General features: G+C 41.6%; 9 long non-coding RNA genes across 9 annotated transcripts; 8 read left to right on the top strand and 1 right to left on the bottom strand.

The window, feature by feature from the left end:
• The first annotated feature begins 9,692 nt into the window (after positions 1 to 9,692).
• On the top strand, positions 9,693 to 10,344 carry LOC123404497. Its single transcript, XR_006611817.1, has 2 exons — positions 9,693 to 9,775; positions 9,982 to 10,344. It is a non-coding gene; the product is annotated as an uncharacterized LOC123404497 (long non-coding RNA).
• Positions 10,345 to 12,909: 2,565 nt separating this feature from the next.
• Positions 12,910 to 13,598, top strand: LOC123404447. The gene is made up of 2 exons (XR_006611794.1): positions 12,910 to 13,116; positions 13,320 to 13,598. It is a non-coding gene; the product is annotated as an uncharacterized LOC123404447 (long non-coding RNA).
• Positions 13,599 to 18,531: 4,933 nt separating this feature from the next.
• LOC123404464 lies at positions 18,532 to 19,182 on the top strand. Its single transcript, XR_006611796.1, has 2 exons — positions 18,532 to 18,614; positions 18,820 to 19,182. It is a non-coding gene; the product is annotated as an uncharacterized LOC123404464 (long non-coding RNA).
• A 2,946-nt stretch (positions 19,183 to 22,128) lies between these two features.
• On the top strand, positions 22,129 to 22,817 carry LOC123404169. The gene is made up of 2 exons (XR_006611676.1): positions 22,129 to 22,335; positions 22,539 to 22,817. It is a non-coding gene; the product is annotated as an uncharacterized LOC123404169 (long non-coding RNA).
• Positions 22,818 to 25,843: 3,026 nt separating this feature from the next.
• Positions 25,844 to 26,532, top strand: LOC123404130. The gene is made up of 2 exons (XR_006611663.1): positions 25,844 to 26,050; positions 26,254 to 26,532. It is a non-coding gene; the product is annotated as an uncharacterized LOC123404130 (long non-coding RNA).
• Positions 26,533 to 29,558: 3,026 nt separating this feature from the next.
• Positions 29,559 to 30,247, top strand: LOC123404152. The gene is made up of 2 exons (XR_006611670.1): positions 29,559 to 29,765; positions 29,969 to 30,247. It is a non-coding gene; the product is annotated as an uncharacterized LOC123404152 (long non-coding RNA).
• A 3,026-nt stretch (positions 30,248 to 33,273) lies between these two features.
• LOC123404132 lies at positions 33,274 to 33,962 on the top strand. Its single transcript, XR_006611664.1, has 2 exons — positions 33,274 to 33,480; positions 33,684 to 33,962. It is a non-coding gene; the product is annotated as an uncharacterized LOC123404132 (long non-coding RNA).
• A 3,042-nt stretch (positions 33,963 to 37,004) lies between these two features.
• Positions 37,005 to 37,764, top strand: LOC123404208. Its single transcript, XR_006611684.1, has 2 exons — positions 37,005 to 37,196; positions 37,402 to 37,764. It is a non-coding gene; the product is annotated as an uncharacterized LOC123404208 (long non-coding RNA).
• Positions 37,765 to 45,837: 8,073 nt separating this feature from the next.
• Positions 45,838 to 46,510, bottom strand: LOC123404468. The gene is made up of 2 exons (XR_006611801.1): positions 46,350 to 46,510; positions 45,838 to 46,126 (listed from the first exon to the last, which is right to left on the bottom strand). It is a non-coding gene; the product is annotated as an uncharacterized LOC123404468 (long non-coding RNA).
• Between the last annotated feature and the right edge of the window lie 20,771 nt (positions 46,511 to 67,281).

Genomic DNA, 67,281 nt, shown 5'->3' with positions numbered 1-67,281 from the left:
GGAGTCCTCCCACCTTGGACTCGGCCGACCCCCTTGGGGCTCCTTGAGCCCCAAGGCAAGGTCCCCTCCCTCCCACCTATATATACGGAGGTTTTGGGGCTGATTTAGGACGACTTTTCCACGGCAGCCCGACCACATACCTCCACGGTGTTTCCTCTAGATCGCGTTTCTGCGGAGCTCGGGTGGAGCCCTGCTGAGACAAGGTCATCACCAACCTCCGGAGCACCATCACGCTGCCGGAGAACTCTTCTACCTCTCCGTCTCTCTTGCTGGATCAAGAAGGCCGAGATCATCGTCGAGCTGTACGTGTGCTGAATGCGGAGGTGCCATCCGTTCGGTACTAGATCGTGGGACTGATCGCGGGATTGTTCGCGGGGCGGATCGAGGGACGTGAGGACGTTCCACTACATCAACCGCGTTCACTAACGCTTCTGCTGTGCGATCTACAAGGGTACGTAGATCACTCATCCCCTCTCGTAGATGGACATCACCATGATAGGTCTTCGTGCGCGTAGGAAAAATTTTGTTTCCCATGCGACGTTCCCCAACAGTGGCATCATGAGCTAGGTTCATGCGTAGATGTCTTCTCGAGTAGAACACAAAAGTTTTTGTGGGCGGTGATGTGCGTTTTGCTGCCCTCCTTAGTCTTTTCTTGATTCCGCGGTATTGTTGGATTGAAGCGGCTTGGACCGACATTACTCGTACGCTTACGAGAGACTGGTTTCATCGTTACGAGTAACTCCGTTGCTCAAAGATGACTGGCAAGTGTCGGTATCTCCAACTTTAGTTGAATCGGATTTGCCCGAGGAGGTCCTTGGATGAGGTTAAATAGCAACTCATATATCTCCGTTGTGGTGTTTGCGTAAGTAAGATGCGATCCTACTAGATACCCATGGTCACCACGTAAAACATGCAACAACAAAATTAGAGAACGTCTAACTTGTTTTTGCAGGGTATGCTTGTGATACGATATGGCCAACGATGTGATGTGATATATTGGATGTATGAGATGATCATGTTGTAATAGAAATATCGACTTGCACGTCGATGGTACGGCAACCGGCAGGAGCCATAGGGTTGTCTTTATACTAACGTTTGTGCTTGTAGATGCGTTTACTATTTTGCTAGGATGTAGCTTTAGTGGTAAAAGCATGAGTAGCACGACAACCCCGATGGCAACACGTTGATGGAGATCATGGCGTGGTGCCGGTGACAAGAAGATCGTGCCGGTGCTTTGGTGATAGAGATCAAGAAGCACGTGATGATGGCCATATCATGTCACTTATGAATTGCATGTGATGTTAATCCTTTTATGCACCTTATTTTGCTTAGAACGACGGTAGCATTATGAGGTGATCTCTCATTAAAATTTCAAGACGAAATTGTGTTCTCCCCGACTGTGCACCGTTGCTACAGTTCGTCGTTTCGAGACACCACGTGATGATCGGGTGTGATAGACTCAACGTTCACATACAACGGGTGCAAAACAGTTGCGCACGCGGAACACTCGGGTTAAGCTTGACGAGCCTAGCATGTGCAGACATGGCCTCGGAACACATGAGACCGAAAGTCGATCATGAATCATATAGATGATATGATTAGCATAGGGATGCTTACCACTGAAACTATACTCAACTCACGTGATGATCGGACTTGAGCTAGTGTAAGTGGATCATGAACCACTCAAATGACTAGAGAGATGTACTTTTTGAGTGGGAGTTTAGCGAATAATTTGATTAAGTTAAACTCTAATTATCTTGAACATAGTCTAAGTCCACTTTGAATATATTTGTGTTGTAGATCATGGCTCACGCGACAGTCATCCTGAATTTTAATACGTTCCTAGAGAAAGCTAAGTTGAAAGATGATGGAAGCAACTTTGTAGACTGGGCTCGTAAGCTTAAGCTAATCTTACAAGCTGGGAAGAAGGATTATGTCCTTAATGCTGCGTTAGGAGATGAACCACCTGCTACGGCTGATCAGGATGTTAAGAACGCTTGGTTAGCACGTAAGGAGGACTACTCAATAGTTCAATGTGCAGTCTTGTATGGCTTAGAACCGGGACTTCAACGTCGCTTTGAGCATCATGGAGCATTTGAGATGTTCCAGGAGTTGGAGTTTATCTTTCAGAAGAACGCCCGGATCGAGAGGTATGAGACCTCCGATAAATTCTATGCTTGCAAGATGGAGGAAAACTCATCTGTCAGTGAACATGTGCTCAAAATGTCTGGGTACTCAAACCATCTAGCTGAGCTGGGGATTGAACTCCCGCAAGAAGCTATCACTGACAGAATCCTTCAATCACTGCCGCCAAGCTATAAAGGCTTTGTGTTGAACTACAACATGCAAGGGATGAACAAGTCTCCCGGCAAGTTGTTTGCGATGCTGAAAGTCGCAGAGTCTGAACTCCGTAAAGAGCATCAAGTGTTGATGGTGAAGAAGACCACTAGTTTCAAGAGAAACGGCAAAGGCAAGAAGGGAAATTCAAAGAAGAGCGGCAAGCCTGTTGCCAATCCGACGAAGAAACCCGAAGCTGGACCTAAGCCTGAAACGGAGTGTTACTATTGCAAGGGTATGGGTCACTGGAAGCGCAATTGCCCCAAGTATCTGGCAGATAAGAAGGCGGGCAAAGAAAAATCAGGTATATTTGATATACATGTTATTGATGTGTACTTAACCGGCTCTCGTAGTAGTGCCTGGGTATTCGATACCGGTTCTGTTGCTCATATTTGCAACTCGAAACAGGAACTGCGGAATAGACGAAGGCTGGCGAAAGATGAAGTGACGATGCGCGTAGGAAATGGTTCCAAGGTTGATGCAGTCGCCGTCGGCACAGTGTCACTTCAGTTACCGTCAGGATTAGTGATGAACTTAAATCATTGTTATTTAGTGCCTGCGTTGAGCATGAACATTATATCTGGATCTTGTTTATTGCGAGACGGTTACTCTTTTAAGTCAGAGAATAATGGTTGTTCTATTTCTATGAGTAACATCTTTTATGGTCATGCACCGAATGTGAGAGGATTGTTCATATTGAATCTTGATAGCGATACGCATATACATAACATTGAGACCAAAAGAGTTAGAGTTAACAATGATAGTGCCATATTTTTGTGGCACTGCCGCTTAGGTCATATTGGTGTAAAGCGCATGAAGAAACTCCATGTTGATGGACTTTTGGAGTCACTTGACTTTGATTCACTTGACACGTGCGAACCATGCCTCATGGGCAAGATGACTAAGACTCCGTTCTCAGGAACAATGGAGCGGGCAAGTGACTTGTTGGAAATCATACATACCGATGTGTGTGGTCCGATGAGCGTGGAGGCACGCGGCGGATATCGTTATTTTCTCACCTTCACTGACGATTTAAGTAGATATGGTTATGTCTACTTGATGAAGCACAAGTCTGAAACTTTTGAAAAGTTCAAGCAATTTTAGAGTGAAGTGGAAAATCATCGTAACAAGAAGATCAAGTTCCTACGGTCTGATCGTGGGGGTGAATATCTGAGTTTCGAGTTTGGTACTCACTTAAGACAATGTGGAATTGTTTCACAGTTAACACCGCCTGGAACACCACAGCGTAATGGTGTGTCCGAACGTCGTAATCGTACTCTATTAGAGATGGTGCGATCTATGATGTCTCTTACTGATTTGCTGTTATCATTTTGGGGTTATGCATTAGAAACAGCTGCATTCACTTTAAATAGGGCACCATCAAAATCCGTTGAGACGACACCATACGAACTGTGGTATGGCAAAAGGCCAAAGTTGTCGTTTCTTAAAGTTTGGGGATGTGATGCTTATGTCAAAAAGCTTCAGCCTGAAAAGCTGGAACCCAAAGCGGAAAAGTGCGTCTTCATAGGTTACCCAAAAGAGATAGTTGGGTACACCTTCTATCTCAAATCCGAGGGCAAAGTGTTTGTTGCTAAAAACGGAGCTTTTCTCGAGAAGGAGTTTCTCTCGAGAGAATTGAGTGGGAGGAAGATAGAACTTGACGAGGTTGTCGAACCTATCATCCCTCTGGATGGTGGCGCAGGGCAAGGGGAAACCTCTGTCATTGCGACGCCGGTTGAGGAGGAAGCTAATGATGGTGATCATGAAACTCCAGTTCAAGTTTCTGTCGAACCACGCAGGTCGACGAGACCACGTGCTGCTCCAGAGTTGTACGGTAATCCCGTCTTATCAATCATGTTGTTAGACAACAATGAACCTGCGAATTATGAAGAAGCAATGGTGGGCCCAGATTCCAACAAATGGCTGGAAGCCATGAAGTCCGAGATAGGATCCATGTATGAGAACAAAGTGTGGACTTTGGAGGTACTGCCTGAGGGCCGCAAGGCCATTCAGAACAAATGGATCTTTAAGAGGAAGACGGACGCTGCCGGTAATGTGACCGTTTATAAAGCTCGACTTGTGGCAAAGGGTTTTTCACAAGTTCAAGGAGTTGACTACGATGAGACTTTCTCACCCGTAGCGATGCTTAAGTCCGTCAGAATCATGTTAGCAATAGCTGCATTTTTCGATTATGAAATCTGGCAGATGGATGTCAAAACGGCGTTCCTTAACGGTTTCCTTAAGGAAGAATTGTATATGATACAACCCGAAGGTTTTGTCGATCCTAAGAATGCTAACAAGGTATGCAAGCTCCAGCGATCCATTTATGGACTGGTGCAAGCATCTCGGAGTTGGAACAAACGCTTTGATGAGGTAATCAAAGCATTTGGGTTTATACAAGTGGTTGGAGAATCTTGTATTTACAATAAAGTGAGTGGGAGCTCTGTGGCGTTTCTAATATTATATGTGGATGACATATTACTGATTGGAAACAACGTAGAGTTTTTGGAGAGCATAAAAGGTTACTTGAATAAAAGTTTCTCTATGAAGGACCTAGGAGAAGCTGCTTACATTCTAGGCATTAAGATCTATAGGGATAGATCAAAACGCCTGATAGGACTTTCACAAAGCACATACCTTGATAAAGTTTTGAAGAGGTTCAAAATGGAACAGTCCAAGAAAGGGTTCTTGCCAGTTCTACAAGGTACGAGATTGAGTAAGACTCAGTGCCCAGCAACTGATGAAGATAGAGAGCATATGCGCTCTGTCCCCTATGCTTCAGCCATAGGTTCTATCATGTATGCAATGATGTGCACTAGACCGGATGTTAGCCTGGCCATAAGTATGGCAGGTAGGTTCCAGAGTAATCCAGGAGTGGATCACTGGACAGCGGTCAAGAATATCCTGAAGTACCTGAAAAGGACTAAGGAGATGTTTCTCGTGTATGGAGGTGACGAAGAGCTCGCCGTAAAAGGTTACGTCGATGCAAGCTTTGACAACGATCCGGACGACTCTAAGTCGCAAACCGGATACGTATTTATTCTTAATAGGGGTGCAGTAAGCTGGTGCAGTTCCAAGCAAAGCGTCGTAGCAGATTCTACATGTGAAACAGAGTACATGGCTGCCTCGGAGGCGGCTAAGGAGGGTGTCTGGATGAAGCAATTCATGACGGATCTTGGAGTGGTGCCAAGCGCACTGAATCCAATAACAACACGGGTGCCATTGCCTTAGCAAAGGAACCGCGGTTTCACAAGAAGACCAGACACATCAAACGACGCTTCAACCTCATCCGCGACTACGTCGAGGGAGAGGACGTAAATATATGCAAAGTGCACACGGATCTGAATGTAGCAGACCCGCTGACTAAACCTCTTCCACGGCCAAAGCATGATCAACACCAGAACTGTATGGGTGTTAGATTTGTTACAATGTAATTCACATGGTGATGTGAGGGCTAGATTATTGACTCTAGTGCAAGTGGGAGACTGTTGGAATTATGCCCTAGAGGCAATAATAAATATAGTTATTATTATAATTCCTGTATCAAGATAATCGTTTATTATCCATGCTATAATTGTATTGAATGAAGACTCATTTACATGTGTGGATACATAGACAAAACACCATCCCTAGCAAGTCTCTAGTTGGCTAGCCAGTTGATCGAAGATAGTCAGTGTCTTCTGATTATGAACAAGGTGTTGTTGCTTGATAACTGGATCACGTCATTAGGAGAATCACGTGATGGACTCGACCCAAACTAATCGACGTAGCATGTTGATCGTGTCATTTTGTTGCTACTGTTTTCTGCGTGTCAAGTATTTATTCCTATGACCATGAGATCATATAACTCACTGACACCGGAGGAATGCTTTGTGTGTATCAAAAGTCGCAACGTAACTGGGTGACTATAAAGATGCTCTACAGGTATCTCCGAAGGTGTTAGTTGAGTTAGTATGGATCAAGACTGGGATTTGTCACTCCGTGTGACGGAGAGGTATCTCGGGGCCCACTCGGTAATACAACATCACACACAAGCCTTGCAAGCAATGTAACTTAGTGTAAGTTATGGGATCTTGTATTACGGAACGAGTAAAGAGACTTGCCGGTAAACGAGATTGAAATAGGTATACGGATACTGACGATCGAATCTCGGGCAAGTAACATACCGAAGGACAAAGGGAATGACATACGGGATTATATGACACTGAGGTTCAAACGATAAGATCTTCGTAGAATATGTAGGATCCAATATGGGCATCCAGGTCCCGCTATTGGATATTGACCGAGGAGTCTCTCGGGTCATGTCTACATAGTTCTCGAACCCGCAGGGTCTGCACACTTAAGGTTCGACGTTGTTTTATGCGTATTTGAGTTATATAGTTGGTTACCGAATGTTGTTCGGAGTCCCGTATGAGATCACGGATGTCACGAGGGTTTCCGAAGTGGTCCGGAAACGAAGATTCATATATAGGATGACCTCATTTGATTACCGGAAGGTTTTTCGGAGTTACCGGGAATGTACCGGGAATGACGAATGGGTTCCGGGAGTTCACCGGGGGGGCAACCCACCCCGGGGAAGCCCATAGGCCATAAGGGTGGCGCACCAGCCCTTAGTGGGCTGGTGGGACAGCCCAAAAGGGCCCTATGCGCCATAGAGATAAAAATCAAAGAGAAAGGAAAAAAAGGGAGGTGGGAAGGAAGGGAAGGACTCCCACCCACCAAACCAAGTCCAACTCGGTTTGGGGGGGGGGGAGTCCTCCCCCCTTGGACTCGGCCGACCCCCTTGGGGCTCCTTGAGCCCCAAGGCAAGGTCCCCTCCCTCCCACCTATATATACGGAGGTTTTGGGGCTGATTTGAGACGACTTTTCCACGGCAGCCCGACCACATACCTTCACGGTTTTTCCTCTAGATCGCGTTTCTGTGGAGCTCGGGCGGAGCCCTGCTGAGACAAGGTCATCACCAACCTCCGGAGCGCCGTCACGCTGCCGGAGAACTCTTCTACCTCTCCGTCTCTCTTGCTGGATCAAGAAGGCCGAGATCATCGTCGAGCTGTACGTGTGCTGAACGCGGAGGTGCCGTCCGTTCGGTACTAGATCGTGGGACTGATCGTGGGATTGTTCGCGGGGCGGATCGAGGGACGTGAGGACGTTCCACTACATCAACCGCGTTCACTAACACTTCTGCTGTATGATCTACAAGGGTACGTAGATCACTCATCCCCTCTCGTAGATGGACATCACCATGATAAGTCTTCGTGCGCGTAGGAAATTTTTTTTTCCCATGCGACGTTCCCCAACAGTTTCGCCATCACAAGGCATGTCCATTATCTAGGACGATGTCTAGTGTCACAAAAGATGTCCGTGTCACAAAAAATGTTCAGCGGGTTAGATAATTGATTAAAAAATGTCGTGGTTGTGTTGAGAATGTAGTACCTTATAAATTCTGCAATGGTAAAGTTCACAACATGTTCGAATCAAAATTTCTGGGTTTAGTGTTCGGGAACTCGTATTGATACGTCCATTTTGCATCATGTTTTCCTATTAATATTTATTATGTTTTGAATGATTCTTTCACTTTGGTGTGCAATCCCAATGCCATTTCTGTCTTATTTTGCATGATTTACACAAAGAAAGAAATTACCACCAACTGGAAATCTGGATCGAAAAAGGCTATAGAAGAGTTGGATATTTCAAGAACACCAAATGACCTAAAAGTTGACGAAGAAATATTCTGGAAATAGAGAAAGGATGCCGCCCGGTCGGGAACATTTTGTGTTTTATCATTATCTAGATTTCCGTGACTATGATTGACATGAATACTTTGTAGTATGAGATGCGTATGCACATGGCACTGATGTTGCCGACCACAGAAGACCATGGTGGAGAAGCGGCTCGAAGCCAAGGACCAGAAGATCTGGCAGTTTGGGAGTACCTCAGGACTTCGATATCAACTCCAATCACTACATGAAGACCGCATCACTATGCATATGGTTCATTGGTTCTGTAGCTTATTTTGTTCAGCTTGTTGTGTTCTGTTTAGAGATCTCCCTGAAAAGAGTAGACTTGTGCCTTCTCTAGCTGTGCTGCAAAGAAAGGGTGATTTAATCTCCATGTGCGTGCTTTAAGTCTCTACCTATGTAGTGTTTCTAGCAATTTTTGGATTCGTGTTCAGAGCGATGGATATGAACTGGATGCATACTATGTGTATGTACATATGAATAATACCGGATGCACATTCTATGCATGAAATGTATTGTGTACATCATAGTACATTGCAGTTTTTTTAATTAAAAAATTTCTAGCAGTGTCGGGCAGAGCATACTATTTGCTAGTGGTGCATCTTGCTTCGGTGTAAACTTGCCCGGGTGCATCCTTTAATAGGGTTGGGTGCTAGTTAATGTCCCCCGCTACTCACTAGTTAGCACTGGGTGCCCGCCATTGGTAGCCTTTTATCAGTGGCGGGTTGGCCTGGGTCCATGCTAGGCATACTTGCAGTAGTGGTTGTTGCCAGGCATTGTCTAGTGTGAGTCGAGAATTCCTTGAGGCATCAAAGATAAATTAATCATACCCTCATCATCTCATCTTTCCATTTAACCTAATCTCTCAAAGTGAAAAATTGTGACCATCCAATTTAACACATATTTGGCTGGTGATCCACATCACTTTCCTCAAAATAATAAGGTCAAACACCTACTTCCACCTTAGGAAATACCATCGATCTTGCACGTTGCTAAGATTTTGCTTTCACTGCCATCCACGCGTCAGCGCGGCAGCCATCGAATCTAACAAGGACTTATCTCTACCCAACTTAATTGTCCCAAGCTCATTTTGGGTTCTCCAAGAGGTAACAAAACATCTCGCTAACTTATACCAGCATGGGTGACAAATCATTGTTAGTGTGGACCCCTGAATAGCCGTATGAAATTCATTCCATGTTACTTGTCCCTAGCTAGAACTAATAGATGAGTAGCATCTCGGAAAATTTACCTTATGAATTAGAACCAAGCTGTAATTTTGAAAACGTGCTACGGATAAGTTTTCAGATTAAAAAAATAGTACAATTTGGAAAAACTTCCAAAAGTGGAATGGTGATAAACCCTAATAATGGATAGTAGTTATCAATTGGCATATATTTTTATCCATATCAAGCACGAAGATTTGTACAAAAAACCTATTTATGGAAAGGTATAATAGCATGCTTATTATATAAGTTGTTCCTTATACTATTTTACAATGGGATGGGATCTCCCTCGCTCTATCCCTCTCTATATATACATGATTATATGAGTGTGTAAAAATCATCTGGTAGATCTCTTGAAACAAGTGTCCCTATAGCGTCGCATTATCAAGATGGACAAGTACCCAACCCCCATCCATGCAAGAGTCCTACTGCAGGCTCTACTTCTTCTTCTCATATGTCATGCTACTACTACACAATGTAAGTAGGGGATTTTAAATAGTTAGTTCTACTTTTGATAATCTTTAGTATTTACAGTAAGTATACCATGTAATATTTTTTTCTTGAAGTAGGTATTTTGCTATTACATAACGACAAATTATTTTTATTCATTTTTCCCATGTGGTGGTTGTTATTGATCAATCCAAAATCATACTAATGTGCATTGTTTGTTTGTTATACCATAGGTCGAATCATCGATGGCATCGATAAGGAGAAGATCAATTTACATGGGTTGTGTGTCATAGACAAACCAGTCCTTGGTGACTACTGTTGCAAAGTTACGCATGAGTGTTACATAGACCTTCCGACGTGCCTTCAGGAGTGCAACAAACCTGCACGCGTGGCGGCGATGGCAACCCCTCCTACACCTACCGTATTCAGGACAAATGGAATTTGATTGGATAATAATGTGCGATGTACGAAAAATATTTGAAATAAAAAGAAGTATCACTGTTTTTGTTATATTTGTCATATTGCAATTTAATTTTGGGCAGCTGTAGTGAGTAGGGATCTTCGGGATAACAATATACTATTCTTCTTTTTCATTGGATGAGAAAATGACCACCTGGGAGCATGCAGAATTTTCATTACTCATGTGAGGACATAATTCTGGAAAATAGGTTAGAAATTGTGAAGCCTACTTTACTGTATTGTGGATGCATTTATTAGTTTGAATTATATAAATATTTCCTTTAAGAAACTAAAGATTGCATGTACTATCTATCAATATCTTGATACTTACCAATATAAAAATACTCAAAGGGGCAGATCCAATTAATCTCGACCACCAAACCAGGTCAATTCAATGACCACGAGAGTGATCCAATCATGAGCGCTCAACTTGTTTAGCATGCATTAAAATATTATTCGAAATATTCACATTGACATAGTTTATAAAATTAATGCGTAAATAATATTCTCCCTAAAATATGTGAGCAATTAATATACTGTCGAATATCATGTCCAATTCATGTACATACCGAGTTTGGTACAACTATATATTATGGTTAATTCGCTTTGATATTGTAGAGATAAAGCATAGAAATTATTTATTTATGTCGACTCCAAAATTCGCTTCCACGGCAACTAATACATGTACGTTTCCAATATTTTCATCGTATCAATCTAAAATATCTTCAACAATTTGTGTCAATGTTCCCGTGACAGTACAATTGCTTCTTGCATAAAAAACATTTCTTCCATCTAGACATATTTCTTTTGTAGGATTACATTTCTATTGGATGAAGAAAAACTTTGAGAAAAAAGATATAGCATCCGTCCTTGAAAATCTTGGTGCCAACTATCCAAACCGAGAAGGTTTGCACATTTGGTGGTCATTAGTACATGGATAGATGGTAACTAGGATGATCATTGGAATCATGCATAACCAGATTCCGATAATTTCACTATGAAATCTGCTCTGCTCAGTTACAAATAATTGATGACGGTCATACATCACCAAGTGTTTTCCTCCCTAGGAAGCACACTCGACAACTTTGGTGACGCTCTCACGTGAAATTCAACAATGTTTCGGCATCACAAGGCATGTCCATTATCTAGGATGATGTCTACTGTCACAAAAGATGTCCGTGTCACAAAAAATGTTCAGCGGGTTAGATAATTGATTAAAAAATGCCGTGGTTGTGTTCAGAATGTAGTACCTTATAAATTCTGCAATGGTAAAGTTCATAACATGTTCGAATCAAAATTTCTGGGTTTAGTGTTCGGAGTCTCGTATTGATACGTCCATTTTGCATCATGTTTTCCTATTAATATTTATTATGTTTTGAATGATTCTTTCACTTTAGTGTGCAATCCCAATGCCATTTCTGTCTTATTTTGCATGATTTACACAAAGAAAGAAATTACCAGCAACTGGAAATCTGGATGGAAAAAGGCTATACAAGAGTTGGATATTTCGAGAACACCAAATGACCTAAAAGTTGACGAAGAAATATTCTGGAAATAGAGAAAGGATGCCGCCCGGTCGGGAACATTTTGTGTTTTATCATTATCTACATTTCCGTGACTATGATTGACATGAATACTTTGTAGTATGAGATGCGTATGCACATGGCACTGATGTTGCCGACCACAGAAGACCATGGTGGAGAAGCGGCTCGAAGCCAAGGACCAGAAGATCTGGCAGTTTGGGAGTACCTCAGGACTTCGATATTCTAGCAGTGTCGGACACAGCATACTATTTGCTAGTGATGCATCTTGCTTCGGTGTAAACTTGCCCGGGTGCATCCTTTAATAGCGTTGGGTGCTAGTTAATGTCCCCCGCTACTCACTAGTTAGGACTGGGTGCCCGCCATTGGTAGCCTTTTATCGGTGGCGGGTTGGCCTGGGTCCCTGCTAGGCATTCTTGCAGTAGTGGTTGTTGCGAGGCATTGTCTAGTGTGAGTCGAGAATTCCTTGAGGCATCAAAGATAAATTAATCATATCCTCATCATCTCATCTTGCCATTTAACCTAATATCTCAAAGTGAAAAAGAGTGACCATCCAATTCAACACATATTTGGTTGGTGATCCGGATCACTTTCCTCAAAAGAATAAGGTCAAACACCTACTTCCACCTTAGGAAATACCATCGATCTTGCACGTTGCTCAGATTTTCCTTTCGCTACCATCCACGCATCAGCGCGGCAGCCATCGAATCTAACAAGGACTAATCTCTACACAACTTAATTGTCCCAAGCTCATTCTGGGTTCTCCAAGAGGTAACAAAACATCTCGCTAACTTATACCAGCATGGGTGCCTAATCATTGTCAGTGTGTACCCCTGAATAGCCGTCTAAAATTGATTCCATGTTACTTGTCCCTAGCTAGAACGAATATATGAGTAGCATCTCGGAAAATCTACCTTATCAATTAGAACCAAGCTGTAATTTTGAAAACGTGCTACGGATAATTTAGCAGATTAAAAAAAATAGTACAATTTGGAAAAACTTCTAAAAGTGGAATGGTGATAATCCAACTAATAATAGATAGTATTTATCAATTGGCATCTATTTTTATCCATATCAAGCACGAAGATTTGTACAAAAAACCTATTTATGGAAAGGTATAATAGCATGCTTATTATACAAATTGTTCCTTATACTATTTTACAATGGGATGGGATCTCTCTGGCTCTATCCCTCTCTATATATACATGATTATATGAGTGTGTAAAAATCATCTTGTAGATCTCTTGAAACAAGTGTCCCAATAGCGTCGTATTATCAAGATGGACAAGTACCCAACTCCCATCCGTGCAAGAGTCCTACTGCAAGCTCTACTTCTTCTTCTCATATGTCATGCTACTACTACACAATGTAAGCAGGGGATTTTAAAACTAGTTCTACTTTTAATAATCTTTAGTATTTACAGTAAGTATACCATGTAATATTTTTTCTTGAAGTAGGTATTTTTCTATTACATAACGACAAATTATTTTTATTGATTTTTCCCATGTGGTGGTTGTTATTGATCAATCCAAAATCATACTAATGTGCATTGTTTGTTTGTTATACCATAGGTCGAATCATCGATGGCATCGATAAGGAGAAGATCAATTTACATGGGTTGTGTGTCATAGACAAACCAGTCATTGGTGACTACTGTTGCAAAGTTACGCATGAGTGTTACATAGACCTTCCGACGTGCCTTCAGGAGTGCAACAAACCTGCAGGCGTGGTGGCAAGGGCAACCCCTCCTTCACCTACCGTATTCAGGACAAATGGAATTTGATTGGCTAATAATATGCGATGTACGAAAAATATTTGAAATAAAAAGAAGTATCTCTGTTTTTGTTATATTTGTCATATTGCAATTTAATTTCGGACAGCTGTAGTGAGTAGGGATCTTCGGGATAACAATATACTATTCTTCTTTTTCACTGGATGAGAAAATGACCACCTGGGAGCATGCAGAATTTCATTACTCATGTGAGGACATAATTCGGGAAAATAGGTTAGAAATTGTGAAGCCTACTTTACTATATTGTGGAAGCATTTATTAGTTTTGAATTATATAAATATTTCCTTTAAGAAACTAAAGCTTGCATGTACTATCTATCAATATCTTGATACGTACCAATATAAAAATACTCAAAGGGGCAGATCCAATTAATCTCGACCACCAAACCAGGTCAATTCAATGAACACGAGAGTGATCCAATCATGAGCGCTCAACTTGTTTAGCATGCATTAAAATATTATTCCAAATATTCACATTGACATAGTTTATAAAATTAATGCGTAAATAATATTCTACATAAAATATGTGAGCAATTAATATACTGCCGAATATCATGTCCAATTTATGTACATACCGAGTTTGGTACAGCTATTAAGGTTAATTCGCTTTGATATTGTAGAGATAAAGCATAGAAATTATTTATTTATGTCGACTCCAAAATTCGCTTCCACGGCAACTAATACATGTACGTTTCCAATATTTTCATCGTATCAATCTAAAATATCTTCAACAATTTGTGTCAATGTTCCCGTGACAGTACAATTGCTTCTTGCATAAAAAACATTTCTTCCATCTAGACATATTTCTTTTGTAGGATTACATTTCTATTGGATGAAGAAAAACTTTGAGAAAAAAGATATAGCATCCGTCCTTGAAAATCTTGGTGCCAACTATCCAAACCGAGAAGGTTTGCACATTTGGTGGTCATTAGTACATGGATAGATGGTAACTAGGATGATCATTGGAATCATGCATAACCAGATTCCGATAATTTCACTATGAAATCTGCTCTGCTCAGTTACAAATAATTGATGACGGTCATACATCACCAAGTGTTTTCCTCCCTAGGAAGCGCACTCGACAACTTTGGTGACGCTCTCACGTGAAATTCAACAATGTTTCTGTTGGAATTATGCCCTAGAGGCAATAATAAACATAGTTATTATTATAATTCCTGTATCACGATAATCGTTTATTATCCATGCTATATTGAATGAAGACTCATTTACATGTGTGGACACATAGACAAAACACCATCCCTAGCAAGCCTCTAGTTGGCTAGCCAGTTGATCGAAGATAGTCAGTGTCTTCTGATTATGAACAAGGTGTTGTTGCTTGATAACTGGATCACGTCATTAGGAGAATCACGTGATGGACTAGACCCAAACTAATAGACGTAGCATGTTGATCGTGTCATTTTGTTGCTACTGTTTTCTGCGTGTCAAGTATTTATTCCTATGACCATGAGATCATATAACTCACTGACACCGGAGGAATGCTTTGTGTGTATCAAAAGTCGCAACGTAACTGGGTGACTATAAAGATGCTCTACAGGTATCTCCGAAGGTGTTAGTTGAGTTAGTATGGATCAAGACTGGGATTTATCACTCCGTGTGACGGAGAGGTATCTCGGGGCCCACTCGGTAATACAACATCACACACAAGCCTTGCAAGCAATGTAACTTAGTGTAAGTTACGGGATCTTGTATTACGGAACGAGTAAAGAGACTTGCCGGTAAACGAGATTGAAATAGGTATACGGATACTGACGATCGAATCTCGGGCAAGTAACATACCGAAGGACAAAGGGAATGACATACGGGATTATATGAATCCTTGGCACTAAGGTTCAAACGATAAGATCTTCATAGAATATGTAGGATCCAATATGGGCATCCAGGTCCCGCTATTGGATATTGACCGAGGAGTCTCTCGGGTCATGTCTACATAGTTCTCGAACCCGCAGGGTCTGCACACTTAAGGTTCGACGTTGTTTTATGCGTATTTGAGTTATATAGTTGGTTACCGAATGTTGTTTGGAGTCCCGTATGAGATCACGGATGTCACGAGGGTTTCCGGAGTGGTCCGGAAACGAAGATTGATATATAGGATGACCTCATTTGATTACCGGAAGGTTTTTCGGAGTTACCGGGATGTACCGGGAATGACGAATGGGTTCCGGGAGTTCACCGGGGGGGCAACCCACCCCGGGGAAGCCCATAGGCCATAAGGGTGGCGCACCAGCCCTTAGTGGGCTGGTGGGACAGCCCAAAAGGGCCCTATGCGCCATAGAGATAAAAATCAAAGAGAAAGGAAAAAAAAGGGAGGTGGGAAGGAAGGGAAGGACTCCCACCCACCAAACCAAGTCCAACTCGGTTTGGGGGGGGAGTCCTCCCCCCTTGGACTCGGCCGACCCCCTTGGGGCTCCTTGAGCCCCAAGGCAAGGTCCCCTCCCTCCCACCTATATATACGGAGGTTTAGGGGCTGATTTGAGACGACTTTTCCACGGCAGCCCGACCACATACCTCCACGGTTTTTCCTCTAGATCGCGTTTCTGCGGAGCTCGGGCGGAGCCCTGCTGAGACAAGGTCATCACCAACCTCCGGAGCGCCGTCACTCTGCCGGAGAACTCTTCTACCTCTCCGTCTCTCTTGCTGGATCAAGAAGGCCGAGATCATCGTCGAGCTGTACGTGTGCTGAACGCGGAGGTGCCGTCCGTTCGGTACTAGATCGTGGGACTGATCGCGGGATTGTTCGCGGGGCGGATCGAGGGACGTGAGGACGTTCCACTACATCAACCGCGTTCACTAACGCTTCTGCTGTATGATCTACAAGGGTACGTAGATCACTCATCCCCTCTCGTAGATGGACATTACCATGATAGGTCTTCGTGCGCGTAGGAATTATTTTTTCCCATGCGACGTTCCCCAACAGTTTCGCCATCACAAGGCATGTCCATTATCTAGGACGATGTCTAGTGTCACAAAAGATGTCCGTGTCACAAAAAATGTTCAGCGGGTTAGATAATTGATTAAAAAATGCCGTGGTTGTGTTCAGAATGTAGTACCTTATAAATTCTGCAATGGTAAAGTTCACAACATGTTCGAATCCAAATTTCTGGGTTTAGTGTTCGGAGTCTCGTATTGATACGTCCATTTTGCATCATGTTTTCCTATTAATATTTATTATGTTTTGAATGATTCTTTCACTTTAGTGTGCAATCCCAATGCCATTTCTGTCTTATTTTGCATGATTTACACAAAGAAAGAAATTACCACCAACTGGAAATCTGGATCGAAAAAGGCTATACAAGAGTTGGATATTTCGAGAACACCAAATGACCTAAAAGTTGACGAAGAAATATTCTGGAAATAGAGAAAGGATGCCGCCCGGTCGGGAACATTTTGTGTTTTATCATTATCTAGATTTCCGTGACTATGATTGACATGAATACTTTGTAGTATGAGATGCGTATGCACATGGCACTGATGTTGCCGACCACAGAAGACCATGGTGGAGAAGCGGCTCGAAGCCAAGGACCAGAAGATCTGGCAGTTTGGGAGTACCTCAGGACTTCGATATCAACTCCAATCACTACATGAAGACCGCATCACTATGCATATGGTTCATTGGTTCTGTAGCTTATTTTGTTCAGCTTGTTGTGTTCTGTTTAGAGATCTCCCTGAAAAGAGTAGACTTGTGCCTTCTCTAGCTGTGCTGCAAAGAAAGGGTGATTTAATCTCCATGTGCGTGCTTTAAGTCTCTACCTATGTAGTGTTTCTAGCAATTTTTGGATTCGTGTTCAGAGCGATGGATATGAACTGGATGCATACTATGTGTATGTACATATGAATAATACCGGATGCACATTCTATGCATGAAATGTATTGTGTACATCATAGTACATTGCAGTTTTTTTAATTAAAAAATTTCTAGCAGTGTCGGGCAGAGCATACTATTTGCTAGTGGTGCATCTTGCTTCGGTGTAAACTTGCCCGGGTGCATCCTTTAATAGGGTTGGGTGCTAGTTAATGTCCCCCGCTACTCACTAGTTAGCACTGGGTGCCCGCCATTGGTAGCCTTTTATCAGTGGCGGGTTGGCCTGGGTCCATGCTAGGCATACTTGCAGTAGTGGTTGTTGCCAGGCATAGTCTAGTGTGAGTCGAGAATTCCTTGAGGCATCAAAGATAAATTAATCATACCCTCATCATCTCATCTTTCCATTTAACCTAATCTCTCAAAGTGAAAAATTGTGACCATCCAATTTAACACATATTTGGCTGGTGATCCACATCACTTTCCTCAAAATAATAAGGTCAAACACCTACTTCCACCTTAGGAAATACCATCGATCTTGCACGTTGCTAAGATTTTGCTTTCACTGCCATCCACGCGTCAGCGCGGCAGCCATCGAATCTAACAAGGACTTATCTCTACCCAACTTAATTGTCCCAAGCTCATTTTGGGTTCTCCAAGAGGTAACAAAACATCTCGCTAACTTATACCAGCATGGGTGACAAATCATTGTTAGTGTGGACCCCTGAATAGCCGTATGAAATTCATTCCATGTTACTTGTCCCTAGCTAGAACTAATAGATGAGTAGCATCTCGGAAAATTTACCTTATGAATTAGAACCAAGCTGTAATTTTGAAAACGTGCTACGGATAAGTTTTCAGATTAAAAAAATAGTACAATTTGGAAAAACTTCCAAAAGTGGAATGGTGATAAACCAACTAATAATAGATAGTAGTTATCAATTGGCATATATTTTTATCCATATCAAGCACGAAGATTTGTACAAAAAACCTATTTATGGAAAGGTATAATAGCATGCTTATTATATAAGTTGTTCCTTATACTATTTTACAATGGGATGGGATCTCCCTCGCTCTATCCCTCTCTATATATACATGATTATATGAGTGTGTAAAAATCATCTGGTAGATCTCTTGAAACAAGTGTCCCTATAGCGTCGCATTATCAAGATGGACAAGTACCCAACCCCCATCCATGCAAGAGTCCTACTGCAGGCTCTACTTCTTCTTCTCATATGTCATGCTACTACTACACAATGTAAGTAGGGGATTTTAAATAGTTAGTTCTACTTTTGATAATCTTTAGTATTTACAGTAAGTATACCATGTAATATTTTTTCTTGAAGTAGGTATTTTGCTATTACATAACGACAAATTATTTTTATTCATTTTTCCCATGTGGTGGTTGTTATTGATCAATCCAAAATCATACTAATGTGCATTGTTTGTTTGTTATACCATAGGTCGAATCATCGATGGCATCGATAAGGAGAAGATCAATTTACATGGGTTGTGTGTCATAGACAAACCAGTCCTTGGTGACTACTGTTGCAAAGTTACGCATGAGTGTTACATAGACCTTCCGACGTGCCTTCAGGAGTGCAACAAACCTGCACGCGTGGCGGCGATGGCAACCCCTCCTACACCTACCGTATTCAGGACAAATGGAATTTGATTGGATAATAATGTGCGATGTACGAAAAATATTTGAAATAAAAAGAAGTATCACTGTTTTTGTTATATTTGTCATATTGCAATTTAATTTTGGGCAGCTGTAGTGAGTAGGGATCTTCGGGATAACAATATACTATTCTTCTTTTTCATTGGATGAGAAAATGACCACCTGGGAGCATGCAGAATTTTCATTACTCATGTGAGGACATAATTCTGGAAAATAGGTTAGAAATTGTGAGGCCTACTTTACTGTATTGTGGATGCATTTATTAGTTTGAATTATATAAATATTTCCTTTAAGAAACTAAAGATTGCATGTACTATCTATCAATATCTTGATACTTACCAATATAAAAATACTCAAAGGGGCAGATCCAATTAATCTCGACCACCAAACCAGGTCAATTCAATGACCACGAGAGTGATCCAATCATGAGCGCTCAACTTGTTTAGCATGCATTAAAATATTATTCGAAATATTCACATTGACATAGTTTATAAAATTAATGCGTAAATAATATTCTCCCTAAAATATGTGAGCAATTAATATACTGTCGAATATCATGTCCAATTCATGTACATACCGAGTTTGGTACAACTATATATTATGGTTAATTCGCTTTGATATTGTAGAGATAAAGCATAGAAATTATTTATTTATGTCGACTCCAAAATTCGCTTCCACGGCAACTAATACATGTACGTTTCCAATATTTTCATCGTATCAATCTAAAATATCTTCAACAATTTGTGTCAATGTTCCCGTGACAGTACAATTGCTTCTTGCATAAAAAACATTTCTTCCATCTAGACATATTTCTTTTGTAGGATTACATTTCTATTGGATGAAGAAAAACTTTGAGAAAAAAGATATAGCATCCGTCCTTGAAAATCTTGGTGCCAACTATCCAAACCGAGAAGGTTTGCACATTTGGTGGTCATTAGTACATGGATAGATGGTAACTAGGATGATCATTGGAATCATGCATAACCAGATTCCGATAATTTCACTATGAAATCTGCTCTGCTCAGTTACAAATAATTGATGACGGTCATACATCACCAAGTGTTTTCCTCCCTAGGAAGCGCACTCGACAACTTTGGTGACGCTCTCACGTGAAATTCAACAATGTTTCGGCATCACAAGGCATGTCCATTATCTAGGATGATGTCTACTGTCACAAAAGATGTCCGTGTCACAAAAAATGTTCAGCGGGTTAGATAATTGATTAAAAAATGCCGTGGTTGTGTTCAGAATGTAGTACCTTATAAATTCTGCAATGGTAAAGTTCATAACATGTTCGAATCAAAATTTCTGGGTTTAGTGTTCGGAGTCTCGTATTGATACGTCCATTTTGCATCATGTTTTCCTATTAATATTTATTATGTTTTGAATGATTCTTTCACTTTAGTGTGCAATCCCAATGCCATTTCTGTCTTATTTTGCATGATTTACACAAAGAAAGAAATTACCAGCAACTGGAAATCTGGATCGAAAAAGGCTATACAAGAGTTGGATATTTCGAGAACACCAAATGACCTAAAAGTTGACCAAGAAATATTCTGGAAATAGAGAAAGGATGCCGCCCGGTCGGGAACATTTTGTGTTTTATCATTATCTAGATTTCCGTGACTATGATTGACATGAATACTTTGTAGTATGAGATGCGTATGCACATGGCACTGATGTTGCCGACCACAGAAGACCATGGTGGAGAAGCGGCTCGAAGCCAAGGACCAGAAGATCTGGCAGTTTGGGAGTACCTCAGGACTTCGATATCAACTCCAGTCACTACATGAAGACCGCATCACTATGCATATGGTTCATTGGTTCTGTAGCTTATTTTGTTCAGCTTGTTGTGTTCTGTTTAGAGATCTCCCTGAAAAGAGTAGACTTGTGCCTTCTCTAGCTGTGCTGCAAAGAAAGGGTGATTTAATCTCCATGTGCGTGCTTTAAGTCTCTACCTATGTAGTGTTTCTAGCAATTTTTGGATTCGTGTTCAGAGCGATGGATATGAACTGGATGCATACTATGTGTATGTACATATGAATAATACATACTATGTGTATGTACATATGAATAATACCGGATGCAAATTCTATGCATGAAATGTACTGTGTACCTCATAGTAAATTGCAGTTTTTTTAATAAAAAAAAAATTCTAGCAGTGTCGGGCACAGCATACTATTTGCTAGTGGTGCATCTTGCTTCGGTGTAAACTTGCCCGGGTGCATCCTTTAATAGCGTTGGGTGCTAGTTAATGTCCCCCGCTACTCACTAGTTAGGACTGGGTGCCCGCCATTGGTAGCCTTTTATCGGTGGCGGGTTGGCCTGGGTCCCTGCTAGGCATTCTTGCAGTAGTGGTTGTTGCGAGGCATTGTCTAGTGTGAGTCGAGAATTCCTTGAGGCATCAAAGATAAATTAATCATATCCTCATCATCTCATCTTGCCATTTAACCTAATATCTCAAAGTGAAAAAGAGTGACCATCCAATTCAACACATATTTGGTTGGTGATCCGGATCACTTTCCTCAAAAGAATAAGGTCAAACACCTACTTCCACCTTAGGAAATACCATCGATCTTGCACGTTGCTCAGATTTTCCTTTCGCTACCATCCACGCATCAGCGCGGCAGCCATCGAATCTAACAAGGACTAATCTCTACACAACTTAATTGTCCCAAGCTCATTCTGGGTTCTCCAAGAGGTAACAAAACATCTCGCTAACTTATACCAGCATGGGTGCCTAATCATTGTCAGTGTGTACCCCTGAATAGCCGTCTAAAATTGATTCCATGTTACTTGTCCCTAGCTAGAACGAATATATGAGTAGCATCTCGGAAAATCTACCTTATCAATTAGAACCAAGCTGTAATTTTGAAAACGTGCTACGGATAATTTAGCAGATTAAAAAAAATAGTACAATTTGGAAAAACTTCTAAAAGTGGAATGGTGATAATCCAACTAATAATAGATAGTATTTATCAATTGGCATCTATTTTTATCCATATCAAGCACGAAGATTTGTACAAAAAACCTATTTATGGAAAGGTATAATAGCATGCTTATTATACAAATTGTTCCTTATACTATTTTACAATGGGATGGGATCTCTCTGGCTCTATCCCTCTCTATATATACATGATTATATGAGTGTGTAAAAATCATCTTGTAGATCTCTTGAAACAAGTGTCCCAATAGCGTCGTATTATCAAGATGGACAAGTACCCAACTCCCATCCGTGCAAGAGTCCTACTGCAAGCTCTACTTCTTCTTCTCATATGTCATGCTACTACTACACAATGTAAGCAGGGGATTTTAAAACTAGTTCTACTTTTAATAATCTTTAGTATTTACAGTAAGTATACCATGTAATATTTTTTCTTGAAGTAGGTATTTTTCTATTACATAACGATAAATTATTTTTATTGATTTTTCCCATGTGGTGGTTGTTATTGATCAATCCAAAATCATACTAATGTGCATTGTTTGTTTGTTATACCATAGGTCGAATCATCGATGGCATCGATAAGGAGAAGATCAATTTACATGGGTTGTGTGTCATAGACAAACCAGTCCTTGGTGACTACTGTTGCAAAGTTACGCATGAGTGTTACATAGACCTTCCGACGTGCCTTCAGGAGTGCAACAAACCTGCAGGCGTGGTGGCAAGGGCAACCCCTCCTTCACCTACCGTATTCAGGACAAATGGAATTTGATTGGCTAATAATATGCGATGTACGAAAAATATTTGAAATAAAAAGAAGTATCTCTGTTTTTGTTATATTTGTCATATTGCAATTTAATTTCGGACAGCTGTAGTGAGTAGGGATCTTCGGGATAACAATATACTATTCTTCTTTTTCACTGGATGAGAAAATGACCACCTGGGAGCATGCAGAATTTCATTACTCATGTGAGGACATAATTCGGGAAAATAGGTTAGAAATTGTGAAGCCTACTTTACTATATTGTGGAAGCATTTATTAGTTTTGAATTATATAAATATTTCCTTTAAGAAACTAAAGCTTGCATGTACTATCTATCAATATCTTGATACGTACCAATATAAAAATACTCAAAGGGGCAGATCCAATTAATCTCGACCACCAAACCAGGTCAATTCAATGAACACGAGAGTGATCCAATCATGAGCGCTCAACTTGTTTAGCATGCATTAAAATATTATTCCAAATATTCACATTGACATAGTTTATAAAATTAATGCGTAAATAATATTCTACATAAAATATGTGAGCAATTAATATACTGCCGAATATCATGTCCAATTTATGTACATACCGAGTTTGGTACAGCTATTAAGGTTAATTCGCTTTGATATTGTAGAGATAAAGCATAGAAATTATTTATTTATGTCGACTCCAAAATTCGCTTCCACGGCAACTAATACATGTACGTTTCCAATATTTTCATCGTATCAATCTAAAATATCTTCAACAATTTGTGTCAATGTTCCCGTGACAGTACAATTGCTTCTTGCATAAAAAACATTTCTTCCATCTAGACATATTTCTTTTGTAGGATTACATTTCTATTGGATGAAGAAAAACTTTGAGAAAAAAGATATAGCATCCGTCCTTGAAAATCTTGGTGCCAACTATCCAAACCGAGAAGGTTTGCACATTTGGTGGTCATTAGTACATGGATAGATGGTAACTAGGATGATCATTGGAATCATGCATAACCAGATTCCGATAATTTCACTATGAAATCTGCTCTGCTCAGTTACAAATAATTGATGACGGTCATACATCACCAAGTGTTTTCCTCCCTAGGAAGCGCACTCGACAACTTTGGTGACGCTCTCACGTGAAATTCAACAATGTTTCGGCATCACAAGGCATGTCCATTATCTAGGATGATGTCTACTGTCACAAAAGATGTCCGTGTCACAAAAAATGTTCAGCGGGTTAGATAATTGATTAAAAAATGCCGTGGTTGTGTTCAGAATGTAGTACCTTATAAATTCTGCAATGGTAAAGTTCATAACATGTTCGAATCAAAATTTCTGGGTTTAGTGTTCGGAGTCTCGTATTGATACGTCCATTTTGCATCATGTTTTCCTATTAATATTTATTATGTTTTGAATGATTCTTTCACTTTAGTGTGCAATCCCAATGCCATTTCTGTCTTATTTTGCATGATTTACACAAAGAAAGAAATTACCAGCAACTGGAAATCTGGATCGAAAAAGGCTATACAAGAGTTGGATATTTCGAGAACACCAAATGACCTAAAAGTTGACCAAGAAATATTCTGGAAATAGAGAAAGGATGCCGCCCGGTCGGGAACATTTTGTGTTTTATCATTATCTAGATTTCCGTGACTATGATTGACATGAATACTTTGTAGTATGAGATGCGTATGCACATGGCACTGATGTTGCCGACCACAGAAGACCATGGTGGAGAAGCGGCTCGAAGCCAAGGACCAGAAGATCTGGCAGTTTGGGAGTACCTCAGGACTTCGATATCAACTCCAGTCACTACATGAAGACCGCATCACTATGCATATGGTTCATTGGTTCTGTAGCTTATTTTGTTCAGCTTGTTGTGTTCTGTTTAGAGATCTCCCTGAAAAGAGTAGACTTGTGCCTTCTCTAGCTGTGCTGCAAAGAAAGGGTGATTTAATCTCCATGTGCGTGCTTTAAGTCTCTACCTATGTAGTGTTTCTAGCAATTTTTGGATTCGTGTTCAGAGCGATGGATATGAACTGGATGCATACTATGTGTATGTACATATGAATAATACATACTATGTGTATGTACATATGAATAATACCGGATGCAAATTCTATGCATGAAATGTACTGTGTACCTCATAGTAAATTGCAGTTTTTTTAATAAAAAAAAAATTCTAGCAGTGTCGGGCACAGCATACTATTTGCTAGTGGTGCATCTTGCTTCGGTGTAAACTTGCCCGGGTGCATCCTTTAATAGCGTTGGGTGCTAGTTAATGTCCCCCGCTACTCACTAGTTAGGACTGGGTGCCCGCCATTGGTAGCCTTTTATCGGTGGCGGGTTGGCCTGGGTCCCTGCTAGGCATTCTTGCAGTAGTGGTTGTTGCGAGGCATTGTCTAGTGTGAGTCGAGAATTCCTTGAGGCATCAAAGATAAATTAATCATATCCTCATCATCTCATCTTGCCATTTAACCTAATATCTCAAAGTGAAAAAGAGTGACCATCCAATTCAACACATATTTGGTTGGTGATCCGGATCACTTTCCTCAAAAGAATAAGGTCAAACACCTACTTCCACCTTAGGAAATACCATCGATCTTGCACGTTGCTCAGATTTTCCTTTCGCTACCATCCACGCATCAGCGCGGCAGCCATCGAATCTAACAAGGACTAATCTCTACACAACTTAATTGTCCCAAGCTCATTCTGGGTTCTCCAAGAGGTAACAAAACATCTCGCTAACTTATACCAGCATGGGTGCCTAATCATTGTCAGTGTGTACCCCTGAATAGCCGTCTAAAATTGATTCCATGTTACTTGTCCCTAGCTAGAACGAATATATGAGTAGCATCTCGGAAAATCTACCTTATCAATTAGAACCAAGCTGTAATTTTGAAAACGTGCTACGGATAATTTAGCAGATTAAAAAAAATAGTACAATTTGGAAAAACTTCTAAAAGTGGAATGGTGATAATCCAACTAATAATAGATAGTATTTATCAATTGGCATCTATTTTTATCCATATCAAGCACGAAGATTTGTACAAAAAACCTATTTATGGAAAGGTATAATAGCATGCTTATTATACAAATTGTTCCTTATACTATTTTACAATGGGATGGGATCTCTCTGGCTCTATCCCTCTCTATATATACATGATTATATGAGTGTGTAAAAATCATCTTGTAGATCTCTTGAAACAAGTGTCCCAATAGCGTCGTATTATCAAGATGGACAAGTACCCAACTCCCATCCGTGCAAGAGTCCTACTGCAAGCTCTACTTCTTCTTCTCATATGTCATGCTACTACTACACAATGTAAGCAGGGGATTTTAAAACTAGTTCTACTTTTAATAATCTTTAGTATTTACAGTAAGTATACCATGTAATATTTTTTCTTGAAGTAGGTATTTTTCTATTACATAACGATAAATTATTTTTATTGATTTTTCCCATGTGGTGGTTGTTATTGATCAATCCAAAATCATACTAATGTGCATTGTTTGTTTGTTATACCATAGGTCGAATCATCGATGGCATCGATAAGGAGAAGATCAATTTACATGGGTTGTGTGTCATAGACAAACCAGTCCTTGGTGACTACTGTTGCAAAGTTACGCATGAGTGTTACATAGACCTTCCGACGTGCCTTCAGGAGTGCAACAAACCTGCAGGCGTGGTGGCAAGGGCAACCCCTCCTTCACCTACCGTATTCAGGACAAATGGAATTTGATTGGCTAATAATATGCGATGTACGAAAAATATTTGAAATAAAAAGAAGTATCTCTGTTTTTGTTATATTTGTCATATTGCAATTTAATTTCGGACAGCTGTAGTGAGTAGGGATCTTCGGGATAACAATATACTATTCTTCTTTTTCACTGGATGAGAAAATGACCACCTGGGAGCATGCAGAATTTCATTACTCATGTGAGGACATAATTCGGGAAAATAGGTTAGAAATTGTGAAGCCTACTTTACTATATTGTGGAAGCATTTATTAGTTTTGAATTATATAAATATTTCCTTTAAGAAACTAAAGCTTGCATGTACTATCTATCAATATCTTGATACGTACCAATATAAAAATACTCAAAGGGGCAGATCCAATTAATCTCGACCACCAAACCAGGTCAATTCAATGAACACGAGAGTGATCCAATCATGAGCGCTCAACTTGTTTAGCATGCATTAAAATATTATTCCAAATATTCACATTGACATAGTTTATAAAATTAATGCGTAAATAATATTCTACATAAAATATGTGAGCAATTAATATACTGCCGAATATCATGTCCAATTTATGTACATACCGAGTTTGGTACAGCTATTAAGGTTAATTCGCTTTGATATTGTAGAGATAAAGCATAGAAATTATTTATTTATGTCGACTCCAAAATTCGCTTCCACGGCAACTAATACATGTACGTTTCCAATATTTTCATCGTATCAATCTAAAATATCTTCAACAATTTGTGTCAATGTTCCCGTGACAGTACAATTGCTTCTTGCATAAAAAACATTTCTTCCATCTAGACATATTTCTTTTGTAGGATTACATTTCTATTGGATGAAGAAAAACTTTGAGAAAAAAGATATAGCATCCGTCCTTGAAAATCTTGGTGCCAACTATCCAAACCGAGAAGGTTTGCACATTTGGTGGTCATTAGTACATGGATAGATGGTAACTAGGATGATCATTGGAATCATGCATAACCAGATTCCGATAATTTCACTATGAAATCTGCTCTGCTCAGTTACAAATAATTGATGACGGTCATACATCACCAAGTGTTTTCCTCCCTAGGAAGCGCACTCGACAACTTTGGTGACGCTCTCACGTGAAATTCAACAATGTTTCGGCATCACAAGGCATGTCCATTATCTAGGATGATGTCTACTGTCACAAAAGATGTCCGTGTCACAAAAAATGTTCAGCGGGTTAGATAATTGATTAAAAAATGCCGTGGTTGTGTTCAGAATGTAGTACCTTATAAATTCTGCAATGGTAAAGTTCATAACATGTTCGAATCAAAATTTCTGGGTTTAGTGTTCGGAGTCTCGTATTGATACGTCCATTTTGCATCATGTTTTCCTATTAATATTTATTATGTTTTGAATGATTCTTTCACTTTAGTGTGCAATCCCAATGCCATTTCTGTCTTATTTTGCATGATTTACACAAAGAAAGAAATTACCAGCAACTGGAAATCTGGATCGAAAAAGGCTATACAAGAGTTGGATATTTCGAGAACACCAAATGACCTAAAAGTTGACCAAGAAATATTCTGGAAATAGAGAAAGGATGCCGCCCGGTCGGGAACATTTTGTGTTTTATCATTATCTAGATTTCCGTGACTATGATTGACATGAATACTTTGTAGTATGAGATGCGTATGCACATGGCACTGATGTTGCCGACCACAGAAGACCATGGTGGAGAAGCGGCTCGAAGCCAAGGACCAGAAGATCTGGCAGTTTGGGAGTACCTCAGGACTTCGATATCAACTCCAGTCACTACATGAAGACCGCATCACTATGCATATGGTTCATTGGTTCTGTAGCTTATTTTGTTCAGCTTGTTGTGTTCTGTTTAGAGATCTCCCTGAAAAGAGTAGACTTGTGCCTTCTCTAGCTGTGCTGCAAAGAAAGGGTGATTTAATCTCCATGTGCGTGCTTTAAGTCTCTACCTATGTAGTGTTTCTAGCAATTTTTGGATTCGTGTTCAGAGCGATGGATATGAACTGGATGCATACTATGTGTATGTACATATGAATAATACATACTATGTGTATGTACATATGAATAATACCGGATGCAAATTCTATGCATGAAATGTACTGTGTACCTCATAGTAAATTGCAGTTTTTTTAATAAAAAAAAAATTCTAGCAGTGTCGGGCACAGCATACTATTTGCTAGTGGTGCATCTTGCTTCGGTGTAAACTTGCCCGGGTGCATCCTTTAATAGCGTTGGGTGCTAGTTAATGTCCCCCGCTACTCACTAGTTAGGACTGGGTGCCCGCCATTGGTAGCCTTTTATCGGTGGCGGGTTGGCCTGGGTCCCTGCTAGGCATTCTTGCAGTAGTGGTTGTTGCGAGGCATTGTCTAGTGTGAGTCGAGAATTCCTTGAGGCATCAAAGATAAATTAATCATATCCTCATCATCTCATCTTGCCATTTAACCTAATATCTCAAAGTGAAAAAGAGTGACCATCCAATTCAACACATATTTGGTTGGTGATCCGGATCACTTTCCTCAAAAGAATAAGGTCAAACACCTACTTCCACCTTAGGAAATACCATCGATCTTGCACGTTGCTCAGATTTTCCTTTCGCTACCATCCACGCATCAGCGCGGCAGCCATCGAATCTAACAAGGACTAATCTCTACACAACTTAATTGTCCCAAGCTCATTCTGGGTTCTCCAAGAGGTAACAAAACATCTCGCTAACTTATACCAGCATGGGTGCCTAATCATTGTCAGTGTGTACCCCTGAATAGCCGTCTAAAATTGATTCCATGTTACTTGTCCCTAGCTAGAACGAATATATGAGTAGCATCTCGGAAAATCTACCTTATCAATTAGAACCAAGCTGTAATTTTGAAAACGTGCTACGGATAATTTAGCAGATTAAAAAAAATAGTACAATTTGGAAAAACTTCTAAAAGTGGAATGGTGATAATCCAACTAATAATAGATAGTATTTATCAATTGGCATCTATTTTTATCCATATCAAGCACGAAGATTTGTACAAAAAACCTATTTATGGAAAGGTATAATAGCATGCTTATTATACAAATTGTTCCTTATACTATTTTACAATGGGATGGGATCTCTCTGGCTCTATCCCTCTCTATATATACATGATTATATGAGTGTGTAAAAATCATCTTGTAGATCTCTTGAAACAAGTGTCCCAATAGCGTCGTATTATCAAGATGGACAAGTACCCAACTCCCATCCGTGCAAGAGTCCTACTGCAAGCTCTACTTCTTCTTCTCATATGTCATGCTACTACTACACAATGTAAGCAGGGGATTTTAAAACTAGTTCTACTTTTAATAATCTTTAGTATTTACAGTAAGTATACCATGTAATATTTTTTCTTGAAGTAGGTATTTTTCTATTACATAACGATAAATTATTTTTATTGATTTTTCCCATGTGGTGGTTGTTATTGATCAATCCAAAATCATACTAATGTGCATTGTTTGTTTGTTATACCATAGGTCGAATCATCGATGGCATCGATAAGGAGAAGATCAATTTACATGGGTTGTGTGTCATAGACAAACCAGTCCTTGGTGACTACTGTTGCAAAGTTACGCATGAGTGTTACATAGACCTTCCGACGTGCCTTCAGGAGTGCAACAAACCTGCAGGCGTGGTGGCAAGGGCAACCCCTCCTTCACCTACCGTATTCAGGACAAATGGAATTTGATTGGCTAATAATATGCGATGTACGAAAAATATTTGAAATAAAAAGAAGTATCTCTGTTTTTGTTATATTTGTCATATTGCAATTTAATTTCGGACAGCTGTAGTGAGTAGGGATCTTCGGGATAACAATATACTATTCTTCTTTTTCACTGGATGAGAAAATGACCACCTGGGAGCATGCAGAATTTCATTACTCATGTGAGGACATAATTCGGGAAAATAGGTTAGAAATTGTGAAGCCTACTTTACTATATTGTGGAAGCATTTATTAGTTTTGAATTATATAAATATTTCCTTTAAGAAACTAAAGCTTGCATGTACTATCTATCAATATCTTGATACGTACCAATATAAAAATACTCAAAGGGGCAGATCCAATTAATCTCGACCACCAAACCAGGTCAATTCAATGAACACGAGAGTGATCCAATCATGAGCGCTCAACTTGTTTAGCATGCATTAAAATATTATTCCAAATATTCACATTGACATAGTTTATAAAATTAATGCGTAAATAATATTCTACATAAAATATGTGAGCAATTAATATACTGCCGAATATCATGTCCAATTTATGTACATACCGAGTTTGGTACAGCTATTAAGGTTAATTCGCTTTGATATTGTAGAGATAAAGCATAGAAATTATTTATTTATGTCGACTCCAAAATTCGCTTCCACGGCAACTAATACATGTACGTTTCCAATATTTTCATCGTATCAATCTAAAATATCTTCAACAATTTGTGTCAATGTTCCCGTGACAGTACAATTGCTTCTTGCATAAAAAACATTTCTTCCATCTAGACATATTTCTTTTGTAGGATTACATTTCTATTGGATGAAGAAAAACTTTGAGAAAAAAGATATAGCATCCGTCCTTGAAAATCTTGGTGCCAACTATCCAAACCGAGAAGGTTTGCACATTTGGTGGTCATTAGTACATGGATAGATGGTAACTAGGATGATCATTGGAATCATGCATAACCAGATTCCGATAATTTCACTATGAAATCTGCTCTGCTCAGTTACAAATAATTGATGACGGTCATACATCACCAAGTGTTTTCCTCCCTAGGAAGCGCACTCGACAACTTTGGTGACGCTCTCACGTGAAATTCAACAATGTTTCGGCATCACAAGGCATGTCCATTATCTAGGACGATGTCTAGTGTCACAAAAGATGTCCGTGTCACAAAAAATGTTCAGCGGGTTAGATAATTGATTAAAAAATGCCGTGGTTGTGTTCAGAATGTAGTACCTTATAAATTCTGCAATGGTAAAGTTCATAACATGTTCGAATCAAAATTTCTGGGTTTAGTGTTCGGAGTCTCGTATTGATACGTCCATTTTGCATCATGTTTTCCTATTAATATTTATTATGTTTTGAATGATTCTTTCACTTTAGTGTGCAATCCCAATGCCATTTCTGTCTTATTTTGCATGATTTACACAAAGAAAGAAATTACCAGCAACTGGAAATCTGGATCGAAAAAGGCTATACAAGAGTTGGATATTTCGAGAACACCAAATGACCTAAAAGTTGACGAAGAAATATTCTGGAAATAGAGAAAGGATGCCGCCCGGTCGGGAACATTTTGTGTTTTATCATTATCTAGATTTCCGTGACTATGATTGACATGAATACTTTGTAGTATGAGATGCGTATGCACATGGCACTGATGTTGCCGACCACAGAAGACCATGGTGGAGAAGCGGCTCGAAGCCAAGGACCAGAAGATCTGGCAGTTTGGGAGTACCTCAGGACTTCGATATCAACTCCAGTCACTACATGAAGACCGCATCACTATGCATATGGTTCATTGGTTCTGTAGCTTATTTTGTTCAGCTTGTTGTGTTCTGTTTAGAGATCTCCCTGAAAAGAGTAGACTTGTGCCTTCTCTAGCTGTGCTGCAAAGAAAGGGTGATTTAATCTCCATGTGCGTGCTTTAAGTCTCTACCTATGTAGTGTTTCTAGCAATTTTTGGATTCGTGTTCAGAGCAATGGATATGAACTGGATGCATACTATGTGTATGTACATATGAATAATACATACTATGTGTATGTACATATGAATAATACCGGATGCAAATTCTATGCATGAAATGTACTGTGTACCTCATAGTAAATTGCAGTTTTTTTAATAAAAAAAAAATTCTAGCAGTGTCGGGCACAGCATACTATTTGCTAGTGGTGCATCTTGCTTCGGTGTAAACTTGCCCGGGTGCATCCTTTAATAGCGTTGGGTGCTAGTTAATGTCCCCCGCTACTCACTAGTTAGGACTGGGTGCCCGCCATTGGTAGCCTTTTATCGGTGGCGGGTTGGCCTGGGTCCCTGCTAGGCATTCTTGCAGTAGTGGTTGTTGCGAGGCATTGTCTAGTGTGAGTCGAGAATTCCTTGAGGCATCAAAGATAAATTAATCATATCCTCATCATCTCATCTTGCCATTTAACCTAATATCTCAAAGTGAAAAAGAGTGACCATCCAATTCAACACATATTTGGTTGGTGATCCGGATCACTTTCCTCAAAAGAATAAGGTCAAACACCTACTTCCACCTTAGGAAATACCATCGATCTTGCACGTTGCTCAGATTTTCCTTTCGCTACCATCCACGCATCAGCGCGGCAGCCATCGAATCTAACAAGGACTAATCTCTACACAACTTAATTGTCCCAAGCTCATTCTGGGTTCTCCAAGAGGTAACAAAACATCTCGCTAACTTATACCAGCATGGGTGCCTAATCATTGTCAGTGTGTACCCCTGAATAGCCGTCTAAAATTGATTCCATGTTACTTGTCCCTAGCTAGAACGAATATATGAGTAGCATCTCGGAAAATCTACCTTATCAATTAGAACCAAGCTGTAATTTTGAAAACGTGCTACGGATAATTTAGCAGATTAAAAAAAATAGTACAATTTGGAAAAACTTCTAAAAGTGGAATGGTGATAATCCAACTAATAATAGATAGTATTTATCAATTGGCATCTATTTTTATCCATATCAAGCACGAAGATTTGTACAAAAAACCTATTTATGGAAAGGTATAATAGCATGCTTATTATACAAATTGTTCCTTATACTATTTTACAATGGGATGGGATCTCTCTGGCTCTATCCCTCTCTATATATACATGATTATATGAGTGTGTAAAAATCATCTTGTAGATCTCTTGAAACAAGTGTCCCAATAGCGTCGTATTATCAAGATGGACAAGTACCCAACTCCCATCCGTGCAAGAGTCCTACTGCAAGCTCTACTTCTTCTTCTCATATGTCATGCTACTACTACACAATGTAAGCAGGGGATTTTAAAACTAGTTCTACTTTTAATAATCTTTAGTATTTACAGTAAGTATACCATGTAATATTTTTTCTTGAAGTAGGTATTTTTCTATTACATAACGATAAATTATTTTTATTGATTTTTCCCATGTGGTGGTTGTTATTGATCAATCCAAAATCATACTAATGTGCATTGTTTGTTTGTTATACCATAGGTCGAATCATCGATGGCATCGATAAGGAGAAGATCAATTTACATGGGTTGTGTGTCATAGACAAACCAGTCCTTGGTGACTACTGTTGCAAAGTTACGCATGAGTGTTACATAGACCTTCCGACGTGCCTTCAGGAGTGCAACAAACCTGCAGGCGTGGTGGCAAGGGCAACCCCTCCTTCACCTACCGTATTCAGGACAAATGGAATTTGATTGGCTAATAATATGCGATGTACGAAAAATATTTGAAATAAAAAGAAGTATCTCTGTTTTTGTTATATTTGTCATATTGCAATTTAATTTCGGACAGCTGTAGTGAGTAGGGATCTTCGGGATAACAATATACTATTCTTCTTTTTCACTGGATGAGAAAATGACCACCTGGGAGCATGCAGAATTTCATTACTCATGTGAGGACATAATTCGGGAAAATAGGTTAGAAATTGTGAAGCCTACTTTACTATATTGTGGAAGCATTTATTAGTTTTGAATTATATAAATATTTCCTTTAAGAAACTAAAGCTTGCATGTACTATCTATCAATATCTTGATACGTACCAATATAAAAATACTCAAAGGGGCAGATCCAATTAATCTCGACCACCAAACCAGGTCAATTCAATGAACACGAGAGTGATCCAATCATGAGCGCTCAACTTGTTTAGCATGCATTAAAATATTATTCCAAATATTCACATTGACATAGTTTATAAAATTAATGCGTAAATAATATTCTACATAAAATATGTGAGCAATTAATATACTGCCGAATATCATGTCCAATTTATGTACATACCGAGTTTGGTACAGCTATTAAGGTTAATTCGCTTTGATATTGTAGAGATAAAGCATAGAAATTATTTATTTATGTCGACTCCAAAATTCGCTTCCACGGCAACTAATACATGTACGTTTCCAATATTTTCATCGTATCAATCTAAAATATCTTCAACAATTTGTGTCAATGTTCCCGTGACAGTACAATTGCTTCTTGCATAAAAAACATTTCTTCCATCTAGACATATTTCTTTTGTAGGATTACATTTCTATTGGATGAAGAAAAACTTTGAGAAAAAAGATATAGCATCCGTCCTTGAAAATCTTGGTGCCAACTATCCAAACCGAGAAGGTTTGCACATTTGGTGGTCATTAGTACATGGATAGATGGTAACTAGGATGATCATTGGAATCATGCATAACCAGATTCCGATAATTTCACTATGAAATCTGCTCTGCTCAGTTACAAATAATTGATGACGGTCATACATCACCAAGTGTTTTCCTCCCTAGGAAGCGCACTCGACAACTTTGGTGACGCTCTCACGTGAAATTCAACAATGTTTCGGCATCACAAGGCATGTCCATTATCTAGGACGATGTCTAGTGTCACAAAAGATGTCCGTGTCACAAAAAATGTTCAGCGGGTTAGATAATTGATTAAAAAATGCCGTGGTTGTGTTCAGAATGTAGTACCTTATAAATTCTGCAATGGTAAAGTTCATAACATGTTCGAATCAAAATTTCTGGGTTTAGTGTTCGGAGTCTCGTATTGATACGTCCATTTTGCATCATGTTTTCCTATTAATATTTATTATGTTTTGAATGATTCTTTCACTTTAGTGTGCAATCCCAATGCCATTTCTGTCTTATTTTGCATGATTTACACAAAGAAAGAAATTACCAGCAACTGGAAATCTGGATCGAAAAAGGCTATACAAGAGTTGGATATTTCGAGAACACCAAATGACCTAAAAGTTGACGAAGAAATATTCTGGAAATAGAGAAAGGATGCCGCCCGGTCGGGAACATTTTGTGTTTTATCATTATCTAGATTTCCGTGACTATGATTGACATGAATACTTTGTAGTATGAGATGCGTATGCACATGGCACTTATGTTGCCGACCACAGAAGACCATGGTGGAGAAGCGGCTCGAAGCCAAGGACCAGAAGATCTGGCAGTTTGGGAGTACCTCAGGACTTCGATATCAACTCCAATCACTACATGAAGACCGCATCACTATGCATATGGTCCATTGGTTCTGTAGCTTATTTTGTTCAGCTTGTTTGTGTTCTGTTTAGAGATCTCCCTGAAAAGAGTAGACTTGTGCCTTGTCTAGCTGGGCTGCAAAGAAAGGGTAATGTAATCTCCATGTGCGTGCTTTAAGTCTCTACCTATGTAGTGTTTCTAGCAATTTTTGGATTCGTGTTCAGAGCAATGGATATGAACTGGATGCATACTATGTGTATGTACATATGAATAATACATACTATGTGTATGTACATATGAATAATACCGGATGCAAATTCTATGCATGAAATGTACTGTGTACCTCATAGTAAATTGCAGTTTTTTTAATAAAAAAAAATTCTAGCAGTGTCGGGCAGAGCATACTATTTGCTAGTGGTGCATCTTGCTTCGGTGTAAACTTGCCCGGGTGCATCCTTTAATAGCGTTGGGTGCTAGTTAATGTCCCCCGCTACTCACTAGTTAGGACTGGGTGCCCGCCATTGGTAGCCTTTTATCGGTGGCGGGTTGGCCTGGGTCCCTGCAAGGCATTCTTGCAGTAGTGGTTGTTGCGAGGCATTGTCTAGTGTGAGTCGAGAATTCCTTGAGGCATCAAAGATAAATTAATCATACCCTCATCATCTCATCTTTCCATTTAACCTAATCTCTCAAAGTGAAAAAATTGTGACCATCCAATTTAACACATATTTGGTTGGTGATCCACATCACTTTCCTCAAAATAATAAGGTCAAACACCTACTTCCACCTTAGGAAATACCATCGATCTTGCACGTTGCTATGATTTTGCTTTCACTGCCATCCACGCGTCAGCGCGGCAGCCATCGAATCTAACAAGGACTTATCTCTACCCAACTTAATTGTCCCAAGCTCATTTTGGGTTATCCAAGAGGTAACAAAACATCTCGCTAACTTATACCAGCATGGGTGACAAATCATTGTTAGTGTGGACCCCTGAATAGCCGTATGAAATTGATTCCATGTTACTTGTCCCTAGCTAGAACGAATAGATGAGTAGCATCTCGGAAAATTTACCTTATCAATTAGAACCAAGCTGTAATTTTGAAAACGTGCTACGGATAAGTTTTCAGATTAAAAAAAATAGTACAATTTGGAAAAACTTCCAAAAGTGGAATGGTGATAAACCAACTAATAATAGATAGTAGTTATCAATTGGCATATATTTTTATCCATATCAAGCACGAAGATTTGTACAAAAAACCTATTTATGGAAAGGTATAATAGCATGCTTATTATATAAGTTGTTCCTTATACTATTTTACAATGGGATGGGATCTCTCTCGCTCTATCCCTCTCTATATATACATGATTATATGAGTGTGTAAAAATCATCTTGTAGATCTCTTGAAACAAGTGTCCCTATAGCGTCGCATTATCAAGATGGACAAGTACCCAACTCCCATCCATGCAAGAGTCCTACTGCAGGCTCTACTTCTTCTTCTCATATGTCATGCTACTACTACACAATGTAAGTAGGGGATTTTAAATAGTTAGTTCTACTTTTGATAATCTTTAGTATTTACAGTAAGTATACCATGTAATATTTTTTCTTGAAGTAGGTATTTTGCTATTACATAACGACAAATTATTTTTATTCATTTTTCCCATGTGGTGGTTGTTATTGATCAATCCAAAATCATACTAATGTGCGTTGTTTGTTTGTTATACCATAGGTCGAATCATCGATGGCATCGATAAGGAGAAGATCAATTTACATGGGTTGTGTGTCATAGACAAACCAGTCCTTGGTGACTACTGTTGCAAAGTTACGCATGAGTGTTACATAGACCTTCCGACGTGCCTTCAGGAGTGCAACAAACCTGCACGCGTGGCGGCGATGGCAACCCCTCCTACACCTACCGTATTCAGGACAAATGGAATTTGATTGGATAATAATGTGCGATGTACGAAAAATATTTGAAATAAAAAGAAGTATCACTGTTTTTGTTATATTTGTCATATTGCAATTTAATTTTGGGCAGCTGTAGTGAGTAGGGATCTTCGGGATAACAATATACTATTCTTCTTTTTCATTGGATGAGAAAATGACCACCTGGGAGCATGCAGAATTTTCATTACTCATGTGAGGACATAATTCTGGAAAATAGGTTAGAAATTGTGAAGCCTACTTTACTATATTGTGGATGCATTTATTAGTTTGAATTATATAATATTTCCTTTAAGAAACTAAAGATTGCATGTACTATCTATCAATATCTTGATACTTACCAATATAAAAATACTCAAAGGGGCAGATCCAATTAATCTCGACCACCAAACCAGGTCAATTCAATGAACACGAGAGTGATCCAATCATGAGCGCTCAACTTGTTTAGCATGCATTAAAATATTATTCGAAATATTCACATTGACATAGTTTATAAAATTAATGCGTAAATAATATTCTCCCTAAAATATGTGAGCAATTAATATACTGTCGAATATCATGTCCAATTCATGTACATACCGAGTTTGGTACAACTATATATTATGGTTAATTCGCTTTGATATTGTAGAGATAAAGCATGGAAATTATTTACTTATGTCAACTCCATAATTCGCCTCCACGGCAACTAATACATGTACGTTTCCAATATTTTCACCGTATCAATCTAAAATATCTTCAACAATTTTTGTCAATGTTCTCGTGACAGTACAACTACTTCTTGCATAAAAAAACATTTCTTCCATCTAGACATATTTCCTTTGTAGGATTACATTTCTATTGGATGAAGAAAAACTTTGAGAAAAAAGATATACCATCCATCCTTGAAAATCTTGCTGCCAACTATCCAATCCGAGAAGGTTTGCACATTTGGTGGTCATTAGTACATGGATAGATGGTAACTAGGATGATCATTGGAATCATGCATAACCAGATTTCGATAATTTCACTATGAAATTTGCTCTGCTTAGTTACAAATATTCGATGACGGTCATACATCACCAAGTGTTTTCCTCCCTAGGAAGCGCACTCGACAACTTTGGTGACGCTCTCACGTGAAATTCAACAATGTTTCGGCATCACTAGGCATTTCCATTATCGAGGACGATGTCTAGTGCCACAAAAGATGTTCGGTGTCACAAAAAATGTTTAGCGGATTATAAAATTGATTAAAAAAATGTTGTGGTTGTGTTCAGAATGTAGTACCTTATAAATTCTGCAATGGTAAAGTTCATAACATGTTCCATTCAAAATTTCTAGGTCTAGGGTTCGGAGTCTCGTATTGATACGTCCATTCTGCATCATGTTTTCCTATTAATATTTTCTATGTTTTGAATGATTCTTTCACTTTAGTATGCAATCCCAATGCCATTTCTGTCTTATTTTGCATGATTTACACAAAGAAAGAAATTACCAGCAGCTGGAAATCTGGATCGATAAAGGCTATACAAGAGTTGGATATTTCAAGAACACCAAATGACCTAAAAATTGACGAACAAATATTCTGAAATATATAATAAATGTTGGCAAAAGAATCACCCGAGAGGGACCTATGAGATAGCCACAAGCATAGGGGCGCGCCCTACCCCCTGGGCACGCCTATGAGCTTGTGCCCCCCTAACAACCCTCCGAAGCCCATCTTCTCGTATATGATGTCACGTGCCCTAGAAAAAAATCAAAGATTTATCTCAGGAGAAGCACCGCTGTCTCGTGGCAGAACCTGTGCAGGAGCACTTTTGATCTCCGGTGAAGCGATTCTACCCGGGAGACTTCCCGTCGGTAGGGCAAATAGACGCCATCATCATCACGAGTGGTTCCTCCATCATGGGAGGACCCATCTCTATTAACATCTTCACCAGGAACATCTCAACTCAAACCCTAATCCATCTCTTGTATTAAATTTTTGTTCCAAAATCTCAGATTGCTACCTCTGTTGCTAGTATTGTTGATTACAGCTTGTAGTTGATGCTAGTTGGTTTGTTTAGTGAAAGATCATATGTTCAGATCCTTAATCATATTCCTTATACCTCTGATCTTGAGAATGGTGATGATTTGTAAGTAGTTACTTTCGGTCTTGAGGACATGGGATAAGTCTTGTTATAAGTAATAAGTATGTGATGTTGATATTCGATTTGTATGTTGCTCTTACTTGAGTGGTGTCATGTGAAAGTAGACTACATGACACTTCACCATACTTGGGACTAAGCGAAATCATTGGGGGAGTTATAAGTAGATGATGGATTGCAAGAGTGACAGAAGCTTAAATCCTAGTTTATGCATTATTCCATAAGGGGCTAATTGGGTTCCATATGTTTCTCCCTACCACCCTTCCTTCCACTACCACGCCGTCGAGCTGCCCCGCGCATCCATGGTCTTCAACCACCCGAGCCGCCCCCGATCCCACTACCCATGGCTCTGATTCATCCTTGGACAATACCATCGATCTTGCCCATGGCTCTGATTTTCCTTTTGCGGCCTTTCATGCATCTCCACGGCAACCATCACCACTCATCTGTGAGAGCTCCTATGTGACACTCCTTGCATCAAACATTTGAGATTTCGCACAAGGGCGGCTGACCTGGGCTGACCCATTCTATTTCGTCTTTTTTCCCTTTTGTTTTTTCTTTTTCATTTGTTATTTTTACTTTTCTTTCTCTGCTCTTTCGTTTTTTATTTTTCATGTTTTCTTTGAAAATTTTAAATATTTATTTGGAATTTTTTAAAACATGTTGTTTTTTCAAAATTTTCTCCCAATTTAAAAAATGTTCTCATTTTCAAATTTTGTTCCGAATTTAAAAAAATATTCGTGTGCCAATAAAAAATAATAGTTGTTCATTTTCTGAAATTGTGAACAATTTTCTGAAATTATATTTCGAAATATCTTTTGTGGAATTTCAAAAAATGTTCATGTTTTCAATTTTTGTTTACAATTTCAAAAATTGTTCACTAATTTTAATAGAAGTTCTCCTTCTCAATTTTTGTTGTGTTCATGCTTGCAAAAATTGTTCTGCAATTTCAAAAAATGTTCTCCTTCAAAAACTATTCTGCAATTTCATATGGGTAGTGTAATTACTCTTTAGACCCTTGTTCTATGCTAATACCATCCCTCTACAAACACCAGATGCCTCTGAGACGTGACCCTGCTTCCAACTTTCCGCCGGAACTTGCTCAATTGATCCAACAGCAGAACACCCTTATGCAGTTGCTCACTCAGAATCAGAACAACAACAACCACCATCATCCACCCCAGGCCGACAATCTCACCCGTTTACTCAGGTTGAACCCTCCGACTTTCTCTAGCAGTGTTGAGCCCATTCTGGCAGATGATTGGCTCCGCAAGATGGAGAGAGAACTAATCACTGCTGGATGTACTTAAGCTGAGAAGGTAAGCTTTGCCGCCCACCAATTCGAAGGGCCCACCGCTGCTTGGTGGGAGAACTACACCACCACCTATCCCATCGCTGGTGTCTCCTGGGAACAGTTCAAACTAGCCTTCCGCACCGCTCATGTCTCAGCTGGAGCCATGCGTCTGAAGAAGCATGAGTTTCACAACTTACGCCAGGGAAATCGCTCTGTGGCTCAGTATGTTGATGAATTCAGCATGCTCGCTCGATATGCACCTCAAGATGTGGCCGATGATGCGGCCAAGCAGAACAAGTTCATGGAAGGACTCAACAATGAGTTGAGCATTCAGCTAACTGTGGCCAACTTCAACAACTACCAAGAGCTGGTAGATAAGGCCCTCATCTTGGAGGGAAACAACAACAGATGGAGAACCGCAAACGGAAGTATGGACATGGGAAGTTCAATTCCGGAGTTCAGCAGAAGCATCGTTACACCCCCTATCCAGGGAATATCGGAGAAGGAGCCGGTAAGTTTGGAGGACACGTCCAACATAACCATCCAGTGCACAACCATGGAGGCCACAACCATGGAGGAAATGGGAACAACCGCAATGGCGGAAATTGTTAAGAATGGTAATGGAGGTAATGGCACTCAACACCATCCCGCTCCAGTTCAGAAGGATCTGAACCATATCACCTGCTTCAAGTGCCAGAAGACGGGACACTATGCCACTGAATGTCCCCAAAACAAGCAAGGAAATGGAACAGCAATGGCAACTCAGCAACAAGAAAGCCCAATCCTTTTCCCCGAGCAGGTGAACCACATTGATGTTGAAGAGGTCTATGATCACCCCAATACAATGGTTGGTAAGTTTTTTCTAAATTCACGTCCAGTATTGGTACTTTTTGATTCTGATGAAACACATTCATTCATATCAAGGGTAGTTGTGGAAAAGTATAGTTTACCAGCTAGAACCCTGAGCCGGCCCATTAAGGTCACTTCCTCAGGAGGCATGATGACAGCCGGAATAGAATTCCATGCATTGAGTCTCAACATTGGGAACCATAAGTTTCCCACCGACCTTATCGTATTAGAGTCTCAGGGATTGGATGTAATCCTAGGCATGGATTGGTTGGCCAAGAATGAAGGAAATATTGATTGTGCCCTTAAGTCTATTTTACTCACCACCACCGAGAAAAAATGGATTAAGTACGTATCCCAACGCCCTCACAAAGTAAACAGGTAAATTCTCTCATGGTAGTAGTTCAGGAGGAAGTGCCGATTGTACAAGACTTCCCAGATGTATTTCCGGGGGAATTGTCAGGCATGCCATCGGATAGGGAGATTGAGTTCTTGATTGAGCTATTACCCGGAACAGCCCCAATATCCAAGAGACCCTGTCGGATGCCTGTTACCTCTTGAGCTTGCGTTGGATATTCCCTTGAAGAGGAAAGGGTGATGCAGCACAGTAGCGATAAGTATTTCCCTCAGTTTGAGAACCAAGGTATCAATCCAGTAGGAGTATCAAGATGAGGCACAAATGTACCTGCGCGAAAAAAAACTTGCACCCAACGCTATAAAGGGGTTGTCAATCCCTTCACGATTATTTGCAAGGTGAGATCTGAAGGTGAAAAGTGCAACAAAGTAATTTTGTAGATCTTAACGTATGATGTGAAATAGACCCGGGGGCCATAGTGTTCACTAGAGGCTTCTCTCATGATAGCAAGTATTACGGTGGGTGAACGAATTACTTTCGAGCAATTGATAGAATCGCACAAAGTCATGATGATATGTAAGGCAATGATCATACATATAGGCATCACGTCCAAGACAAGTAGACCGATACTTTCTGCATCTACTACTATTACTCCACACATCAAACGCTATCCAGCATGCATCTAGTGTATTGAGTTCTTAACAAACAGAGTAATGCCTTAAGCAAGATGACATGATGTAGAGGGACAGATTCATGCAATATGATATAAACCCTATATTTTTACCCTTGATGGAAACAACACAATGTGTGCCTCGCTACCCCTTCTGTCACTAGGTGAGGACACCACACGGTATGAACCCAAAACCAAGCACTTCTCCCATTGCAAGAATTATAGATCAAGTTGGCCAAACGAAAACCACTACTCGAAGACAATTACAAGGATACGAAATCATGCATATAAGAGATAAGACGAGACTCAAATAATATTTACAGATAATCTGATCATAAATCCACAATTCATCGGATCTCGACAAACACACCGCAAAAGAAGGTTACATCGGATAGATCTCCATGAAGATCATGGAGAACTTTGTATTGACGATCCAAGAGAGAGAAGAAGCCATCTAGCTACTAGCTATGGACCCGAATGTCTGTGGTGAACTACTCACGCATCATCGGAGAGGCAATGGTGTTGATGAAAAAGCCCTTGCTGATGTGCAACTATTCCTCACTTGATGCCTCCACGGCAACGGAGCCAGAAAAGAGCTCGTCCCAATTGCTCAACAATTAGCAATTGTCTTGCAATGGCCTACCAGCGCGTGGGATCACGGCACTTTTCGAGGGTAGAGTATTCAACCCAAATTTATTGGTTCGCTCGACGGGAAGTGAAAGAATATTCTCAAGTATTAGCAGCTGAATGTGTCAGATTCAACCACACCTGAAAGATTAGTATCTGCAAGCAAAGTGTCAGCAGCAAACTAGTATGATAGCAACGGTGCCAGAAACGATCTGTTGACGACAGACTATTCCTAACTGTTGTATCAATGGCGCCAGTAAGTTGTCCGTGGACGGGAAATATTCTCACGGTCTGTACCACTTATCCTGTTTTTCATCGCGCAAAACGACGCGGGATGCGAACGGTTTGGACCTTAAGTCCCGGTTTGAGACACCAACTGGGACTAAAGGGGCTCGCACCAGGCGAACGATTGCCACCACCCCTTTAGTCCCGGTTTGTGGCTCAACCCGAAACTAAAGGCCCTTAATGAACCGGGACAAAAGTCGTTTGGCCTCCAGCCGTTTGAACCAGGACTAATGGTCACATTAGTCCCAGTTCAAAACTAAACCGAGACTAAAGGGTCAAACGAAGGACCTGTTTTCTACTAGTGAATGGCTTTTAAAGCAGCCTTTCAACAGAGTCTCTCAAAACGTACATTTTACCATTAGCACATCCAACCATCGAGCAAGTTAACATGACAATATAGTTGCCACTATTTACTGATATTTCGCTAATAACACAAAACACTATTTTTTTTTACTGCCGTGTCATTTTATTACCAAAAAATACTGCACAGAAATAATATTATTCTTCATAACGTGCACATTTACTTTCTTTTTTAGATCAGAACAAATCCTACAGAGCAACCCAGTTCAGCAATCCTATAGGAATAAGGAATTTAATGTAAAATTATACTGCTCGCCGACGTACCTCCATTGGTCGTCGACATACCTCAACAAGTAATATCAATTATCTAACAGAGAAAAATATATGGGTTGATATATCTTCTCAGCTGTGGCTTGGGTCATCACCATGGACATTGATTCTAGTTGTCCATAGAGTTGTTAGAGAAACTCATCTTTATTCACCAAGGTTTCGGGCTAATGCAGTAAATGATCACTACACTACCCAACCTGATACACCACCGAGACTAACAAAGCAATACAGTGGATTAAACTGAAAAAGTGTTCGTACAAGCAGATTGTCAGATAATTTTCAGGGGTTCACTGACGATCAAATTAAAACAACATGTGCAGGTCAAAGAAACACAATGACAAATACAAACCATCGTATTCTGAAAGAAATGTCGTTACTTATATACTAATGAATACACAACATCTGCTCATTAGAGTTTAGTGATGATAGTATAGCAAATCTTAGTAACACAACTTGTAACCGTGAATCTTACTAAAACGGTATGTAGCAGACGAGGCAACGAATCCATAGACATTTAAAAAAAGATAAAAGGAAATCCGTAGACATCAAATCATATAGCAAGAAGGCGACGACTTCAATACATAATATCCATAGTGGAACCTTTCATCTAATTGGGACAAATACGAAAACCAATTTTGTACACCTTTGGCATGACCTAAATATGCAGGTGATTGGACGTGGCGGAGGCCGTCGAGATCGAGTAGTCAGTCCTCTGCGACGAGGAAAGGCAGCCAGATCTTGCGCTGGCCTCGTGGCCACATGACCTTGCAGCCCCACCACCATGCTGGACAACGGGAGCGTTGCCCCCGGCGCCTCGCCGTGCCGCACTGCAGCAAACCCTTGGAGAAGGCCACCCATTGTCTGGTCATCTTTTATTGCAAGATCATCATGGGAGAGGACAGTTATCTGGCAGAAATTAGTGGGGCGGACACGACGGTGTAGAACCCATGCAGCGCAGAGGCACAGGAGGCATGGGAGCGGCACAGGAGACGGTGTTGGAAATGGAACCCTAGAGAAGAGGCTAGAGGACGAGATAGAGAAGACTTGATGGAGCAATTTGTTTCCTATATAGATACGGGAAAAACCAGTTAAAAATCAGGGAGCGGGAGGTATGGGTTTTTTTCTGCTGGGATAAAAATTATTGATGGGGAGGGGGGCGTTCCATCGATCGATGGGGGTGCGAGGACGAACGAAACGACGTGCCAACTCCACAATTAGGAGTAGAGATATATCTGCTATGCACACAAAGCTATTTAACTTGTGTATTATCATGTAAGTAGAACAAAGAGTTCCTGCAGCAACGCGGGGGGCGCGCGGGGGGCATCATCTAGTAACAAAAATCCCTCATGCAACGAATATAAAGAAAGAGTCTATTTTCGTTATACCCACAATGAAAGAACAACTGATATACTTTTTATTTCAAATACTTTTCCGCATACCACACATTATTTATTCTATCAAAAATTCAAGTTGATGGAAGTGGAGATAGGGTACGTAGAGAAGGGGTTGCCATCGCCACCATGCTTCCAGATTTTGGGCATTCTTTTTCACATTGATCGACTGTCGCATAACACAAATTTCTCGCAAGGCAACAGTAGGCATCAATGAACTTTTTGTAAGCGCACAACCCATGTGGTAAATTGATCTTATCATTATTGATGCCGTCGGTGGTGATTCGACCTAGGGAATAACAAATAAATCATTATCATTAGTATGAATTTGGATAGATCTACAAACATGCACCAGATTGGAAAAACGAAAAAAAAAAAAGCAGTCGTCATGCACTAGCAATACACCTATTAATATTCAGCAGAAATAAGAAATTATTACGCATGGATACGTATTGTAAACACAGATTATCAAAAGTTGACAAATAACAATTGCATATCCCATCCCTACTTACATTGTGTAGTAGTAGCAAGGCATATGAGAAGAAGTAGAGCCTGCAGCAGGACTCTCGAATGGATGGGAGTCGTGTACTTGGCCATCTAGATAATGTGATTATGTGATGCAAGGAACACTTGTTCCAGGAGATCAACAAGATGATTTGCCCACCCTCACATAATCATGTATATATAGAGAGAAAGACGGAGAGGGAGAGAGATCTCAGGATCACATTATAACTTGTATAAATGCATACATGCAATTAATGCACGCTGATATATATGGTAGTAGTATATTAATTGCCCGCTAATATTAGGTAAAATATTGATTATGTGATTACCACTGAAAGTGATTTTTTGTATGACATTAAATGCATGTTAAAAATGCCGAGGGCTTGCGATTGGAGCATTTTTTATTGTTGTATTGACATGATTTGATTGCTGAGATTAGTTCTACCTATCTGCCCGTATTCAGTCTTCTTATATTGGTACTCCCTCCGGTCCTTTTTAGTCTGCATATAAGTTTTGTTCGAAGTCAAAGTATCTCTACTTTGACTAAACTTATAGAAAAAATTATGAACATTCACCATGTCAAATCAATATTGTTAGATTCTTTACGAAATGTAGTTTCATAATGTATATATTTGCTATTGTAGATACTGATATTTTTTAATATAAATTTGGTGAAACTTTGCAAAGTTTGACTTGACCGAAATCTAATACACGGAGTAAAAAGGACCGGAGGGAGTACTAGCTAAATGTACGCGTGTTTCTACGGAATGAAACAAATATTTCAAGACATCAACACGATGTTTACTTTGCATAATAGTTTTTTACCAGGTACTGCCTCCGTTCCTTTATCTAAATTTTACTACTTAGGCATGGTGTCCATGGCTTGAAATTTATAACGGCGTGAGACAAATAAATCCTTTGCTAGTTCCGTTGAAGTATACAGGCTTTAATCCTGCCTTAACAGGAAACAAACGATTTGCTGGCCCATGTCAATATAGTTGGCTATAGATCTGTGTGAGCAAGTAGGAGACATACACGTTGATTAGTTTCAGAACCAGTAGAGCAAGAGCGAAGATACCAATTATCCATTTCCGGGCCCATGCTCATCTACACCCGATGATGATAAAATTCACCAGAAATACTAAACGAATTCAAAAGAATTCTACTTTTCTTTTGCATGCATGGAAGCTAATTTGATGCATGAGATGCACTTGAAATTTCATATCATTAGGACTTGTGAGTAGTTGTCAGTGAGTAAGACAAATTGGGTCAGGACAACACAGAACAGTAAACTTTTTCACAGACCGCAAATTTGACTTTTTTGTCGATAGCTACTCAGATGTCCAAATGATTTGAATTTTTTAGCGCACCTCACGCACCAAATTGTCTTCCATGCCAAAAAATAATGGATTTTTTGGAACTTTTCAAGTACTTTTTAATTATTTCCCATTCATCGCGGGTGCAACTGAACCTCTGCACTGAATCGCCTTGTCAGTTTTAAAATGGGAAGTTTCTTGGTGTCCCTCTATTTCTTTAAAATTGGTATTTGTGATTGAAAGTACTTTTTGGTTGGATCCTCCAGAATTTCTATTTATTTTTCTTGGACGACATGCATGGTTTGTTCTCATGCTAGTGGCATAATTACAATGAGCATGGCCTCTTGCCTGTGTTGGACCAATGATCACCTTGATAGATCTTGCTATAGAGGTCACCTCTGCTATCTTTCGTAAGAGAATCAAGCGCTCGATGTGCTGGCCGGACCAGCCTGCGGTTTCTTCACCTTAATTATCTATTTTCATCCAGTTTAATTAGTTGAAGTGTAATGGTGCATTATTCCTAAATGATGATCAGCAAATGCATTGTTTTTATTTACCCAAGTGTGGCATTTTCCATTTAGAGTAAATGTATATGGAGGTAAATGTTCTTTCTGATACATATCTGCATTGCTAAGAAATTGTTTGCCCATGTTCTTGGCACTGAAGATAGGTTGACGTCTTTAAATCTATGAGTTTCATACACTGATGAAGCTGATTGTGTGTAATGTATGTTCTTCCATAGAGATATGCGTTCCCCCCTCCTGCCTGTTCCCCCATCATCTTCATGGTGTAACTAAAACACTTAGTGAATTGTGGTCTGATAATGCTAAGAAACAATCAGCGCAGCAAAGGCCCAGCCTAAAAGTAGCGCATAGGTTGTTTTTCAAGCACACAGCCGCATCCAAGCTAACTTAGTTATGTAGCTAAGATGAGACATGTGACCAGCAGGAGCGCTCTTTTTGTCCTGAAACAAAGGTGAACGACAACGTCACTGTGCCATCAAAAGATCAAGTAGACATTTTTCTTGCAAAGCTTTATTTGTCTTATATCGCTATTTATAATTGACCCTCTAACTTATAAGTAGATTCAGCCAGATGGCATAGAGTAATTTCCCTTCTAAAGGTTAGCAACAAACCTTAGGCAAGCTGCACATTGCGACACTCTTTCATTATTTTTGCTGTTACATTGGCCCGGTCTAATGATACTTATGTTTCTTCTCTAAACAGTCTATGATAAGAGATATTCCGAAGATATGCTTAGAGGTGAATGCTAGATTTCTTCTCAAAATAATTTCTCTGGGTGTACACAAGGATATTCTAAACAATCTATGATAGGAAATATGTAGATGTTAATCATGTTCTCATGTAGGATTAGGAAAGAAAGCCAAACCGAGTCCTAGTAGTATTAGGATTCCTAGTCCTAGTCTATTTCCATAGTCCCTTGTGGACGTGTATAAAAGACACCCTAGGGGTGTTGATTGTAACACCAGAAAAACGAAAAGCAATACAAAGCAAAGGCTCGACACGGGCCTTTAGCCATCAAATCCATCGATCAGTTTTATTCGTGTCGCTAGTTACGCAAGTTCCGTCAAGTAGCCGGCCGAAGCAAGAATCGCGTAGGCACGCCTGTACAGCTGCATACGCACGTTCAAAAGCCAACAATTGGTATCTAGAGCCTCGACGATCTACGATCTACGATGACGGACAGCGACGCTGAGTCGGTCAAGTCCGGCAGCGGCGGTGCCAAGGCGAACAAGAACGGCGACAAGGTGAAGAAGGGCGTCAAGTCAGCAACCAGTGGTGGAGGAATGAGCGGCGCTAACGTCCAGGCGCATCGCAACATCCCCATCCAGTACCCGATGCTCACCGACGCCAACTACGGCGTGTGGGCGGTGAAGATGAAGATTATTCTTCGATCCCTTCGAGTGTGGGAGGCCATCACGGACGACGACCTCGACGAGGAGCGCGACGAAGGTGCCATGGCCGCCATAGCCCAGTCTGTGCCGGATTCCGTGCTAATGACACTGGCGGAGTTCGAGACGGCAAGAGAGGCGTGGAACGCACTCAAGGAGATGAGGATCGGAGAAGATCGCGTCACCAAGGCTCGGGCACAAGTGCTGAAGCGCCAATTTCACAAGTTGCAGATGGAGGAAACTGAATCGGTGAATGACTACGCCATGCGTCTTACTACTTTGGTGGGAGAGATCCGCGCGCTTGGTGCAAAGCTCGATGAGACCGAGATCGTGGAGAAATTTTTCAGTTCTGTCACTGATAAATTCACGTACATCATCGGCACGCTCGAGCAGCTTTACGACATCGACGACATGACCATAACGGAGGCGATCGGACGATTGCGGACATGGGAAGAGAATGCTCGTGGCTGTCGGAAAGGCAAAGGAGGAGGTAGTGACCAACTCATGTACTCGCGCACAGACTGGGAGGCCCCAAGTAGCAAAGGAAGGCGTGACGGTGGCGAAGGCTCAAGCAACACGAAGGGCGATGGACAAACCGGAAAAGGCAAAGGAAAAGGTAAACCACAAGGTCGTGGTAAGGCGGGCCAATCTAAAGAGCAGAAACCACGGAACTTGGACTTGTCCGAGGTCAAGTGCTATAACTGCAATAAGATGGGTCACTTTGCGAAGGATTGTCCAAAGCCTAACAAGCGGGAGATCAAGGCAAATTTGGCAAAGCAGGAAGACGAAGGTCCAGGTCTTCTGATGGCCGAAGTTTGTGATCTCGCTGAAACGGTGGTTGTAAAACCAAGACGGAAGGTGCTACTTCATGAGGAAAAAGTGACACCAAAGTTATCCGGTGATCAGAACGTGTCGTGGTATCTCGACACGGGTGCCAGTAACCACATGACGGGGTGCAAGGAGAAATTCCTCGAGCTGCAATACGATGTTGAAGGCTCGGTCGAGTTCGGTGATGGTTCAGCTGTGGAGATTTGCGGGCAAGGATCTGTCCTCTTTGAGGGTCTCACAGGCGAACATCGCATACTCACCGGAGTGTACTACATCCCACGGCTACGCAACAACATCATCTCTATTGGGAAGCTTGACGAGAATGGATGCAAGGTGAATATAGAGAGCGGAGTGATGACGATCTTCGACAACCTCCGAAACGTGCTAGCTCGTGTTAATCGCACACGGAATAGGCTCTATATCCTCAACCTTGATCAATCTCAACCGGAGTGTTGGCTTGCCAAGAGTGATGATGATTCGTGGTTATGGCATGCTAGATTTGGACACGTTAACTTCTACGCCTTGAAGAAGATGTCAAAGATGCAGATGGTATCCGGGATGCCAGTTATCGACCATGTTGATCGAGTATGTGACGGGTGCTTGGTTGGAAAACAGCACCGCAGGCCATTCCCTGCTCAGTCTACCTATCGTGCAAGTGATGCACTCGAGCTGCTCCATGGTGATCTATGTGGCCCTATCACCCCGGCAACTCACGCTGGAAAGAAGTATTTCTTCCTTGTGGTAGACGACTACTCGAGATATATGTGGGTCATTCTCCTACGATCTAAAGATGAGGCGTTTGAAGCGTTCAAGAAATTGAAGGCTGCAACAGAGATGGAACACAAGCTGAAGGTTCGCGCTCTACGGACAGATCGCGGCGGAGAGTTTACGTCGAATGAGTTCAACGACTACTGCGAGAAGATTGGCATAAAGAGGTTCCTCACGGCACCTTACACTCCGCAGCAGAATGGGGTCGTTGAAAGGCGCAATCGAACCGTCGTTGACATGGCAAGGAGTTTACTCAAGAGCAAGAACCTGCCAGGGACTTTTTGGGGAGAAGCTGTCTCGATGGCGGTCTATCTTCTCAATCGGGCTCCAACGAAGGCGGTGATCGGCAAGACTCCGTATGAAGCAATTTACGGACGTAAGCCGAATGTGTCTCATCTACGGACATTCGGGTGCGTGGCACATGTGAAGACGGCGGAGCCGCACCTCTCAAAGCTTGCCGATCGTAGCATCAAGATGGTGTTCATCGGATACGAGAGCAGTTCTGGCACCAAGGCATACCGTTTCTACGATCCACAAACCAAGCGTCTACGGATTTCACGCGACGTCGTGTTTGAAGAAAACCAAGCGTGGAATTGGAGCGCCACAGCCGACGATGCTCCAAATAGTAACATATTTGCGGTTGAATTTCCAACTGATGATGATGCAGGGGAGGATGTCCAGGTGATTGGCAAGACGCCCAACCAAGGTGACCACAATGGTAGTGATCATCATGGTGCCGACACCGACGACGACGCGCATAGGTCGCAAGGAGATAGCGACAACGCCGCGCACGACACAGGCGGAGATCTCGACGACAACACCGACAACGAGGCGCATAGTGACGACGACAATCAAGATGATGGTCACGGTCACGACGACTACGCCGACGACACGGATGTCGATGACACACCAAGGTCTCAGCCGTCTTCCTCAAGTGCATCAACACCGACACAATTTGTGTCGCCTCCTTCGCAAGCCACAACGGACTCCTCAGGGCCTCGTCGCTACAAGACCCTCAAGAAAGTCTACAAGTACACAAAGCCAGTTACGCTCGAGTACTCCGGACTATGTCTGTTCGGAGTTGAGGAGCCGGCGAACTTTGTAGAGGCGAGAAAAAGTCCTAGCTGGACTCACGCCATGGATGAGGAGATGAAGGCAATTGAGAGCAATGGCACGTGGACTTTGGTAACCCGACCTCCAAACCAAAAGACGATAGGTTTGAAGTGGGTTTACAAGTTAAAGAAGGACACGGAGGGTGCCATTGTGAAGTACAAGGCAAGACTCGTTGCAAAGGGCTACGTTCAACGTCAAGGAGTTGACTATGATGAGGTGTTTGCACCGGTTGCTCGAATCGAGATGGTGAGAGTGCTCCTAGCTTTGGCAGCACAAGAGGATTGGAAGGTTCATCATATGGATGTTAAATCCGCTTTCCTCAACGGCGATCTCACAGAAGAAGTGTACGTGGAACAACCCCTCGGCTACGACAAGAAAGGCGAAGAAGGGAAAGTTTACAAGCTCAAGAAGGCACTTTACGGGTTGAAGCAAGCGCCAAGTGCTTGGAACTCAAAGTTAGACCGAAGTCTGGTCTCGCTCGGGTTCAAGAGATGTCCCCTCGAGCACGCAGTCTATACAAAGAACTCCAAAGGCTCAAACCTGCTAGTTGGAGTTTATGTCGACGATCTGATTATCACCGGAGATAGCGTACAAGAAATTGAACGTTTCAAGGCGCAAATGAAGAACAAGTTTAGCATGAGTGATCTGGGATTACTCAGCTATTACTTGGGCATCGAAGTGAAGCAAAGCTCCGGAGAGATTTCCCTATGTCAATCGGCTTATGCGATCAAGTTATTGGAAAAGTGTGGCATGTCAGATTGCTACGCGACACAAGTTCCAATGGAGCAACGTCACAAGTTGAGCAAGTGTAGCTCAAATCCGCCGGTGGACACCACAATGTATCGAAGCGTTGTGGGCAGCCTAAGATATTTGGTGCATACCCGACCTGACTTGGCTTATTCAGTCGGGATCGTGAGTCGTTTCATGGAGAATCCGACAACCGAGCACATGAGCGCGGTCAATCAAATCTTGCGCTATGTGAAAGGCACCATTAATCTTGGTTGCACGTACAGAAAGGGAAAGGAAGGATTGATCCTTCGTGGATATTCAGATAGCGACATGGCAGGTGATGTTGATGACCGAAGGAGCACAACGGGCATGGTTTTCTACCTTGGCCCGAATCCGATTAGCTGGAATTCTCAGAAGCAAAAGGTGGTGGCACTGTCTTCATGCGAGGCAGAATACATAGCGGCAAGCACGGCGGCTTGTCAAGCAGTGTGGCTGAGAAGACTCCTAGCTATTCTTGCAAAGCGGGAGGTGCAGAAGGTGTCACTGAAGATCGATAACCAAGCTGCAATCTCGTTGTGCAAAAATCCGGTTCATCACGAAAGGAGCAAGCACATAGATACCCGGTTCCACCATATCCGAGAGTGCATTGAAGAAGGGTTGATCGAGGTTCAACATGTGAACACGAAAAACGAACTTGCCGATATTTTCACCAAGTCCCTCGGTCGACAGAAGTTCATCGAGATGAGGAGGAAAGTCGGAGTGCAAGAAGTGAAGTCAAGCAACAAGATTAAGGAGGTGAATGTAGATGTTAATCATGTTCTCATGTAGGATTAGGAAAGAAAGCCAAACCGAGTCCTAGTAGTATTAGGATTCCTAGTCCTAGTCTATTTCCATAGTCCCTTGTGGACGTGTATAAAAGACACCCTAGGGGTGTTGATTGTAACACCAGAAAAACGAAAAGCAATACAAAGCAAAGGCTCGACACGGGCCTTTAGCCATCAAATCCATCGATCAGTTTTATTCGTGTCGCTAGTTACGCAAGTTCCGTCAAGTAGCCGGCCGAAGCAAGAATCGCGTAGGCACGCCTGTACAGCTGCATACGCACGTTCAAAAGCCAACAAAAGCCAACAAACGTCTGAGCTTTTACAACATACCTGGGTTAACAATTCGCTTCTACATCTTCAATCAAAAGGCTGCGGATAAACAAGTGTATAATCGAAATAATTGATCAAAAGGCACCCTAAAGTTGTATAAGTTAGTTGAACTGAGTGATATTCATCAGTAGGCCTATGTTCAGAACAAGAAAACAGAAGCTATTTTGTTGGCTTTTGAACGTGCGTATGCAGCTGTACAGGCGTGCCTACGCGATTCTTGCTTCGGCCGGCTACTTGACGGAACTTGCGTAACTAGCGACACGAATAAAACTGATCGATGGATTTGATGGCTAAAGGCCCGTGTCGAGCCTTTGCTTTGTATTGCTTTTCGTTTTTCTGGTGTTACAATCAACACCCCTAGGGTGTCTTTTATACACGTCCACAAGGGACTATGGAAATAGACTAGGACTAGGAATCCTAATACTACTAGGACTCGGTTTGGCTTTCTTTCCTAATCCTACATGAGAACATGATTAACTTCAACATTCACCTCCTTAATCTTGTTGCTTGACTTCACTTCTTGCACTCCGACTTTCCTTCTCATCTCGATGAACTTCTGTCGACCGAGGGACTTGGTGAAAATATCGGCAAGTTGGTCTTTCGTGTTCACATGTTGAACCTCGATAACCCTTCTTCAATGCACTCCCGGATATGGTGGAACCGGGTATCTATGTGCTTGCTCCTTTCGTGATGAACCGGATTTTTGCACAACGAGATTGCAGCTTGGTTATCGATCTTCAATGACGCCTTTTGCACCTCCCGCTTTGCAAGAGGTGCACCTTCAGCTTGGTTATCGATCTCCGGTAAGGTCCACGCACCACCGCAATTTTGTATCGAGGGAGTATAATATTATATTTTAAAGTGTCTCTATCTTTATCCCCACACCCACATCCCCCACTCACTCCAGTCCAATAGCCAGCCTCCCTCGCCCTGCCTCCCTGCCCCTCTCCATTGGCTTTTCCTTCTCCTACTTAGTTTTGTCCACAGAAGGGAGTCGCCATGGAAGCACACAACCGCAACACCCCACCTTGGAGCTTGCCGGATCAACGGCAGAGAAGCCAGGTCTGCCGCCGAGACCACCAAGCGATCGTGCTCTGTGTTAGCTCTAACAGCTACTGGAGAAGAAGAAGAAGTTCAGAAATTCAGTGTCGAACTGTCGACAGTTCGACAGTCCGACAGTTCGTCAGTTTCGTCAGTTCGACAGTCGTTTTCTTTTCTGTCAGGAAGAATAACCGAGCTGCGCCTCGGCCGTAGTTTTGTTAGCTGTTATCACGGCCTTGACTTGATCGTGGGATGGCACGAAGTAGATGGTCGAGGCCGTTAGACGTGCGACGCGCGAGGATCGTTGGGATGGCAGCGATCGTGACTCGGGCCTCGTTAGTTTCTTTCCATATTTTCAGGTAGTTCGTTGTAGCTCTGAATAAAAAGAAACGAGAGCAGAAAAGCTGCAGCGTTCGCAGCGCAAAACCCTCTCCCTCTCTGCAATCGCGATCTCGCCACTCTCTCTACGATCTCCACTTCCAACAAGTGGTATCATAGCTAGGGCTTAGGTCCCAGTAATGGCTGGTGATGGGGCAAGAAGAAGGTGGGGGACGCTGACGACGACGGTAGCAAGGGCTCGCCCAAGTACGCAGCCGGCCAAGGGCGCGAGCTGGCACTGGCGAGGCAGTTTGCTCCGGTCACGTCGGGCCACGCCAACGTGCCACCATTGACCCGCACGAACTACGCCGAGTGCAGTCTCCTGATGGAGATCGGCATGCAGGCGAGAGGGATGTGGCGTGCAATCGAGGGTGCGGAGGGCCTCGACGAGGAGTTCGGCTACCGCAACGACAAGGGCGCGATGGTGTTCATCCTCCGATCCGTACCGCCCGAGATGCTGCCCATGTTGCGCAAGCACAAAACCTCTCAGGAGCTTTGGGAGGCGATCCGGGCTATGCGTGCAGGTTCCGCACGTGTCCGGGGCGCCAAGGCCCAGACCCTGCGAGGGGAATTCGAGCAGCTACGACACAAGCCTGGTGAGTCCGTTGACGATCTGGCGATGCGTCTGACAGGGCTGTGCGTGCGGCTTGGCGAGCTAGGAGACGAGATCAGCGACAAACGCGTGATCCAGAAGTGGCTGCGCATCGTCCCCAAGCGATACTCGCAGCTCGCAGTCTCCATCAACAATCTGGTCGATCTGGACATGACGACCATCGAGGAAATTATCGGCCGTTTAAAGGCGGCCGAGGAGCGCTACGAGCTGGACACCGAGGAGGAGGGCGACAGCAAGCTCCTGCTCACTCTGGACGAGTGGAACGCGCGCCAAGGGCGCGGTGATCAGGGAGGGTCCTCCAACGGGGGGCCAACGGCGGGAAGAAGGGGCGAGGAAAGGGTCCCGGCGACCACGGCAAACCTACTGCCCGTCCTGGCGGCGGCAAGCCTGCTCCCAAACGCCAGGGCAACTGCAGATACTGCGGTATTAGCGGCCACTGGGTTCGCGAATGCCGCAAGAAGCAGAAGGAGGAGGGCGGCGGCGGCGAGGCGCACCTTGTGGCTGCTGAAGACGAAGACCCTGCGCTCCTCATGGCGCAGGTATCTCCCCTCCCAGGCGAGCCCGTGCAGAAACCGCCAGGCGTCGAGGTCGTGCACTTGGACGAGGAGCGCGCCGATGTGTGCCTCGGGGCTGACGGGGACGTCAAAGAACCCCGCTGGCACCTGGACACTGGCGCATCCAATCATATGACCGGGAACCCCACTGTGTTCTCCGAGCTGGACCGACACGTCGGCGGCACTGTCCGTTTCGGCGACGGGTCAGTGGTGGAGATCGAAGGGCGCGGGACGGTGGTGTTCGTCGCACACGGAGAGCGCCATCGGGTACTCTCCAGGGTGTACTACATACCGCGCCTCCGGACGTCGATCATCTCCATAAGACAGCTCGATGAGACAGGGTGCACCGCCCTGATCAAGGGTGGCATGATGGTGCTGCACGATCGACAGCAGATGATCATCGCCCGGGCGGCAAGGACCAGAAACCGCCTCTACACCGTCGAGCTGGAGATCACAAGACCAGTTTGCCTGACGGCTACGGCTGGGGAGGATGCGTGTCGCTGGCATGGGCGCTACGGGCATCTCAACTTCGACTCGCTTTGCAGGCTCGCTCAGGGCGACATGGTACGTGGGCTGCCGGCGGTCGAGCATGTGGACCAGATCTGCGATGGATGTGTCGTTGGCAAGCAGAGGCGAGCCCCTTTTCCTGCCGAGGCCATCTATCGAGCTGGTGACGGCCTTGACCTGGTTCATGGAGATCTCTGCGGGCCCATTTCTCCACCAACACACGGCGGGAAGAGGTATTTTCTGCTGCTGGTCGATGACAAGTCTCGTTTTATGTATGTTGTTTTGCTAAGGAGCAAGGATGAAGCCCCGGCGGCGATCAAACGCTGGCAAGCTGCAGTCGAGGTGGAGACCTCCATCAAGCTTCGCGTGCTGCGGACTGACAGGGGTGGCGAGTTCACCTCCACAGAGTTCGGGGAATACTGTGCCGACCACGGCGTAGGTCGGCATCTCGCCGCACCATACTCTCCACAGCAGAACGGGGTGGTGGAGCGGAGGAACCAGTCCATCGTGGGCACGGCGCGGTGCCTTCTGAAGTCGAAGGGAGTACCAAACGAGTTTTGGGGGGAGGCGGTGGTCACCGCCGTCCACCTGCTGAACTACGCGCCGACGAAGGCGGTGCGGGGCATGACCCCGTACGAGGCGTGGCACGGGGAGAAGCCTACGGTGGGGTACTTCCGCACATTTGGGTGCATCGCCCACACCAAGATCACCAGGCCAGGGGCAAAGAAGCTTGATGATCGCAGTCTGCGGACTGTTTTCATCGGCTACGAGCATGGGCAATCCAAGGCCTGGCGTGTCTATGATCCTGTGGGCAAGCGGGTTCACGTGACTCGTGACGCCGTTTTCGACGAGACGGCCAGCTGGGAGTGGGAGACTCCGGTGCAGGCGCAGGGCTCCTTTGTCATCGACTTCACCCCGACTGTGGCTTTGCCACAGGTTGGGGAAACGGCTACGCCAGCGCCTACGACTGTAGCGCACCCGGCATCTCCTATGCACGCGCACACACCTGCGCGGGGCGACGGAGAAGGAGACGGAACCGGGGGCAGTATGTCTCTCCCCCTCCAGGAGCTACACCTGACACGGAGTTGGGTGGCGATGAAGCGCCACGCCGTTATCGCATGCTCGACATTGTTCTTCAGGAAGCAGAGCCAAGCGAAGCGGAAGCAGCTACACTGCTCTTGGTGGCCGGGGAAGAGCCGAACACATTTGAGGAGGCGGAGCCACACACAGCGTGGCGAGAGGCCATGCTTGATGAGATGCAGTCCATCGTCGACAACCAGACCTGGACACTCACTACTCTTCCCCCGGGCAAGAAGGCGATCGGGGGTGAAGTGGGTCTACAAGCTCAAGAAGAATTCTGAAGGGGAGATCATCAAGCATAAGGCGAGGCTTGTCGCAAAGGGCTACGCGCAGCGACCAGGGGTAGACTACGACGAAGTGTTTGCTCCGATGGCGCGGCTGGAGTCCGTGCGACTGCTCCTCGCGATTGCTGCACAAGCAGGATGGGAAGTTCACCATCTCGACGTCAAGTCAGCCTTCTTGAATGGAGAACTGCAGGAGGATGTTTATGTGGTGCAGCCACCCGGTTTCGAGCGCGCTGGTGAGGAAGGAAAAGTGCTCCGCCTGTCCAAGGCACTCTACGGCCTCTGCCAAGCGCCGCGTGCCTAGAACATCAAGCTGGACGAGACGCTGGTGTCTTTCGGGTTCCAGCGAAGCCCGTCCGAGCACGCCGTCTACATGCAGCGCAACGGCGACGAGCGCCTGCTGGTGGGCGTCTACGTTGACGATCTCATCATCACTGGTTCAAGCAAGGAGGGAATCCACTGGTTCAAGCAGCAGATGCAGTCCACCTTCTCCATGAGTGACCTCGGTTTGCTAAGCTACTATCTTGGCATCGAGGTGCATCAAGAAGACGATGCCATTACTCTCAAACAAGCGAGCTATGCGGCAAAGATCGTGGAAAAGGGGGGACTGACGGGATGTCACACTGTGCACGTCCCGATACAACCTCAGCTCCTGCCGCCGAATCGCTTGCCCTGGCCTGTAGTATCATCATACGGGCGTTGAAACTACCTCGGCTCTATATCTCTCTCTCTTTGTCAACTCTCTACTCCTCCAGGGCGTAGAGGATAAATGGGGCTCGCAGGGTCTTTCCGTTGGTTTCCATCCTCGGTTTGTTCTTTGAGTCTCTCTGCTTCCGAGATGGGCCTTGGCTGTTGCCTTGGCTGTTTGATTCTTGCAAACGAACGTATATAACATGGTAGGATTTGATTTAAAGGAGCAAGGTCGGACATGCATAAGGAGCAAATTCTGGCCCATGTGATGACGTAGGAAGCCGGACACCGGAAGAACGAAACTGGAGGGCGAGGGACGATTTTCATTAAATAACCCAGGGTGCAGAATGAGTAATTCTTCACCGGCGCAAATCTTACAATTGTTTTATGAAATAAATTTCATTTTGTATACAAATATTTACATGCATATTGATTCATTATGTAAAATTTGGCATAAGAAAACAAAAATATAGGTCATAATACCAGAAAAATTGCATTTAATGTATATTTTACATTATCTTTTTATGTTCATAACTTTACATAGCGTAAAATATTTTTACAGTGATTTAATATTTTCTTACATTCTCTTTTTAGATATTAAGAAAAAAATTACGGGACGTAAAAATACGGTGCATTGATGATAAAATAGAGGGGGTGAAGATTAACTATTTCTCACGCAGGGTGACGAATATCATGACCCTAAAATTTCAAAAAGAACAGCTATGCCTAAGCTTTTCTTAACTACATGATTCATAATTTTGTAGGCCAGCTGGGCATCATGGAAAAATAACATCGTTGGCTCGATCATGCAACTAATAAAAATGTTCCCTGGTCGATCCACCCCTAGCAAAGGAATCATTGGATTTGAGCCTCCTCCTTAGTGATCGTCCGCCAGTTATTATAACAGTCAAGTTTCTAGTGGTATTGTGGTTGCTCTCGGGCAACTCCAAATCCGTCAGAAATTCATGTCCCTGTCGCCAGAAGAAATCAACGAGCCGCCTTCCCTCCTAGCACCTAAAATTGCGGGAGACTCAATGTAGCACACGCAAGTCAATAAATCGAATCATGTACGTATAATTTTTCGGGAGACGAGTAATCATGTTCATCTATTGCTGGGAATACTTGGAACATGACATTGGATCCTAATTGTTTCCCTTCATACGGAAGGAAAGAGAGTTGATGGACGCTGAAAAATAGGTAGAAACAAGAGAAACAAAAATGCATGGAATCATTTGCAAAAACAATTGGTGGGATTGACATGATCGTGTGAGGGGGAAGGTAACAATACGAACGAAACGGCTACAGACTGCCCTGTAATAGTAGAGATGTCGAGCACAAATAATAAGTTTTTTAATACAAAATAGTAGTTGGTCAAATAAAAAGTGAAACAGAAAAAAGAAATTATAAAGGAAACATAGAAAAAAATCTTCGCATGTCAAATGGGCCGGCCAACTTTGATTATAGAGTATGTTTTCAAAAGATTTTATTTTATTTGGGTGTGAGTAGTGGAAGTCAAAGATTTAGATCTAGTTGAGATTTTCTGACGATATGTTTTGAATGAGGTAATGCGTGACGTTGTCTTATGAAATGCCGATTTGATTGGGATTTCTTCAGATTTGATTTGAATGAGTTAATGCGTGACATTGTTTTGGAAAAGTGACGATTGATTTCAATGAGTTAATGCATGACGTTATTTTTATTAAGTATTGATTTGATTGAGATTTTTTTAAGATTTGATTTGAATGAGTTAATGCATGACATTTTTTGAGAAAGTGTCGATTTGATAGAGTTAATGCACGCGTCAAATGGACCAACCCAAATTGGTTGCACCTTAGCGAAAGGTTGCATGTAAGACACTCACATGCATATTATAGGATGGGTGGGAATATAGGGTTGGTCGGAATTGAGGGGACGGAGTCAACTCCCTTTTTAGCACATCTGCTCTTTGCGTGATGGTCCAAACCAGAAGAGGTGGTAAAGATCAACATTGAGTGTGCGTTCGTTGAGGCCAATCATAGGGAAACTTGGGATGCATAGGCCGTGGTAACGATGGTCAAGTTTTGACAGAAGTAGTCAAGGTGGTAGAGGACCATGTTCCTGATCCAATGCATTCAAAAAGTTTTGCTTGACACAAGCAGTCAAGGTGGCAGAACAGCGGGTTGTGCGGGACATGTTCCTGATCCAATGCATTCAGAAAATTTTGCTTTGATAGAAGTTGTCAAGGTGGTAGACTAGTATGGTGCGGAGGGAGCGGTGTACATCCTGAATCTTCCCTTCCTTTTGCAGTTGGGTTTTACTAGCTTTAAGGTTGTACATTGTGTTCGTGCTTGTAGCAAACCAGCTCATGAGATGGTAGCGTTGTGTGTAAGGGACGTTCACGGAAGCCATGCTAGCAGTAATGGAATCAATGAGTTCCTGTAAAAGCAATCACTGAAGTGTTTGCTTCATTGCTAAATTTTGTCTCTAATAATACAAAAAACAGTTTCGGTTTATCAGTCCAAAGCTAAACAAAATGTACTAAATATTTATTATGATGAGGACATCCTTTGCATTTCATAGCTTATAGTTTTGTTTGTGTGTGGGGGGCAATTATTCATGCATCATAGCATGTGTGCATATAAGCATAGAGTTACATACACATATAATGAAACTTTTTGAGGTGCAATACCCTCCTTCAAGGTGAATTATCCCTTCCTGTTGTTGCCCCTCTACCCTTCTCTCACATGGCAATGACAAGCGCTGGTCCATCAGCAATGGTGCTTTAATTGAGTGTGTTGGCTAATCCTCAATTTTGTTTTACATTACAGATAGGGAGAAGGAAAGAGGGTGAGAAAGTGGATAATACCACCTGATGTTCATGCATATATTACATGTTGAATGTATTTGTTTTAAACAACTACTAGAATATGATGTCCCCCGTAGCAACACATAGGCAATTACCTAGTTTTCTCAAATAATTAGTTATGTTATTCCGAGCTAATAAATGCTTTGGTCGCAAACAAGTGGATTTCTCAATTTCTGAAATTGGTGGTTCTTGTATGAATAACAAAAATCCTACATGTTCTCGTGTGGTCATTTCTAGAGGTAGGCATAAAAATCAAGGGACCGAACAACGAGGCGAAACCGAAAAAACCAAAATTTCGGTTTTTGTCAATGGTATCTTATAACCGAACGAACTTCAGTAGATTAGGTTTATACCACGGTTAACCTAAAACAAAACCGAGCAAGCCAGCCCACCCGGACAGAAGATTAAAAACCCACCTGCATGTGCGCGACCAGCCGATCGGTACACTTTTCCTTCTGTCCCTCCTCGACGAGATAAGAAGCAAGCGCAAGGGTTTTGGTCCACATAAGACTGTGCCGCTTACTCTTTGTCACCGGAATTGCTCAAAGCACCAATACTTTAGCTAGAAACCGAAAACCGCACCCAATTGATCAGTTAGCGGAAAATTCTTTTAGTTTTACTGACCAAAGTACTAAAACTCCAAAAATGGTGTAAACCAATTTTTTGGCTTATACTGAAAGAGTCTGATTTTATTCCTGAACATACCTACTCCCTAGTACAGATCAAAGTTTAATGGTAACTCGACCAGCAAAACAAATACAAAGATACTTATTTTTTATTTAAAAAAACAGCAAATCATGCATTATTTGTTTAAACTAAAGTTCAGATTGATGGGAGTGGAGATAGGGTAGGGGAAGGAGGGGCTGCTATCGCCGCCATGGTTGCACAACTTTTGCACCTTGTCTGGCATTCATCGACCGTCTCGTAACACAAATTCGTCACATAGCAACAGTAGCATGCGTTCAGCATTTTGCACACACGAACGTTTTTTCTGTGAACGCACAACCCGCCTGGTAAACTGATCTTATCATTGTCGGTGTCATCAACGATTCGACCTATATATGGAATAAGAGATAAACAATTAATTGACATTAGTATGATTTTGTATCGATTAACAAACAAGCACGGTACCACATGGGACAAGAACGAAACACAGTCGTCATGCAGTAGCGGAAACAAGAAAAATATTACGCTTGTATAAATATCGGAAGTAGAGAAATAACTATTTCATGTCTATCCCCTGCTTACATTTAGTAGTAGTAGCAAGGCACACGAGGAGAAGTAGAGCCTGCAGCAGGACTCTCATACCGACGGGAGTCATGTACTTGTCCATCTTTTTTTTTTCCGGAGAAACATGGAGATTTATTAAACTGTAACAGACTTACAATCCTCAGCAACCAGCATAGTGACACATGGAGGTGGTCTACCCAACCAACATGCAGTACTATCTCCACTAAGACCAAAGTTTGCTAAGCAATGTGCAACTCTATTTCATCTTGATAGACAATGCAATGCAACAGGGGCACTTGTTTGGGGAAAGTGACGGAAGAAAATATATATATATATCGCGCTATTTGTCATCATGGGTGAGGAATAGTTATTCTTCACACCCTCTATTTTAACACCAATGCATCGTAATTTTACGTTACGTAATTTTTTTTCTTATTCCATACGTGAAAAGAGACTGTAAGAAAATGTATAATTATCGTAAAAAATATTTTTGTTACGTAAAGTTACAAACGTAAAAACATAGTGTAAAATATACATAAAATGCATATTTTTCTTGTCTTACAGCCTATATTTTTAATTTTTTTATGCCAAATTTGACATAGTGGGTCAATATGAATGTAATTATTTGTATTTTAAATGTAATTTATTTATGAAAAGCTCGTAAGATTACCTCGGGTGAAGAATAACCTATTCTGCACCCTGAGTGATGTATATATAAGTGTTCTATATAAGGAGAACTACAAGATGTTTTCTCCACCCACACATAATCATGTATATATATATATATATATATATATATATATATATATATATATATATATATATATATATATATAGGATAGATATCTTGCGATCTATCCCGAAAGGATCCACCATAATCATGTATATATAGGATCAATCATGAAAACATGTGTGTTTTGTGAACTTATCTTTGTCTCTACTACTTAAAAAATACATAAGGTTTCCTCTCTGGCCAAACATGCGTTTTGCTCGTCCCTTTGACCTCCCTCAGACATCTTTGGTAATCAATAAATCAATGATTCATAAGAATGACCTCCCTCAGACATCTTTGGTAATCAATAAATCAATGATTCATAAGAAAATAAATATCAATCAATCTCTTATCTTTTGTAACCCAATAAAATAGATCCACCATGAGCACATAAGTATTTTGTTAGCTTATCTATATCTCTAATACTTAAAAGGTAAATAAGGTTTTCCTCCCCCATCGAGTATGCGTTTCGCTCCCTTTCGTCCTCCCTTCGACATCTTTGTAACCAACAATAGCAATAAATTCATGATTCGTAAGCAAGTAAGTAGCAATCGATCTCTTATCTTTGGTAACCCAATAAAACAAATCATCATGCGCACATACATATTTTGTCATCTCATCTCTATCTCTATCTCTATTGCTTAAAAGATGCATATGGTTTCCACTCCCGTCAAACATGTATTTCGCCTGTCCCTTCATCCTCCCTCAGATATATCTGATAACCCAATAAATAGCAATAAATTCATGACTCATAAGTAAATAAACATCTAGCAATCTCTTGTCTTTGGTAACCAAATAAAGCAGATCATTCAAGAGCACGTACCTATTTTGTCAGCTTAAGAAATGACAGAAAATCTATACTTATAACCAAACCATAATCCTTTATCTATTTGTTTTGCATCAAAAAGAAAATTTCATGGTCCTCTTGTTGTGTTAACAAATATTTGGTCCCCACGGTAACGCATGCTCACATACCTGTTTAAAATTACAGTTGCATGTTTGTCTCCACGATCGATTTGATGTTAGACAAGCGTAGCTTGAGGCTGGTTGTAGTGAGGAGTATCATATGCTATTATCCTTTATATGATATTTTTACTCCTGTTCATACTTCAAAATGTTATACATAAATATATTTTAAAAATCACTCTACATAAAACATTTGAAAATATTGACCAAGCATTTGAAAAATGTTAAATGTGTATAGAGAAAATGTTTATCACGTCTATAAAAAATGTATACAAAAAACTAAAATGTCTATTAAACAATTTAATTAGGTATTTTAAAAATATTAACCAAGAATTTGAAAAAATGTTGAACAAGTGTTTGAAAATTGTTAATCAAACATTTGGATTATGTATATAAAAGGATTAAAAAATATTGACCATGTAACAAAAAAATATGATCATGTATATAAAAATGTTAATCAAGCATTTGCAAAAATATTGAAGAGGTATTTGAAAAAGGTTAAAAAATTATTTGAAAAAAATGTTGAATGCGTATATGAAAAACGTTAATCACACAGTTGAAAATATTAAATGTGCTTATAAAAAAGGTTGACCATGTGTGACAAAATATTAATCAAGCATTTGGAATAGACTGCATAAAAATGTTGACCATGTGTTAAAGAAAGGTAATAATGCATTTAAGAAATGTTAATCATGCATAAAAATGTTGACCATGTATTTGAAAATGTTAATCAAGCATTTTAATTTGTTAGAAATGCGTACAAGAAAAATGTTCAACATGTATTCATCAAATGTTAATCTTTTATTTGAAAAATGGTAATCGGCCAGTTGAAAAATATGTAAAATATGTATATAAAAAAATGTTTATCATGTATTAAAAAATGTTAATTGTGTATTAAAAAAATGTGAAATGTGTATTAATAAATGTTGTTGACATATACAAAAATGTAGATTGAAAAGAAAAGGAAACAAACAAAACCGAAAAAACGAAAATGAAATTTTTGAAAAGATAAACCAAAGAAAATGAAAAATAACCAAAGAAACAAATGCAACAAATGAGAAAAGGAGAAGAAAAAACAAAACAAACCAACAAAAAAGAAACGGATAAAACCGGGTGGAATCACCTCAAGTAGGTCACACCCCTACTACTTACTACGAATGGGAAGCAAGCGGATCGGCTAGCAGTGCCAGCCATCTTCTCCCTTTTTCCTTCCTTTTTTCATGGATGGGCCGGCACGATTACTGTACACGCTTCAGTGTGAGTTCCTACCGTCTCACTGAATGCGAGATATAGTCGTTGTGATGTGGTCGGCCGCCCTCGTCTGCTGACAGTGCACCACCCTCAACCCATGGGCCACCTATGGCTGCATCAACAATGTCGTCTGCTCGCATGCGGCACCAGGTGGCGACTCGTCTAGGACACAATATTGTCAAGATGCACCGTCCTCCATGATCCTCGTCATCGTGCCTTCCATGTTGCCACGACCGCCTTGCAAATTAGCATTGGCGTCTCCACCATGGAGTTTGAATTTGATGCCCTTAAACAAAACCGAACGTGGTCTCACGTCCCTCGCGCTCTTGTCAAGAATATAATTGGGTGCAAATGAATTTTCAAGGTGAAGCACAAAGGCTGATGGTTCTCTCGACGAGTTCAAGGCAAGACTATTAGCTCATGGCTTCATTCAGCAACATCGGCTTGATTATTCATACACTTTGTCCAAGGTTCTCAAACCGGCAACCATGTGCCTTGTGTTATTCTTCGCATCGCGAGTGAGCTTCTCGTGAGCACACAGCGGTATGGCAAATTGCAAAGCAATTTCAACATCGATGTGTACTAACGAGAAGTTGGACATGGACTGGATCAGAACCAAGCCTTCAAGTACAGGAGTATAGTGGGAGCACTTCAGTACATAACTCTGACTATCACCATGGAAGAGGAGGCCAACACCATCCTTGGGTGCTTGCATAGTTGCACTACCAAGCGCTCGTGGTCCCGCCAATTCTGCTCATCTTCGCGCTCTACATGCACAATGGCATCAACATCAACCCGAGCTTTTTCGCCTTTCACCAGGAGCCGGTTGTCTGCGGTGTTTCCCACTTCCTCTACGACGACAGCAAGTTCATCTTCGACGATCGTCTCCAAGTCCTTAGGAAGTTTGAG

Source organism: Hordeum vulgare, chromosome 6H (assembly GCF_904849725.1).
Source record: "Hordeum vulgare subsp. vulgare chromosome 6H, MorexV3_pseudomolecules_assembly, whole genome shotgun sequence".
NCBI lineage: Eukaryota > Viridiplantae > Streptophyta > Magnoliopsida > Poales > Poaceae > Hordeum > Hordeum vulgare.
This window is presented reverse-complemented; position numbering and strand designations above follow the sequence as displayed.